The following is a 72,089-nucleotide window of genomic DNA, read 5'->3' as shown; positions in this document are numbered from 1 at the left end:
AAAGACTGTATCTTGTCTACTCAGCTAGATGGTAAATTGAATTCCAATCCCAGTCAAGATTTATTAAGTGATTGGTTATATTCAGAGCATTGTACTAGGCAATGATTTTGGTGGTTCATGGAGAGAACACGATGTTTAGATATGATATAACCCAACAAGGAACTCTGAATGATGGGAGTACAAAAAAAGTAGAGATGAACTGGTTATGTGGAAGATGGAAGGATCATAGGTAGATTGCTAGAGTTTTCCATTTGTTCTTCATTATGTTGGAAGGCTATCAGCATGTTGATTGGACTCCCTATAGAGAACTTTGGGGATGATGTGGAAGAGAGTTGCTCAAGATGAAAAGCATCTTTGGAGGGAGTCCCCAAATTGATGAGATCATAAATCCCATTTGGGTTTCTGAGTATGGTCCTTTCTATACTTCCAGAAGGGGAGATGTTGCAGATAACTATCTTTGACATATTTATGACTTTCAACTTCCAGTTTAGATCACAGTCCCTATACCATTTTGTTGTCAGTCTTTGAGAGAGATGATAAGCCTCAATGAAAAGAGGACTGGGATTTAAATTCTGGGTCTACCACTAACTATTTTTTAAAAGAAGTCACTGGATTCTTCAGTTAGGCAGGTGAGCCTTAGAAAGACAGAGAAGAGAGCAGAACACACAATACTCCAACTTACCCAGCCTCCAGTACAATCCTGAACATTGCCTTCCTCAACCTGGAGTCTCAAACCCATTAACTGAAATGACCCTTCATTTTTCCATCATCTTTTCTTCTTCCTCCAAACACTGTACAAATTGTATTGGATTTGTTCTTCCCTGTCTAATTCCCCTGCCAGAATGGGACTGTATTTTATTGGTGCCTGGAGAATGTCAGACAAATAAACAGATGAATAAGCTGGGGTTGTCTGGATGCTTTTATTTCACTTAATGGTCTTATGTGAGGTATTCCAATTAGCACCATGAGAGGAAGTGAATGGTTCTTGTCCCAGAGGATGGCATCTTATCCACGTATTAAAGATGAACAAACCAGTAAAGCTCCACCTACTTTCATGCCAGATAAGCCAGGACACCTCCATGTGCCATTCTCAGATTTATGGAAATCTAAAGATGGAATTTGAAGAGATTGGGAATGGTAGTTCCCCTATGTCACCCCTCTACCACCATGGAGAAAATTTCCCTGCAAACCAATTATTGGCATTATAATTATCTTCAAGGAAAATGAAACCTCTCTGCCTAAAACAAAATCTACAATGAATAGCTCTAAAAATATTTACTTCCAGAATTGAACAACAGATGTTTCTGCCCTTATCTCTATTTTAGTCTGCCCCAAAGACTGTCAAAAAGCATTATTCTGAAAACTCTTCCTTCTCTAAAATCCAAGACATTGAGTAAAATTTCTGCCTTTTCCCAAGGAGGGAAAATCCAGCAAGGATTGCTGTCCTTGCCCATGCCCACTAACTGATCCATGTAATGAAACTAAATAGTAATCTATATTTCATTAGGGCAGTTGCCTCAAAACTTGTTAGCGAAAGGAGAAACTTTTCATTTCCTGAGTGCTGGGAAATCACTGAGCTGGTGATAGTTTTGGAAGATTTGGATTTAGAGGAGAATCTCTGTGAATCTCAGAGCGGATAAAGTTCAGGACCCCAAGCCTAAAATCCTTAGTCTATGTCCCTCTCCAACCATTAGATCTCCTTCCAGTCTAGCCCTCGAAAACATCTCTAAAGGGAGAAATCATGTAGCGACTGAACTAATTGATGGCTACTGTAGCCATCACAGAGGTAGGAACTCTGGAGACATATTCAAGCAAAACAAATTCCTACATCGATTATGTCTTTTTCTGTATCTTAAGTGCATGAGCAATATGTGAGAAGGTGTGTAGCATCTTTGTCATAACTCTCCTGATATTCTAATTAGATTATTTTCCTTTATTATGTTGTTCTTACCGTAGAAATTATTCTCCTGGTACTCCTCACCTCTTCATCAGTTCTTACAAGTCTTTCCAGGTTCCTCTGAATTTGTCCCTTTTGCCATTTCTTATGTCACTCTACTAGTTAGTTATATTCATATAACAAGTAAATTCAGCGATTCCCTGTTTGATAAATGTCCCTTTAACTTCCAATTTTTTCCACTATAAAAAAATGGCTTTAAATATGTTTGCGCATATGGGTCCTTTTCTTCTTGCTTTGATTTCTTGGGTATAGACCTTGTAGTGGTATTGCTATATATAAGTTAGTTACTTTGGGTAATTTGTTGCAAACTCCTTTCTAGAATGGCCAGAACATTCCATAGCTTCGCTAACAGTGAATTAATATTGTGCAAATATCATTAATGACATTTTCTAGAGGAAGAAACTGAGATGAAAAGAGATGATATGGTTTATCCAACTCTCTGATATGATATTTGAAGCCAGGTCTTTGCTGCATCAGCCTCTTCTCTTTTTCTTTTTATGGTTTCCAACCAAAGACCAGATTACTGTTTAAAGATGTGACCTTGTAACTTTAGGCAAGTCCATTCCAGTAAGCCTCAGTTACCTTCTTTGTAAAATGGAAGAATGAGGTGAGATCTAAGGTGCCTTTAAATTAAACCCCTGAGCCTGTTTAAAGAAACCAAGAAGACATACATCTTATAGATAATACAAAGATCCTTTTTAGGAATATGCTACAAAAGTAGAATGATCTTGGTTTTGTGATATTATAAACTATCAAAGCCAAGTCTGTGAAGAGGAAGGAGTTGGGAGAATAGGAGAGCAAATGTTTTATTTCAAGGACTCTTCTAATCAGACAGAACCAAAAGTTTCCCTTTCTTTGATGGTTGGCTCTAGGATTGGTAGGATTTGCGTAATTGATTTGGACTTAAGATCCTTGGACCAAGGAATGGACTAATGACTATCACCTGAACACTTATCCATCATTATGAAAATGGCGCACACTAAGGATGTAGACCCATTGAACTGAAACCTAGACCTAGATCTAGAAGAAACAGAGAATATAGAAGTTCAGGACCCCAGAAGAGAAATGTCTTATTTAAGAATACATGAGAATCACGTGATTGAGCTAGGATTAGAATCAATGTCTTCTTAGCCAGAGCTCTCTCCATTCTGCAACCCTATTTACAGAGACAAAGAGAAAGGAGAGAAGGAGGCATCCCTGAAGAAAGGTTTTAGCCAGAGCCTTGTAAAAATGTTTGTTTGTTTGCTTTTAAACTCTCTTCCCCTCTATAGATAATCAGAAAAGTGATAGACAATTGCCTTGGCTCAAAGAGCCAAGTGACTTGGCCATCACCCACTTATTAAATGTTGAAGTTACCATTTGATTGTCCTGGTTCCAAATCAAATCTCATTCTTGTATCTGTTACACAATGAATCATGTCTCATTCTAAAAGCCACAAATAACCAAATAAATAAATATACATGTGTGGAAAATGTATACATGTCAATATGCATATATCTATATATACATATACATAAGTACATACATGAGAATTGTGTCTATATGCATATAGACATACGTATATGAGTATAAATAGATCTGATTGACTGATGCATGTATGCATCATACACATGTAAATTGCCTTAAGACATGGGATTTCATTTGATCAACAGAGATTGCTGACAGTTTAAATTCTTAATATTCAGCTAAATTCCTGGAGTGATTTCCATTAGTTCACCAAAGATAGATACTAGAGATAAGAGTTTTAAATTACAGAATTAGGAATTAAATTTAGATCAAAAAATATCTGAGAGCTATCAGTGATTTCTTAATTGTACAAACCTCCATTTAAAGAGGTTTCCTAGTCACAACAAACAGGGGCAAGAACTCATTTTATCAGGTAGGTTAAATACTTTTTGAGGCCCTGTCCAAATCTGAAAGCCCAGGATGTTGTAGTAATTAATTAAATATCACACATTTTACAGATGAAGTAACTGAGGTCCAGAAATTAAAATAGTTTTGTTCTGGGTCACACAGCTAGTAAAAATCACACTTGTGACCAGAAGCCAGGCCTCCTAAGAGCGGATTACTTTTTGAATCACTAGTGACTGGAGTGATTCCTTCCTTTGAGAGTACCTCCTAAAGTTTAAAGGCATTAAGATTATTTAATCCATGTGTCAGCACCTTTTGAAGAACAGATATTATCTCCAGGTAGAGTTCACAAGCAGAAAAATTAGAAGAAATATATGGGAGGGACAGTATTTTATACAACATTTCCTCACTATGAGACAATTCCAAGTCATCATGCAAGGACGGTAAAGTCTAGAGGATTTACTATTACGGGACCAAATGTGGAGTCTCCCTATAGAGCTAGTTCTGACCTATATGTGTTGAACAGAGAGATAAGGTGAAGAACTTACAGGAATATGTGAATTCTTTTTTTGTATTTTATTTTCATTATTTCTGTTTCCCCTATTACCTGTATAATATGTGCAGGCCCATATGTACTTGAGCCTTGGCCAGCTATATCTGAAGCCTAAAGGTCTGATTTTCTGTTTCCTAGAAATCAGGTAATTTTGGGGAAATAGAAACCTTCCATTCCAATCTCTCTGGACAGCAACAACCAATGAGATGCCTCCCCCTCCCCTTCTCAATGCTCTCTTACTTGTGATGTAATCTCTAGTATAAAAGCTGTGTATCTTTACTACTTCTTTAGCCCTCCTTCCATGAGCTTTCTCTTTCCCTTATCTCGTGATAGAACGCCTCATCCTCCGGAGGTATAATAAACAACCTTTCTGCTTTCTATTTTGAGTGATCTTTGAGCAGTCATTTTGAGTAAGGGTCTTCTACATCCCACACATATAGATCTGAGGCATTGCCTGTTGGATATCTTTATCTGTAGTTTTAATTTTTATAGTGATGTCATTGTGTACAATGTGTTATGGAAATGTTTCTGGAGGTAATTTCCAGGAGTTAGTTTAACACAAAGGGAAAACCTTTGTCTCTTGGAATCAAAGGACCTTTGTTCAAATACTACCTGTCATGGTTACCATGAGTGTTACCTTAAGCAAATCACTTTGGGTCTAAGGTTGGACTAGATGGCTTTGGAGGTCCCTTTTAACTCCAGCTCTCCAATTTTAGGATTTGCCAGAAATATTCAGCCATATCCACACCCACACACATACTCAGACCTACAATACAGCTGAACCAATAAAACCATGAGAAGCTGCTTCTCTATATGAGACCCTCACACCATGAGGTTTGCTGGTCAATATTGCCAGGGTCAGATCTATGAAAGTGACGCCTTCCATCAAATGCTCCCTTAGAGCCAAAATAACATATTCTAAGCTCTAATGCAGTTGAAAGTGAAACCGCATGTTTTTTTAAAAGGTTTAAAAGCTCATTTGAAGTAGGGCAGAGGGTCAGTAAAGAAGGAGTTCCATTTATATAGCTTTGGCAGCCCTTTTTAAATGAAGAAGCCCCACTTAGAACGTGTACATTTCATTACAGTGTGGCTCAAGGTTAAGGTGGTATCAGTGCTCCCTTTCTGGAGCCTGGAATGTCCAGGCTGAAATATTTTGCTTGAGGAAATGTTGGTCTCCGACATGCTTACTGCAAAGCATGGGGAGATGTGAATATGTGGGTGTGAGAAAAGAAGTGTGGGTGGGGAAAGGGGGGTTAATGGAAGAAGGAGGGAGATTCTTAATCTGAGAAGCACAGCACATTAGAAATGAATGGGACTTAGAAAGAGGATCTTACAATGTCAGATCTACAAGGAACTACAGGTATTAGTCTCAAGTATCACTTGAATTCAGACAATTCCCACATCTCTATTTCTGGTTGTAAGCTCTTCCTTGAGTCCCAGTTCACATCTCCACCTAATTTCTGAGCAGCTCAGCTTGAATGTCTGACTTCAGATTCAATATCTCAAGAACTGAATTCATTACATTTCCCCAAATCTGTTCTTGACACTAACTTGTCCATTTTGATGGCATCACAATTCTCCCAGTCACTAATTCCTACAATGTTTTTGTCACTTTTGACTCTTCAGTCAGTCTGCAAGCTTTCATTGAGCATTTTCCAAGTGCAAAGTACTGTTAGACATGGGAATACAAAAAGAAAATAGTTCATGCCTTCAAGAATTTTATATTTTGTAAGTGAAAATAACATATACATCTCTGCATCTGTCTCTCTATCGCTATATATCTGTTTCCTCCTCCTCTTTCTCCCTCTCATATGTATGTATGCATATATATATACATATAAACACACATATATATGTATATATATCCACAAGTATTCAAATGTATATATTTACAGACATAATGTAAAAACTTAGAAACAGTAGAAATTTTGAAAAATTTTTGTGGGATAGACCATAACATTATCCTTCACCTCAATCTACCCATATCCTGTCCCCATATTTTATCTTTTAAATAGTTCTCTTTTCCTTCTTCTTTCTATTCTCACTGACATCTCCCCAGTTCAAGCCTTCATTATCTGATCTCAATACCATTGTAGTAGCCTCTACTCTGGTCTCCCCTTTCTAATATTTTCTCCAAAAAGCTGATAAAATCATTCCCCCCAAACACTAATATAATCATGCCATACCCTCTTCCAAAATTTTTCAGGGGCTCCTCACTCTCTATCCAATAAAGCAGACATTTTAATGACTATAGCATTCATAAACTCAGCTAATTTGTCTCCAAACTTACATTTTAGTTTTATTTTTTTCTACACGCCTTTGTGATCTCCATGCTTCAGCCAAATTCAAGTAATCATATTTCTCATCTCACCTTGTACTCTCCTACCTATTATTATGTTAGTGTCCTAAACTAAAACATTTCTAAAGATCTCCCATCTCTGCCCAACAAAATCCTTCTCTTTCAAGATGTAGCTTAAGATTTACTTTTTCTATGTCTTTCTTTGCTCATTCCCACCAAATTTTCTCACTCGCTCTATTTGATTTTCCATGCAACAAATTTTTTATTATCTGTTAAGTATTCTTCAAGAGCATTTAAAAACATATATTCATGCATGTTTTTACTTTGATATAAATCAAAAAAACAAAACAAAACAAAACATTGAGTAACTCCAATATGCCAGATATTGTGTTAAATCATTGCTCTAGTCATATTTTGTATGAAAGGATTAAAAAAAAAAGAAAGAGTAAAAAAAGGCTATGTAACAAAACCAATCAACCAAGCCTAACATTATATGCCATATTCTATACTCACAATTAAGTAATTAAGTAAAGTTTGTTAAGCAGGTAAGTGGTATAGAGTATCAGAGCTAGAGTCAGGAAAACCTAAGTTCACCTTTAATTTCAGACACTTACTAGCTATGTGAGAACAGAAAAGTCACTTTACCTCAATTTCTTCATTTGTAAAATGGAGATAACAATTGCACCTATCTCCTATGACTGTTGTGAGAATCAAATGAGATAATAATTGTAAAGTATTTAGCATGGGGCCTGGCAATATACTTACTATGTAAAATATTATTATTATCATTATCATTATCATCAGTATGCTTCTGCAATAAAAATAAGGAGATTCATTTTCTCATCTCTTCTCTCTTCAGATTTGCCAGTTATGATTGTTTATGTTACCTCAGTGTGGCACTGATTCCAGATCTCACTAGGTTCCCCTCTTACTGGGTTAGAGTTGGCTAGCAGTTCTCCCAAAGTTGATTGTATCTATTCTTTTTCATTTCTACCAAACTCTTGCGTATGTAGAATAATTCTGACTTAAAATGATCTTGTGAGTGATCTGGAATAGTCTTTCACATGATTATTAATAATATGTAATTCATTTTTGTGGTGTTTGCTCATATATTTTGCCCATTTATCTGCTGGGGATTGACTCCTGGTTGCCTATTGTTTTTATTTATGAAATCCCTCTTTCTAAGCGATCGTTTTTATGAATATCTAGTCCATTCATTCCTACAAGCTGTCACGGTAAAAAAACACATACACACACACACACACACACAATATTTAATTTGGAGAAGTCTGAGGTCCTTCTAAATTCTAAGATTCTCTGGATTATTGTTTTAAATATTAATGTTATTGATATCTTTGATTTTTATATTATCTTCATTTCTGAATAGATCCCTGCTCTCTTATTACTCATTGAACTATCTCCTATAACAAGGATTTTTTTTTAAAAAAGCAGGGGAAAAGGGCAGTTTCATAAACCTGACCAACATGTCAATCATGTCTAACAACATTTACTGATTTACTTTTAATGACAACTTCTATTTCTCATTTTATATATGTCATAATAATTGGGGGGGGGTTCTGAATTCTTTGAGATAAGCAGGTTAGCCTTCATAATCCTTACTTTGCTGAAGTAAAAGAATCTTATAAAAGAATATGTTATAAAATATTATAAAAAGTACTGTATTAAAAGAATTTTATAGAGCAAAGTCCAAGTCACAGAATTAGGGCCAGAACTGGACCTAGAATTCAAGACCCTGTACCATATTGCTTATAAATGAAATAATATATAGATAATGGATTATTACTTTATTTGGTGCAGAAAGAGTAATCACTCTCTGTAAGAGTTCATAGTGAAGTGAAGTGAAGCTGGAGGGGCTGGCTCACTCCTAAGAATTCCAGGCTCTTTGGGTAGAATCTTGAGGCTAAAAGGAAACCCATTCTCCCAGAGTAAGCACTTCCTTTGGAAGAGAAAACTTTTTTCTTTGTTGGAAATATTCATAAAGAGATTGACCTTTAAAAAATGTTTTCTATTTATTATTTGGGAAATTATTTCACTCATTCAACTCCTTCCCATTTCCCATTATTTTCATGGAAAATCTATGCTCTGTTATTAAAAAATATATATTTATCCTAATCAGGTGTTAACCTGATAAAAACTAATCCTAGCTCACTGAATCAATCTCTAATTGCCTTTTCTCTGACCACTCTGACCTGGTCAGGTAAGGACAAAGTAGTGACTTTCCAGTTTAGACTCAGTAATGTTTTAAGTGTTCTAAAAGGTTGGGGAATGGAGGGAAAAGAAAGAAGAGTCTTCTCCCTGCCGAAGGCAACAACCTGATCTCATCCTGATATTAGAGACATTCAGGAATCTCTGAGTCTGGCTCCAAACTAGATTTCCAGCCTTATGGAATATTACTCCATCCTCTTCATGTAGTCTCCATTCTAGCCAAGCTCACTACATGCCGTTCCCTGATCTCATTCTTTCTTTTCCTATCTTTGCACACACTGTCCCTCATATTTGAAATAATACCTGCTTTTTCTTACTCACCATCTCTTCCTATTGACATTCTTTTATCAATCAAGCAACTTTAACATACTGTGAGCCAAGTTCTGTTTTAAGAGCTGTGGATACAAACACAAAAGCAAAAAAAAAAAAAAAAAAAGCAATGCCCTCAAGGAGCTTACATTCTACTGGGGAAGATTATATGTTCAAATAAAAGTATCTCACTTCCATAAAGTTCAGCTCTTATTCTAGTTTCTCTGAAGTCTTCTCTGACCTAAAACATCCTCATAAGATGGTTGTGAAAAGTGAAGAAGAAATCACATGTAAAGCATCTTGAAAACTTTAAAGCACAATATAAAGGCTAGCTATTATATCATTAATATTATCTTCATTAATTATTATTACTATTATTAAAAGTATTCAGTGATCTCTTCCCTTGATGAATTCAAACTCTCTGTTTGGACCTTTCCTACATACTTGCCATATTAAAATTTTTGTTATAGCTACGTGAATTTGTTTAATTTCCCCGCTAGACTATAAATTCCTCGAGGGCAGGATAGTATCTTATTTCACCTTTGTATCCTTGTGGTCTTGTACATAGTAAGTGGCATAATATAGATATGTTGAATTGTGTATTTATTTAGAAAGAATATTAGAAAAAACAACTGATCCTATTCTCTCCTCTCACCACTCTGTTGCTTTGTTATTTTATCTATTCTTGTGAGTTCAATAATCATTTTAAGCACATGTTCCCAAGTTTATATTACCATCCTGATTAAAGTACTATAATAATGTCTAAAAGGAAATGATATCAGATTTTTGTTATAGGGTTTTACTTAATCCTAATTCTCTTAACATTCTGGTTTCATATTATCAACCCTTAGTTAAACACTTCTGCACTTCAAATAGCACTTCAAATTTACTAGATTGAAAACAGATATGACTATCTCTCACTCTTCACTCCATCTATCTCACCTCCAGATTTTTCTATTTCTATTGAGGGTGTCATAATCTTCCCAAATGTAATCTAAACCAGGGTTTCTTAAACTTTTTCTACTTGTGATTCCTTTTCAAAAGAGAAATATAAGTAAATATAAATAAATATTTATTGAATGGTTGCTGAAATAGTACATCTCTGATTTGAAACACAAACATTTATCCAAATAAGGAAGAATGAAGTTTTCTTTCCTCTCCCAAAAGCAGTCATCATCAATGAGCTTCACATATATTCTCCAAAGAAGAATATCTCATGATCACTAATAAATAAACTCAGTATTATAGAGCTTAAAGGGGACTTAATCAATATCTAATCCAATACTCTTATTTCACAGATGAGCAAACTGAAGTTAAGAATTAATTAAGTAGGCACCAGCCCTGAAGTCAAGAGGACTTGAGTTCAAATCTGACCTCAGACACTTAACACTTCCCTGCTGTGTGACCCTGGGCAAGTCACTTAACCCCAAGTGCCTCAACTAACTAAATAAATAAACACATTAATTAAGTGATTTATCCAAGATCATATACATGGTTGATCATAAAGGTTGGATATGAACCCAACTTTTCTAACTCCATGTTCAGCTTTTTATCCATTATACCACACACTTAGTCCTCCAAGGGACCTTAGAGATCATTTTGCCCATCTGCTTCATTTTACAGAGAAGAAAACTAAGGTACATAGAAGGTAAGGAACTTGTATTTGCTCAGAATCAAACAACGGACAAGAGATTTCAGTTTAATCCAAGAAATCACATATCAGGTGACTTATGATTGCTGATAAAATTGTAATTCTTCAGTGCATATGTGATCTCACTGATGTGGATATTCCCTACTAATATGCAAAATTCATCCTGGCAAATTTACAGGTTTACTATGAAAGGTTCTCATCCCCTCTGATGATGCTAGGGATCTTTCTCTGTAATTGCTTGATGTTATAAGGCTATCTGTGGAGTCCATGGGATCAATCCTCAAGCAATAAGTATTTATGATGTGCCAGGCAATGTATTAGGCACCAAGGATTCAAATACAAAGCATGAAATACTACCTACTACCCTTCACCCTTATCCTACAATCAGCTCATCACCCCCCCCCATTCACATATTTTTCTCATCCCACTTTTTATATTAGTGGTATCAAACGCAAATAGCAACAAATCCCTTCTAGCTACATATTGACTTAGAAAATCACACATTAACATTTTCTATGCTATATTATAATTTAATTTACTTTTGTCAAACATTTCTCCATTATATTTTACTCTAGTTGAGGTATCCTGCTAACCATATGCTTCTCCAATCTCTTTTGTTGGTCCTTTCCATGACTTTCATTCCTCCTTCTCACACTTTTTGCAGCCAAGTTAGCTTAATTAATATTCACCAAATATAAGGCAGCTAGATGGTACAGTGGCCCCTGAACACTAGCTCTGAAGCAGGAAGAACTCAGTTCAAATCTGGCCTTAAACACTTAATATTTCCTACCTGTGTGACCCTGGGCAAGTCACCTAACTCCAATTGCCTAAGCAAAAAAAAAAAAAAAAAATTCACCAAATATAATATCCCATGGTCCAAAGATTTTCTCTTGGTCTATGAGGTCTTCCTTCCTCACTTTCATCTCTTTCTTCCAATTCCTAGTTCTATTCAAGGACCCATTAATGTTTCTTCTCCCATTGCAAGACTCTCTTGGTAGCCCCTAGTTGTGAGCACTCCCTGTGCTCTTCCCACAAAATTACTTTGCATAAATTTTATATTTACTTATCTAAATATATATATAGTTCTTTTACCCTTTCCATCATACCACCCTACCTTCCTCCAGTTAAAAAAATCTAACTTCCTTAAATTTTCATTTTATCTTTGTTTCCTGAATGACTTATTAAGCTCTGGGCAAGTTCCTTAACTCTCTTTGCCTCACTTTCCCCATCTGAAAAGTGAGCTAAAGGGAAGTGGTAAACTACTCTTGTACTTTTGTCAAGAAAGTTCCAACTGGGGACATGAAGAGTCAGACATGAAAATAACTGAACGACAGCAACAACCTGAATGTCTACATATGTGAGATTCTTAGTTGCCATATGCTCAATTACATTAAATTGCCACCATTTATCTCCAGAAGAATTTTGTTGATAATAATTCTGATAATAGAAAGAAAAATTAAAAAAAAAAACTCAAGTTTGTTTTATTAAAAAATATATTCAGCCATATATAGATGAAAAAAAGGATCCTTGGAGAAGATAAGGAATTTGATTAAGACAGGCAAAGTAAGGGGTTAGAACTGAAATTCCTAACTACTCATTTTATGTTGTCTTTTTTGGCAAGTAATATGGAAAATAGGGAAAATGGCTCACCTCCATTAATATTTCTTTCTGTGGCAAATCTTTTTTTCATGGGACTGAGAATTAAATATGAGGAAGAACTGAAACCTTTTACTCTTGGGTTGAGTCTTTTTATACACAGCTACTTTGACTGTAATGATGATCAAATTGGCCAAAAAGTTAAAAAAAATAATTTAGTTAGGAAGCAGCACGGTAGAGTGAAAAAGAATTCTGGACTAGGAATCAGAATAGGAAGGCTTTATTCCTGGTTCCATTATGAATAAGCTGTGCTTTCTTGGGCAATATCTCCCAGCTTAATTTTTAAAGTCTAATTTAATTTTTTTAAATAAACAAATCAATTTATTCCCCCTCCCTCATACTGATTTTCCCCAACCCATTGATAAAGTAAACAAAAAAGCAAAACAAAACAAAAGTAGTTGTAAAACCCCTTATAACAAATATGCAGTCAAGTGAAACAAATCCCCCCACTGACCACAACCAAAATATAAATGTCATTCTGAATCTTGAGTCTATCTTGTCTCTGTGAGGAGGTGAGTAGCCTAATTCATCATCAGTTACTTGGAGTCATGGTTGAGTCTTTCAAAATCATTTAAAACTGTTGTTGTAGTAATATAAATTGTTTACCTGGTTCTTCTCACTTCACTCTGCCTCAAATTATACAAATCTTCCAAAGTTTCTCTGAAACTATCCTCTCCATTGTTTATTATGGTGCAATAGTATGCTAATCATTTATATTCCATAAATTCATTAAATTATTAGGCTCCTGGACATTTCATTTATACAAGCCTTGGTTATCACAGTATTACAGAATACTGTATTGGGAGAAACAATGCAACACCCAACTCATACTTAAAAAGTAATCCCTTTCATTCTATACTCCACAAGTGTCCATCCAGTTATTCTATGAAGACCCCAAGTGAAAAGGAGCCCACTAGCTCCTGAAGTGGCCTAGTTCTATTTGGAAAACTGATTGTTGCCAAGTTATTCCACCAAATACATTTGTTTGTTTTTTTGCAACTTCATTTATTAAGTGCTTATTCTTATTGTGTTCCAGGCACTATACTAGGTGCTAGTGATAAAAAGCCAAAAATAAGAATCCCTGTCTTTAAAGAATTTATAATCTACTAAAGTGGAAACAATATGTACATGAATAAATAAACATAAATTATGTATGCAAAATAAATTAAAAGCAGTTTTAGTTGGAATTGAAGGGAGTAGTAACTAGGGAAATGGGGAAAGACTTAGACAAGCTTTAAAGGGTTCCAGGAAGTTGAGGTAAAGATTCACAATTCCACGCATAAAGGAAATCTTGTTCAAAGACATGAAGGTGGGAAATGGGAACATCTGGTTCAGAAAATGTCAAATAGGCTAATTTGTGTAGAATGGGGGGCACATGAAAAGAAATAATATGAAATAAATCTGGAAAGCAGGCAGGAAACTAATGGTAAATGAGTTTAAATGTAAACTGAAGGTTTTGCAGTTTATCGAAGTAAGGAGGTGAAACTAGGGCTTCTTGATCTAGAAAGTGAAATACTTAGATCCATGCTTTAGAAAGAATTTCTGTAGCAATATGGAGGATGGATTGTAGAGGGAATATTTAGGAAAAGAGGGACTAATGAGGAGCAATTGCAATGGACCAAATGAGAAGGCCTGAATTAGCTAGTAAGTACTAAGAGTGAGACTGAGGCAAGAGATGATGTGAAGATAGGATCCACAAAAGATGTCAGTTGTTTGGACATGGAGAAATGAGAGAAAGGCAGGTGTTTTTGGTTTCTCCAAGGCTTAGAATCTAGATGACTCAAAGGATGGCAGAAAAGTTTGGAGGTTCAGGGGAAAATAAAGGATAATGTTTCTTTGTTTCAAAAAATACAGAACATTTCACTCTTTTTCTTCAAAGGGCAGGTTGTAGAAAAATGAGAGCAAAGAAACATATTACTGTTACATGTCATATTTTATCTGTGGAGAGAAATTTGAGGGCCAGGGCTCTCTATGAATCTGCTGACATAAAGAATATTATGAACAAAGTTCTTCATACCTCAATTCATTCTGATAGGAGTAATTATTTTCTGGCAGAAAATTTGGATAATTCAAAACCTGAGTTCTGTCTCTATATAAGAGAAGAAGTCAAAGAACAGAACTGCTACCTCCAACTTGAAAATAAACTAAAAAAACAGACAGTAGAGGGGGAGGGTCAAATAGGGACAAGTAGGCCATGGGGGTAGGGTTAGACTGAACAAGAAAGGCAAACAGAGACATTAAACCACAGAGAGACACCTGAGATGCCGGAAAACAGAACTAGAGACACTACAGAAATACGGTTATGGACCCAGGGAGATGGGATGTCAAGATATTTGACCATAATGAAAAATTTAAAAGATAGGAAGTTTACTTAATCCTCCCCAAGTTATTCCTCTATAAATAAGTTCCCTTTTTCTGAACCACAGCATCCTGATTTATTTTCCTTGGAGCTCGGCTGGTGAAAGAGAGTGATGCTAAGATTGGAATTGAAGCTTAGCCCAAACGGCAGCTTTCTGTATGTCTCCACCTCCTGTACTGGCCGCCCACAGTGCCTGAGCACACAGCTGGACCCATCGCAGACAGTCACTAAGGTGATAGACTGACTGACTGATTTCCTGTAACTTAGGCTCTTCTGTCCATCTAGAAAGTACAAACATCTTGGCCTGGCATTCAAAGGCCTGTACAGCCAAACTCTAGAGTGCTTTATCAAACCTCACTATTCACTATTCCCCTGACCATCAAACTCTAGACAACATAGTCTTTTCAACATCTGCTTACCATGGCTTCCTGCCTTTCTATCTTTTATTGTTCTCATATACATGAAACACACTTGTCCCCATTTGTTAACATTATTCCTTGGAAGCCTCTCTCAAATAGTTCTTCCTCTAGGTAGTCTTCCCTGATTCCCTCGACTATAGTTGACTAAAACTCTGTATTCCTTTTTTAAATTTAACATTTTTAGAATAATTTTAGAATTGGATAGGACCTCAGAAGTCATTTAGTTTAACTCCATTTTTTCAGATTAGGAAACCAAGGCACAGAGACATGAAATAATCTGTTCAAAGTCAAATAATAATCCCAGCAGATCTTGGATTCAAATCTAGGTGTTCAAACTACAAATCCCAAGCTCTTTCCACTGTATCATATTGTTTCATCTTCATTTATATTCTTTATAGCTATGAATATATCTTATCACCACTCCTAAATTATAGGCAGGGAAGTGCTGAAGGCAGCTTGAACTACAGCTTGGAAGGCTGATGCTTGTTCCCAGATACCATGCTTGCCAATTATGTATGATTTCTGTCCATTTTTTCTCATTAATACTCTTTACATGATCTACTTCTTAATGTATGTGTGTATGTATGTGTGTGTGTTCTGAACCTGTTGATTTGTGAAGCCCTTTTCAGAAAAAAGTTCTTAAATGCATAATATAAAATACATAAGGATTAGAAATGAAACTGATTTTGGTGAAAAAAAGAAAATAAATTCATATACTACAGAGTAAGGGCCCCTGAATTCTATGCCATTTCTGTTATTCTCTTAATACCTTGGGTTTACTAGTGTCCCTATAAGCTTTCCATTGTGCTCTCTCATTCTCAATAAACGACCAGACTGGACAGAAGTTGAATTACCTATATGCAGAAGTACTCTTGGAAGCCTTTTATGATTTCTAGTGGATAAAATAAAAAGTCTGCATTTTTCCCTTCACTGATAATCTTAAAGTTTTAAAGATTCAAGGATTTCAGAGGTCATGAAAACCAAACTGTATTTAAAGAGTAATTCCCTTTCCAATAACCCTGATGAGTGTTCATCTGTTCTTCACTTGAAGAATTCCATTGAGGGTCCCCACTACCTTCCAAGGAAGCCCATTCCAATTATATATAGCTTTAAAAAGTTTTTCATTAAGTCATGCCTAAATCTGTCTGTCTGCCCCTCTCCTTTTCTTTCTCCTTCTCCCTCCCTCCCTCCTTCCCTTCCTTCTTCTTCTTCTTCTTTTTCTTCTTCTTCTTCTTCTTCTTCTTCTTCTTCTTCTTCTTCTTCTTCTTCTTCTTCTTCTTCTTCTTCTTCTTCTTCTTCTTCTTCTTCTTTTCTCTCTCTCTCTCTCTCTCTCTCTTCCCCTATGTCATTCATTTTTGCTATTTTGAGCCCCATGTGCCAGACCTTTCAAATATTATAAGGTTGCTGTCTCGTCTCTTGTAGGCATTCGCTCTTCTGGTGTACTTATCTCAAGCCCCCTAATTGTTCTTGCCACCCAATACAGTAGATTCCCTATTCCCTATATTGTCTATGTCTTTCCTAAATTGAGGTTTCCAGAATTGATCATGATTCCTCAGATATCTTTTGAGCATTCTTTCCCAGCCCAGGTGCTGTTGAGTAAAATAAGGGCAAAACCTTGAATAAGCCAAGAAAGGCAGATGAGGACCAATGGCTTAGGCCCGTGCTGTGTCTGCCCACTATGAATAGAAACTCTTTGTGGACAGGAACTGTGTCATAGACTTCTCTGTTCCCTTGCACTCCCCATCCCAGTTCATTGGCTCCATAGAGAGTATTTTGTTGGACTGGATTGGGATGGAGTGATAAGCATCTTCTTCCCGTGGTCTCCAGGGTGGCCTTCCTGGGCCCCTTCCAGACTACAGTCTTAATTAATGAAGGATTAGGTTTTCTAGTCCCTGGTCTTCATTCAAATTGTTCAAAGTGACTTGGAGTCAGTTTAAATTGTATTTTCCAAGCCAAGCATATCATGGATCATCATGGAAAAGAAAATGAATGAAAATAACAGAATTGTATAGTTAGAGCTCTCGATACCAGATCTGGGAGCAAAAAAATGTAAGAGAATTTTTCCCTTTCTTCATCTCTCCTTTTTCCTAAGCAGCTCATTCCTCAATCGCTTTCAAATTATAGCAAACCAATTGTAGTGAAATAGATAGCTAACAAAATATGAAAAAGAAAATGAGTTCATGGACTCCAGGTTTAAGAGCTTCTGACTTCTATCCAAATGCTGGAAGCCTTCCTGTTATTCTCTTCATACCTTGGGCATACTAGTATCTCACTAAAACTTTCCATTTGTGGTTTTTCAACCTCAATGCATGACCAGCAAACCTCCATTCCTGGTCCCATGTCTTCATTGTTGCTTCTAAAAAGAGACTAAGCATACTCTTCCTGTGTTCAATCAGAGTAGCCTTCCTTCCCAGGTCCCTGACAGTTTCCTCCAGACACAATCACAGCCTCTTCCTCTATGACAGATGCTCACCTCATGCCTTCCCTCCAATGGACACAGCTTCATTCCATGAGAAGATAATGGTAAGAGAAGGACATAAATGGAAGCAAGAAGCAATAGGGAACGAATAAAAGGATGGTGCAGGGGAGTTTGTGACCTTTTTATGGGATATAGATAGAATACAAGGAAGATATTATTTCTAAACTCTGTTAGTTTGGGCAATCTTATGCAGAGTAATGCATTGTCAAAGATAGCCCTCCTACATGACTATAAAAGCAATTACATTTTTCTTTTCTTAGTATATACCACCATTTTCCACTCCTTTTCTCACTTCTGAGCTGCCCCTTCCCTCACTTAATAATTCAAGGATCTCTTTCTCTATTCCCTCCCTGGGCAGCTCAAGTTGGAGATATATAATAGCAGAAGGAACATTGATTGGATTTATAGTCAAAGAATCTGGATTCAAATTCTGATTCTATTACCTGAGGGAGCTTGGGTACTTAATGTCACTGAGTTTCAATTTCCTCATTTGGAAAATGAAAAAGTTGGACTAAGTCATCTCTAAAATTCCTTCCAAAACATTATAAAAGAATCTGATCTCAATCAGTTATGCTTGAGTCTGATTTTAAATTAGATCAACCCTCTCCCAGGAGGACTGGTAGTTAAAGCTTTGTTTCTATTTATAAAAAGAAATAATAAATATAATAGCTCTCACTTCAGGGTTGTTTTTCTGCATAACAATTCTACGAGCTGGTCAATAGTGCAAATAGTACCTTCTCAAATTATAGAAGATGGAACAGAGAATTTAAGTGATCTGCTTAATGGTCAAATGCTTAAACAAAGTCCAAGTCAGAATTTGAAATTGAGTCTTTTAAGTCCGAACTGAGGGATTTTTACAACTCTGCTTACAGAAATCATAGGCACCAGACAGCATAATTTTCTTTAGGATAGCAGATCTCCCTTCTTCTCATGAAATCACACTCTGTAGGTCATTGACCCATAAGTCCACTGGCTATGAGGTTCTTATGACTTCTTGACAGAGATCTCAGATCTCACAGAATTTTAAAGATGAAAGGAACCTTGACCCCTGAAGAAAAAGTGCTTTAAGATTTCCCAATTCAACTCATATTTTAAAGGTGAAGAAATGCCTGTTCCCCTTCACTTTTATACATATGCCCAAAATCACAACCACTCCCTTTTGGGGAATGATGATTCTGGATTTTTTAAGCGAAGTGCACAAGGCTGAGTGAGAGTAAAACATATAGGAATAGTGGTGCTTGCCTACTGATTTGGAAATTTTACTTTTGCCATTCTATGGATCTGTTTTTCTATTTGTAAAAGAAGGGGCTTGAAGTTAATAGTGTCAAAACTCAAAAAAGAGGTAAAAGTTGGTCCCTGACCTAAAGAAGCTTACAATCTAATGGTAAAGAAAACAAAAAAGAGCTGTGAAAATGCTAGATTTGGATTATTAAGCATTTGGCATAAAGCTTGACCTAGATGTTCATTGGATCATGAGACTTGCACTTAAAAGATACCCTCTCATTTTGTGGATGGAAGTTGAGATTTATCCAGTGTTACACTAGTAGAAATTAGCATTTCTCTTGTAATTAGTGATCTGGAACATTCTTTTCTATGATTGTTAATAGTTTATAATTCTTCTTCTGAGAATCGTTTGTCTGTATCCTCTAACCAGTTATCTGTTTAGGATTTCAAGCCTAAAATTCATAATCAGCTGGTCTACCTCACCCATTCATGGGAGAACAGGCCTTCACCCTGAGCAGTGGGAAACCATGGAGCTACTCCCTCCATAGATTTCTGACATCCTGTTCTCACTGGGGGGAGGCCAGGGAAGAATGAGCCTTACTGTTTACTAAGCCAGTGTGCTAAGAACTCATACAACTGAGCAGGTACTTTTACATCCAAGTTTCCCATAAGGCTCCAAGAGCACCAAAGTCCTTCCATGGTTTTAATTTCCTAAACATTGTTGAATAAACTGATTTCTCTTTAGGGCTCAATGACCTATGGAACCCTGCTTAGCAGGAAGCTGTAGAGGTGACTGATGGAACTTGCCCTGACAGGAAGATGCTGTGGTTTCCTCTGGTGGCGTTCCAGGCCCACTCAAGAATGTGTGCATGGTTTACAATTGCCTATTGACTAAAAGCTAACCCGGCTGGACCAAATGCAAAGGACTTGCAGCAGGCGTTCAAAAAAGCAAGAGATTCAGAGTAGAGATGCAGATGTATCTATTGCTGTTTTCTCATAGCTTAAACTCTCCCAAACAGAAGGCAGTCAACTCAAGAAGGACAGATTTTCTTGTTTGGGAATCATCTGATTTGGATACTGAATTCATAATGAAAAAAAAAAAACAGATCTGCTTAAATTCGGGTCACTCATCTTCTATTTGACCTGGGAAGATTTTCTTTTATCTGAAGTAGATCATTTCTAAAGCTCTAAATTCTTTCATTCTGTGATTCTATCTTAGAGTCAGAAGAGAACCTGACAGGTTATCTTGATCAATCCACTCCTTTCAAATGAAGAAACAGGAACTGACTTCCCCAAAATCAAATAGCATGTGAGTGAGTGAGTGACAAAGTCAGGACAAGGATTCAAAATTCCTTAGGTTTTCCATGTCTCCTTCCCCCTTTTCTCCCTCCTTCCTCCCTCCTTCTTTCCCTCTCTCTCCCTTCTCCTTCCTTTCTTTGTCTCTTTCTATCTGTCTTTCTCCTTCTCTCTGTCTCTCTGTCTGTCTCTTTCTCTTTTTTTGAAGAGTTGGTGACTTTCCTAGGGTGACACAGCTAGTTGGTGAGGACTCCAGAGTAAATGTTCCATCTCCTGCACCATCTAGCTGCCCCATCATATGTTCTTAAAATCCGTTGAGATAAATTTCATTTCATACTAACCTTAGCAACATTACTAACATAATTATGCACTAAGAGAATTTTTAAACTCCCTTAATTTTAGATGGGGAAACCGAGGCCCAGTTTTGGACCTCAGACATTGTCTTGCTGGGGACACATAGTAAGGCAGTAGCTCAGTCAGAACAATGTCTTCTGATATCTATGTCAGAAACTCTTTAACTTTTATTTTCTGGATGAATTAAACCCATGTGGGTACATGCCAAAAACTAGAATAAACGAATTTAAAAATCTGAAAGAAGAAAGCAACTGTTATAGGATTTACCACCCCTAAGGTGGTACTGTTGAAAGACCACTAGACTTGGAGTGAGGAAAACCTGAGTTTGAGTTCAGCCTCAGAGACTTACTACCTATTTTTTGGTCTTGATGAAAGAGGAGATTTCTTGTCTTAATTGCTACCTACCCTTAATCATTGAATGGAGGCAGCCTCAATCAAACTGAGACTTATTGAAGACCTTAGCTTAAAAAGGCCCAGGTCTCCCATTGTGCCCAGGGCCATCCTCAGCATCCTGATCTCTATCTGGCCACTGGACCCAGAGAGCTCTGGAAGGGAAAGTGAGGCAGATGAACTTGCCCAGGACACCCTCACTTAAATCCAATTCACTTGCATGTCATGCCTTCAACCCCCCCCCCCCCCCCGCCCCATGTCATGCTCCTTTTAGAGAATGAAGGACAAACAACAATAATAATAATACTAGGTAGCTCATTTAATCTCTGCCTTGGAGCCTTCATTTGCCGAATGGAGATAATAATACCACTTCTCTTCTCTTATGAAACAAGGAGATAATGTATACAAAGCACTTTTTTGGTGGTGGTAGTAGGGGTAGTTTTTATATGGTCAAAGGATCATTGGATCTAGAGTTAAAAGAGACTAGTGATCATCTATTCCAACCCCTCATTTTAATGTGAGAAAACTGAACCCCAGAGATTTTTCCAAAGTCACATAAATAGTTATATTGCTGAACTGGCATTATTTTACTTTTCTACCTAGCAAGGCTATGAAAAGATTCATGTTCCCATATTCCAGTGGCTCAAAGTACTTTCTATAAAATAATAAATATAACTCACCCTTCTATAGTGTTTAAAATTATTTTTTAATTCTTTATCACATGATCTCATTCAACTTTTGAAAATATTCTTTGAGGTAGATGATATATGGTATGTATTATTTTTCTTATTCTACAGAAAATGAAAATAAGAATGAAGAGAGAAGTTAAGCAACTTGTGCCCATAAAGTGTGTATATTTTTATAAATTATTTGTCTTTATTGACTAAGAGACAATGTGTACTATAGCCGAACATTATTTTGTTCTGTTTGCTGCTGTTCTGTTCAGTCATTTTTCAGTCGTGTCCAATTCTCATGACCCTATTTGGGGTTTCCTTGGTAAAGTTAGTGGAATGCTTTGCCATTTCCTTCTCCAGCTCATTTTACAGATGAGGAAACTGAGGCAAACAGGGTTAAGTGACTTACCCAGGATCACAAAGTTAGTGGGTGTCTGAAGCTGGAATGGAACTCATGAAGATGAATGCTCCTGATGTCTGGCTTGGCTCTTTGTGCACTATGGCACCACTCAGCTGCCCAATGATCTGTCTGAGATAGAGGATTTTTCTGCTCTATGTCCATGACTTTAGGAAAGGTAGGACTGGGGCAGAATACTGTTGGGGAAACCTTACTCCCAGGACTTAGGAAGCTGGGCAACACGGGAACACTTTGGATTTTGCCAGCCCTGAGGTTGTGGGGCAAGTCCCTTTTTTGTGGTAAATATCCTCAGAGCTGAGAAGGCTTGGATATTTAATCATAGTGCAAAGAATGATTAACTGGACAATTGTGACAAGTGCACAATGTTGGTGCTTAGAATTCATCTAATCCAAAAGTTCTTAATCTGGGATCCTCAAACTTGTTTTTTATATAATTTTGATGACTATTATTTCAATAAATCAGCTTCCTTAGTAGTTCTATGTATGTTGTGTGATACATTTGAAAACATGATTCTAAAAAGAGATTCATGATCTTTATCAGGCTACCAGAGGGGTCCAAGACACAAAAATAGCTAAGAATCCCTGATATCAGTTTACAAATGGGGAAACCTTGGATCAAAATGGGGAAATAATGAGATGACTTGAACCCAAATCGTTTGACCCTAAGGCTAGTGTTTCTTCACCACATTTCCCTCTCATTTATAAGCTGTGTGTCAGGGCAGTCCTCCCTGCCATGTCAGAAAGTCCAAGTTAGCTCTGCAGAAATACCAAGTCTTCGTAAAAGTACATGGAGTGGGCAGTGTGCCCTGGGAGTGTGGGCAAGCATAACAAAGAATTTCTTTCATATCCCTTTAAATGAGCAAGGTGCAAAATTGCCGTTCCATCCCCGTGGTCAGATTTTTCACTGCTAACTCAGCAAGTGTAATTATATCACAGTTTCCATTTTTATTCTTACATTCGAACAATACCAAGTCTAAAGGGAAATCTTACACCAAGCACTCCAAAGGCCATGGCTAAGCTTCCTGTTGTTGCATTTGCAATGGAGACCCGGGCAATGCTGGCTGGTTCCAAGTCAGGCCAGTGGAAAGTTTTTAATGTGTGCGAGCCTGCTGTTCTGCAGATAGCTTGAACTGTAGCACTCTCGGAGTGCTTGCTTAATAGGAGGGTTTTAGAACTCAGCCCTACAGGGTGGCAAAGAATTTGCCGTGGGGGAAAGGCTTGACCCAATCATTCCCAGCTTTGTGCAAACGGTTTGAATTAAAAGCACTAGGTGATGCAATTTGGAGCACAGCAAGCTGAATTTTATTCAGTTATTACCACCCTCCAGGACCATATTAATATGACTAAAGTCACATGTGCAATATAAATAATAGATTCAGAGAATGTTAGAGGTGGAAGGGATATTAGAAGATAGAATGTAAAGGTTGGAAGGAGCCTTAGAATATTAGAGCTAGAAGAGACCGTAGAACACAGAATGTCAGAACAAGATTTTAGAACATAGAATGCCAGAGCTCAGAGGAGTCTTAGAACACAGACTCAGATCTGAGAGGGCCCTTAGAATATAGATTATCCGAGCTGAAGGAGATGCACACAATGTGTGAACACATAGTGTCAGAGCTGAAAGGGGACTTAGAACGCAGAACATCAGAAGAAGATTTTAGAACACAGAATGTCAAATCTGAGAGGGCCCTTAGAACATAGAACATCAGAGATAGGAGGAACCTTAGAATACAGAATGTCAGAGCTGTAAGGGACCTTAAAATATAGATTGTCAAAGTTGGGAGAATCCTTAGAAAATAGAGTGTCAATAGCTTCTCTGCAGAGTTTATAGAAAAGACATAAGCAAGGATCCCACCAAGATAAGAAGGCAAGAATTGGTCCTGATTGGAGCACTTAAATTAATAAGATCTGTATATCATTAAACTTAAAAGACAAAAAGTAAAAAAAAAATAGAATGTCAGAGCTAGGAGGAACTTTAGAACACAGAATGTCAGAGCTGGAAGAGAACTTAGAGCATAGATTGTCAAAGTCTGGAGGACTCTTAGAACACAGAATGTCAGAGCAGGGAAAATTTTTAAACAAGAATGTCAAAGCTGGGAGGGCCCTTATAACATAGAATGCCAAATTTAAGAAGAACCTTAGAACATAGAATGTCAAAGCTAGAAGAGACCTTAAACATAGATTGTCAAAGTTAGAGTGCCAGGGCTAGGAGAGATCTTAGAAAGTACATCAGAGCTGGAGAGAAATCTTGGGTCACAGAATTAGAAGAAACTTTAAGGTCTTCTAATCAAATCCACTCATTCTACAGACAAGCCTCAGCTCAGATAAGTCATTCCCTGAAGGTTACAAAGCTAATAAGTGGCTGATATCTAAATTAGAACCCAGGTAGATTGTCCTTTTTCTCCAAAATTTCTCCCCATACTGTACTCCCAATTGGATCACCTAGTGCTTTAGTCAATGAAAAAGTAATTTATTCAGTACTAATTATGTAACAGGCATTTATGCTGACTTTTGGAGAAAGAAGGAGCAAAGGAAAGGAAAACTTCAAGATCCTGTCCAGAGCTCACTTAGAGAAGACGCCATATCAAAACTTGGACACATAGCGGATATAGATCAGATGGGAGGTTATCTCAGAGGAAAAGGTTTTATTTTTGACATTAGATATCTTAGGGAGATGTCAAGGTGTAGTACATGCAATAAGATCTGAACTAGACATCAGAAGAATTCAGTTCAAATCCTTCCTAAAACATTTATTAACTAGATGGCTTTACATGGCCATTGAAATACAAGGAGATTGAATTTGATCATTAAAGTCCCTTACTAATCTAAATCTAATTTAATCTCTCTAAGCCTCAGTTTCCTTTTTTTTCCTTGCTGAGGCAATTGGGGTTAAGTGACTTGCCCAGGGTCACACAGCTAGAAAGTGTTTGGTGTCCAAGATCAGATTTGAATTCAAGTCCGCCTGACTTCAGGACTGGTGCTCTATCCACTGCACCAACTAGCTGCCCCCAGTTTCCTTTTGTTGTGTTAAAAGGATTGAATGACCAAGGCTGCACAAAAAGTATTTTGCAAAACGCAAAGACAAGAATTCTTAGATATATAGCCTATCTCAAAGGAACCTTTCCCCTTCCTCTTTTCTCACTACCTTTGAGTGATTTTTTTGTTATTTCAAAGAATAGGGACAAAGATAAGGTCACTGCTTCCAGGACTCATCAAAGACACCCATGCTCCTTTCTCCCTCTATTTTGAATTGGGTTTGGGAGAATCCATCCAAACATATTTCAAAGCCAGGGAAAGCCTCCTGCCTCTGATCATTAGCCAGAGACTTGTCACCCTATTGTGTATTTTGAAAGCTGCATCTTCTCAGTGTCTTTTTCACAGCCCAAGGAAAGCCCCTAAAATATCATTTTTCAGTTTCTGGTGTTTTCGTCTCTGTTCAGGTTCACTCTGGACACCATTTAATGGAGACCCGAGACTTGAATAAGAATTAAAAAGGGAGAAGGCTGTGATGGCTGTTGGTGAAACTGACAGCCTTTATAAAATGATACCCATTCTCACCAGCACATAGAAAACTCATTTAGGCAAGGGGCAAAAGGGGGCCAGGAAAGGGAGCCAGACACCGTACAGTAGCTCTACTGTTTTCCCCGCTTAAACCCCTTTTATCTCATATTCATAAACACAGGCTCCCCGTATGATATAAAACACATTGAGTTGTCATTGAAATGCTGTGATTTATGGAGCAGAACTGTCCCGAGGAGGGTAACAACGTGGGTGCTTATTTTGGCTGGTGCGTTAACACAGACTGCTGAGTGGCTGGAGGAGTTGTGAACATTAATGACCAGAGGTTAATGATTTCTTTTTTTTTTAATTGGAAATATTTATTCAGTTTCAGTGATGGCGGGTCCCATGTGACCCCAGTCAAATCCAGGCAGGGATCCATCTTACTCCATTTGCCTCCACAGGCACACAGGGAGACTAGACCTTGACCTTGCTATCCGAGATCTATAGTCCCTCTGCATGAAAGCCTTTCTGGCAAATGAGAAAGAGAGAAAGGGACGGGAAGAGGCACTGGATCTCCTCTGCCATCACCCTGAACTAGGTTATATTTCATAGCCTCCAGGTTTCAGTTAGAAGGACCTCAGAAGTCTCATAGTACAGCTGAGCAATATAATGCTGTCCCCACTACCACAGAATTCCAGCTTCTATTTCTTTGGCCTTTTTCCACTAAATAAAAAGCCTTGGATTTCTCACTCCTGATCCTTCTTTATATTGAACAAAAATATAATTTCTACTCCTTTGGCCATAGTTTCCCACAACTTGGGCCAAACCTTCAAAGATGGAGATCACATCCCTCCTAAAGTTTTGTCTTCTCCAAACTCAGAATTTGCAGTCCCTTTAAGCAATTCTCATATACACAGTGTGGCTTCCAGTCTTCCTTCTCCCTCTTACCTCCAAACACACACACACATGCACACACACACACATGCACACACACACGCACACACACACACACACACACACACCTCAAAATGCTTCTTTTGTTGTTCCAAATCACTATTGATCAGAGAAATGCAAATTAAGACAACTTTGAGACACCACTACACACCTCTCAGATTGGCTAGAATGATGGAAAGATAATGACAAATGTTGGAGGAGATGTGGGAAAACTGGGACACTGATGCCTTGTTGATGGAATTCTGAATGAATTCAACCATTCTGGAGAGCAGTTTGAAACTATGCTCAAAAAGTTATCAAACTGTGCATACCCTTTGATCCAGGAGTGTTACTACTGGGTCTGTATCCCATTTGGATGCTCATCAATTGGAGAATGGCTAAATAAATTATGATATGAATGTTATGGAATATTATTGTTCTGTAACAAATGACCAGCAGGAAGATTTCAGAAAAGCCTGGAAAGACTTACATGAACTAATGCTGAGTGAAGTAAATAGAAAAAGGAAATCATTATACACAGAAATAGCAAGATTAGACAATGATCAATTCTGAAGGATGTGGCTCTTTTATTTTTTTAAAAATTAAAACTTTTTATTTTCAAAACTTATGCATAGATAGTTTTCAGCATTCACTTTTGCAAAACTTTGTGTTCCAAATTATTTTTCTCTTTTTCTTTCTCCCACCCTCCTCCTCCTCTAGATGGCAAGTAATGTAATATACGTTAAACATGCACTTCTACACACATTTCCACAATTATCATGCTGTATAATAAAAATCAGATCAAAAGGGAAAAAATGAGAACGAAAACAAAAAGCAAGCAAACAGCAACAAAAAGAGTGAAAATACTATGTTGTGATCCATACTTAGTCCCCACATCCCTCTCTCTGGGCACATATCGCTCTCTCCATCCCAAGTCTATTAGAACTGCTCTGAATCACGTCATTGTTGAAGAGAGCCATGTCCATCAAAACTGATCATCCTGTAATCTTCTTGTTGCTGTGTACAGTGTTCTCTTGGATCTACTCCACTTCACTAAGCATCAGTTCATATAAATATCTCCAGGCTTCTCTAAAATTATTCTCCTGATCATTTCTTATAGAACATCACTAATTCAGCCATTCTCCAATTGATGGGCATCCACTCAGTTTCCAGTGTCTTGCCATTATGAAAAGGGCTGCCACAAACATTTTTGTGGATCCTTTTCTCTCCTTTAAGATCTTTTTGGGATATAAGCCTAATAGAAATACTGTTGGATCATAGGGTATACACAGTTTGATTGCCCTTTGGGCATAATTCCAAACTGTTCTCCAAAATGATTGAATCATTTCACAACTCCACCAACAATTAGTTTCCCAGTTTTCCCACTTCCCTTCCAATATTTATCATTATCTTTTTCTATCCCCTTAACCAATATGAGTAGTGTGTAGAGATAACTAAGAGTTGTCTTAATTTACATTTCTCTGATCTCTTTTCAACAATGAAGTTACTCAGGACAATTCAATGTGATGGAGAGAACTATCTGAATCAACAGAGAGGACTATGGGGACTGAACATGGATCACAGTATACTATTTTTACCCTTGTTGTTTTTCTCATTTTTTTTGTTTTTGATCTGATTTTTCTTACACAGCATGATAAATATGAAAATATATTTATTAAAAATTGCACATGTATAAAATATATTAGATTACTTGCTCCTGGGGAGGAAAGAGGGATAAAATTTTGGAACACTGGTTTTAGAAGTGAATGTTGAAAACTATTTTGAATGTATTTTGAGAACTATAAAGCTGTTATTTTAAAATGTTTAATACTTTGATAACTACAAAAATGTTTCATTTGTCACTATTCCTTCTAAAATGAGATGTCTAAAAGTGAGCATAATATTCTAGGCTTTTCAAAAAGGTCTAGTCATGACCTCATCATCCCTTCAAGATCATCCTCTGGCCTTCTCCATTTCTACACCAGTCCCTCAGTAGACATTCTTCATCTTTCTACCTTTCCAGTTCTCCTTGATGAGTTTTCTTCCCTTATCAGAATATAAGCTCCTTGATAGTAAGGGACTATCATTTTCTGAGGCAGCTATGTGGCAAAATAGATAGAGCACTAGGTCTGGAGCCAGAGAGAACTGGGCTCAAATGTGGCTTTAGATATTTTCTAGCAGTGTGACCCTCAGCAAATCAACTTAACTTCTGTCTGCCTCATTTTCCTTATTTGTAAAATTGAGATAATAATAATAGCATCTGCATCCTAAGGTGGTTGTGAGAAACAAATGAGATAATATTTCTAAAATACTTAGCAGACAGTACATAAATGGTCCTTTTCATGGTTTTTTTATCTCCAGAACTTAATTTATCATGAAATCTGATACATTTTTTAACAATAGTTTACCTATTGTACCATATTATCTCTCCCTCCCTCTCTCCCCACCTTCCTCCTTCTTTCCTTCCTTCCTTCCTTCCTTCCTTCCTTCCTTCCTTCCTTTCTTCCTTCCTTCCTTCCTTCCCTTCCTTCCTTCCTTCCTTCCTTCCTTCTTCTTCTTCTTCTTCTTCTTCTTCTTCTTCTTCTTCTTCTTCTTCTTCTTCTTCTTCTTCTTCTTCTTCTTCTTCTTCTTCTTCTTCTTCTTCTTCTTCTTCTTCTTCTCTCTCTCTCTCTGTCTCTCTCTCTCTCTCTCTCTTTCTCATCTCTATCCACTTATTCCTCTTTCTTTCTAAGTATTCTTTCTAAGTCTAGCTCTCGATTTTCCCTCTTTTCTACCTATCCATGTATCTATTCTCTGTCTTTGTCCCTGTCTGTCTCTCTTTCTGTCTCTCTCTGTTTCTCTCCGTGTGTCTCTCTGTTCCTCTCTGTGTCACTCTCTTTGTGTCTTTCTCTCTCTGCCTTTGTCTCTGTCTCTATGTCTCTTTCTGTGTCTCTCTCTGTCTCTATCTCACTCTCTGTCTCTCTTTCTCTGTCTCCTTCTTGGTCTCTGTCTCTCTGCCTGTCTGTCTCTGTCCCTTTCTGTATGTCTGTCTCTCTATCTCTATCTTTGTCTCTCTCTGACTCTTTCTGTTTGTCTCTTTCTCTCTTTCTTTCCATCTGTCTCTCTCAGAGTTATATCACTTCTACATCCATGAACTGCTAAAATTCTGTGTATTATATAGAAGACCCCAGTCACATGATTTTAGATTGGATTCAATTTAGATTCACACTTGATTAGATTTATTTTGGATAAATGACAAAGTTTTGGGGTGCAGAAAATTAAAGGTCTGTGAGTTCACAATTTTCCCCACTGAAAACCATTTTCATTTAACCTCAGATTTTTTTCCTTGCTGAATAAAGGTCAATTTTATTAAGCTACCACCTTTTTAAAGCTCAATATATAATCACACTTCCAAGTGCAATTATTATTTGTCATGATGGAAAACAATGGAACTTATTACTAAGTTAAACATAAGATACTATAAACTACAGCAAATATCTCAACTGAAACTAATGATTTAAATAAAGAAGAATAGTAAAAAAAAAAAAAAAAAAAAGTACGAAAAAGATATATACCCTTGGTAATTGTCGTTATTTTCTCTTGAAGTTTTTATACTGCTACCAGACTGCTTCTCTGCCTCAGCCTAACCACAGGATGGCCTGGAAACAGAACAATTCTAGAAGCGATTATGGCAGGGAAATGAAGACCTTACTTTCACTTGTCTCAGTCCACCAAGAGATACCCACAGGGGCCAGAATGAATTGTCTTTGGGGAATCTTTTTCCATTCCTAACTTAATCCCAAATTTCTTGTTCCCACAATTCCGCCAAGTAAAGTATATCTACTTTTAGTTGGATACCAACCTACCCCTACTCCCCGTCCTCCATTCCATCTTGGTTAGAAGTAATCCAGACCTTCTTCTTTAATCCTTGGGCTCACCCAGCTACCCCCTTCCCAACAGTTATTGGTTGAGGACTGTTTGCTGTGTCACTGCTCCCCAAGATCCACAGGTTTTACAGTCTTTCCTGTTATTTTGTCAACTGGACTCATGGCCTTTTCATCTGCCATATAGTGCAATTCTCCTTTCTTGCTATCTATCCACATTATAATGTGAATTTCTTGAGGGTAAGAATCATCTCTCTTTTAGAATTTAGCTTTGTACTTTTCAAGTACTTTTACCTTCCATTATGTGGGGAAAATAGAGTTATTTGGAGTGAACAATGGTTAACCTTTCCACATAACAATGTAGTCTATTCATTGTCTGTGCTGTTGCTCTTTCTACAACCTTTAAGTCTTTTCATCTGGAAGCTTTCAACTCCTAGCTCAATTGATGATGGGAAAATGATAACGGTAGTAGTGAACCAGATATAGTGGTTTTTCACAATATCTGCAACAGCCAACTCAAAATTCCTTGTTTCTAGCAACAACATAGGAAGAGGAAATTTCAAGTTCCTTTTATTTCCCTTGTCCTTGACAAATGTCAGAATTATCTTGTAGATATTTTTTTCTCTTAACCATTCAAAATAATTCCTTTTGACAGCTTGGTAGGTGAATTCCTTATATTTTCACAGCTCTTTATTAGTAATTGGAATGGTTTCACTATTAATCTCTAAGAGCTGCCTCATATACTTTTGGTTAACTCATTAACATATAGCAGAATATTTAATCTTCATAAATACAAATATGTTCTTCACAACAATAAATCTTTCTCTAAGTGAAGTTTGCTTTTAACCTACTTCAATGCTTCATGATTAATATAATTCTTGGCTTTCAAAGTGATTCCATTATCTTCTTGCATTTGTAAAATGTGAGCAGAATACACACTTTGCTGTTACAATTCCAGCCATTCTAGCATATAAATACAATTTGATGGTGAAATTTCACCACTTCAGGGTAGTCATCAAAAATGTTCTTTTGTAGCAATGATGGTCATTTCTACATTTTTCTATATTTATTTCATAAATAAATGAGTTCAAAATTGTTTCAATATCTTCCATGGACAGCTCTACCATACTAATATCTAATTCACAAATATATTTTCATATTTTATGAGATGAAGCGAATGAACTATTCTTTGGATCATGTGGTTCTGTTTGCTTTCTCTAGCTATTTCAACCTTGGTTTATAAGAATTTTAAATTCTTGTTATAGTGACCAACATTTTGAATCTGAATTTGTGGAAGTGATAAACCACTATAACAAGTTCCAACAGTTACTGATCAATCAGGTCATAAATTATACAGCATATAAAACTTTTTTTTGAAGTGACCACAAATTTAACAGCTTTGTTAAGTTTTTTTTTTTTTTTTACTCTCTAAATTCCTTCATATTTTGTTTTTTTCTGTTCATAGCAAGTTACGTCTAATAGCTCTGATCCAGTTACCTTTGTTTCTAGCATCCTTTATGGTTTGGTACATTAGTTAGTTATCTGATTCCTTTATTTTAACAATATTTGAGATTATTTTATTCTATACTGAAGACCTATATTGCTTCTTAAGAAATCCAACTGTCCCTTCAATAAGTCTGTTGATATCCATTGTCTTTTGTTGGACTTCAATGTAAGTCATATCATTCTGAATAATTTGATCTGTGATCTCACAAGACAATTGATGACTTAATTCTCTAGTCCTGTTTTCTATTTTAACTGTGTTTGCATCCTGAGACTATTATCTTTACTTTACTTTCAGCCATGAGGAAGCCGTGTTTGGTACAGCCAGGACAGAGACATTGGGAGTTAGGCTAAACCTCAGGCAACCCCCACCCCACTCCATGCTACTAACCTCAGTTCCTTAAGGAGTAGAGATACTTCCCTCTCAAACCTGTGGAACTTCAAAAGTTGTCATCAACAAATATGATCTTATAAATTCATGAAATTGAGTGCAATTCAACATATAGCTGTGAGCATAATATTTTAGGGGTGGGAGGGATGTCAGAGATCATCCACTATAGCCCTGTCAAGCTCAAATGAAACCAGGAATACTACTATACACAAAGATTTCCAAGGGCTGACTATTGGTTTGGAAAACCACATTTAACATTATTTTAATTTATTTTATTATTAAATATTATTCATATTACTAACAATAATAAAATATTATTAATGTTAAATCTTGTTATTTAAACATTATTAAATATTTTCCAATTACATTTAATCTGATTAATGTTTATGGACACTTCCAACCTAGTCCACCTTGTCATTTTATAGATAAAAAAAAATTGAGGACTAGAGAAGAAAAGTAAATTCTCCAAGAATCACATAGCTAATAAGAAGCTGTGTGATAATGGACAAGTCATTTACTCTTTCTCAGCATTAGCTGCCACATCTATAAAATTGAGATCATTATACCTACCTTAATAACTGTTGTGAGGATTCAGTAAAATAACATGTATGGTTCTTGCTAATGTTAAAATTGTATGTAAATATTATTATGTTTGCCACAGAGCTAGGATAAAAATCTAGGTACTTTAGTTTTTCAACTCCAGCATTATCTCCACCGTATGATTCAAAATAATTTTTAAATTCAAGGCAAAAAGATTCCAAAGTAAGAAGTTTGAAGAAATCAAGTTTAGAAAGTCAAAAAGCTTATGGATCAGGCTTTTTTTCTTCAGTGGTGTTTATATTCCATCTTCCTTCCTGTTTATGGTCTAGGAAGAAGGAAGAAGTCTAGAAGTCTGGGAAGAAGTACTTTCTCCATATAGGTTTCCCTCTTCTTTCATCAAGGATCAGAAGGCAGTCCATTCACCTCGGCATAGATCCAGACACCAGGTAACTTTATTAAGAAAGATAGAAAGAGAAAAGAAGGCTCCTTTTCTGTTTCTTCTCTCCCAATCTTTAATCCATACCTTAGAGGGTAAGAGAGGTGGGCAGATGATGCAATCATGGCTTTATTTTCAAGAAGAAAATCTTTAGAGAACAGGAAGAAGAATTTTCTACATTTAGTTGCCCAACATGATCTCAAAGGTCTCTTCTCAAAGATTCTGTGGTCTTATGAGCTTCTCTCCTTGTTCCAATTGCTTAGGACAAAACAGGAAGAACCAGAAGAGCACTTTGTCCAGCCAAGTGTTCTTCCCACTCCATGTAGAGAGTATGCTAACCATGGACCGAGCACGGAAAGCAAAGAGAGTACTGTAACTGAGCCAAGTTGAGATTGCCAAAGTTCAATCGGGGGATTCCATTTCTCAGCATGAATGCAATCAAGCAGCAATTGGGGATCACTTAGCCTTGCAGGACTTAAAGGATGTCACCAAATCCCCCAATACCTTTGGAAGGCAAATCTAAATTGGCTTTATAGTCAGAATTTTGGAAATGGAAATAACCAGCGAGCTGCTGCAATGTCATTTGTTAAAAAAAAAAAAGTATGGAATTTTCTGTTGTTCATCATTACATAGTACAATCACCCAATTTTCATTTTTGTAATGACTTTCCAAAATAATCAAAATTTCTTTTGATGGTCTAGAATCCAGCTTCTTAAACTCTGGATCACAACCCCATATAGGGTCTTGTAATTAAATGTGAAGGTTATGAAATTATGATTTATCATCAGTTCATGTTTGATTTTATATATCTATTTTATATGCCTATATACCCAGGTCATGTAAAAATTTCTCCAGTGAAAAAGACAGGTAAAAAAAAAATTTTTTTAAACCACTGGTCTAGACCAATTTCAGCAGTATGGGGAATTCCCAGTATCAAAAAATCCCTTCAGTGTTATAAATTACAACCTCATTAGTAATTGATAAATTTAGAAAGTTGTGGAGGTGGGGAAAGGAGACAATGAGAAGTTAAATAATTCTCCTATGCTTACATAGCAAGTGTAAATATATAAATATAAAGGTACATCTTGAACTCAGTTTGCCTAATACTAACACTGGTCTTCCCTCTGACATTTAATTTTCAATTAAAAAAATTTTAAGTTATTTTAATTAAAAAGGCAAATACAAGCACATATCATATAACATTTTGTTGGGGATGAAACAACTTAAAGGAACCTAAAATTAAAATTGATAGCAGCCAATTCAGTTGAACAACCTACTACAAGGCATTAGAAATCCTAAAAGACTGGGAATCACTGATCTCACCAAGGACAGGAAAATAGGAGACAATACATTTCCACTTATTAGAATCAAAGGTTTGAAGAGGTGGATTTTCTTCCCTAAATTAGTAGATAAAACAAGAAGGATTCAGAAATCAAATTCTAAAACTTTTCTGTCAGTATAAATATCCTTCTGTGTTCAAAATGATTTTCACATGTTATCACTCAATTTCAGTTCTTCAAAGGCTGTGGCTTTCCACGACTCAAAATCATCCAATTTAATTGGAAAAATATTGATATTAAAGAGATAAGCCTTAGTTTCAAGGAGAAAGCTTGGGCTTATTAAAAAAAAAAAAAAAAAAAAACTTTGAAATTTCCCAAGACAGTGATGTTTCTTCTCTCTGGCAATTCTAGGTCCAGCCAATTGTCCTTTTGCAATGAATCTGTACTACACATAGACACATATACACATATGTGTGTATATATATAATATATGATATGTATATTAAACATATAAACAGACATGCTTATGTATATGTATATATGTATATATTACATATATAATATAAACATATTATATGTGTGTGCATCTATACAAATGTGTGTATGCACACTGAAAGACCAGAGCTATATGGAAGAATGAACAGATCATTGATTCTGAAGTCAGAAGACCAAGTTCAAATACTTTGGACCTCAATGAGAAATGAGAAGGTTAAACTGAATAGCCTCTAAGTTCCCTCTCAGTTTTAAGTCTATATTTCTATGAACTTTATAAAGTAGAAGTGAAGTAATAGTTATGTATGGGTGGGAAAAAGAGAAAGGGGTGGCTCATGAGAACCTTGTAATTCACATGAAAACTTTTATAATTCTCTACCTGCTCTTTTTGGAATTTTGGTTGGTTTTTTTAATTAGACAAATTTGTCCTTGTGTGATGTGAAAAGCTGTTGTGGGGCTAGGCTGTGGAGGATGGAGATAGCAATGAAGAGAGTCTCCAAATGGATCCTTTTCTATCTCACAGTGGATTCAGCTCCCACTGGTCTCCCTGCCCAATTTCATATCATCAGAACTGTTATTGTCTTCAGCTGTAGTCTCACCTCTGTTCCCCAGTTCTTTACATAACCTGATCTCCACAAGCCACCTATATCTGTTTTCTTTGTGCTCATGTGTTTCTAGTATCGACACCAACCCTGCTCTCCACAAAGGGTGGGTTCCCATGAACCCCATTCTTGATTTTATTACCAGCTGGTTCTTATTAGAGATTAACCAATAAAAATGAGTAATACAGTCGCCAATGTATTCTTCCATGTAGCACTTCTCCATGTGTTTCAATTTACCAATCAACCAATAAAACCCTGCCCTTCAATGAACTGAATTCCATACCTCACATATTTTGCTTATTTTGATAAATGCAGCTTTTCATAGATAAAAAGAGGAGGAATCTGGCTTTCACCGTCTCCTGTTAGCAAGGACATTTGTGTTTGTTCGGTGAATTAGCCGATGCTGCTTGATCCGCTCCCTGACAGCTTATTACTTCTCAATTTCTGAGCTTCTAACGTTTCTATTTGACTACTCCTTGTCAGCGCCTGTTGTTAAAATCTGCCATCAGAGCTCTACAGAAACAGCCCAGGTTCTCTATGCCTATTTTCTTAAAGACATCCTCCTCTCCCCCAAATCACTCACATTTCACCTGTTTATTTCTTTGTTCTACAGGGATTTATTTTAAAAACAAAAGATTTGAATAACGATATCAATAAAACTGATTTCCTTTGTAATCTGAAGTATTTTATTTTATACATTTAAAAACATGTTTTGAAGAAGAGATCTATACATAGGCAGCTCCATACCATCATCAGAGTGGTCCAGGATCCCAAAGAGCTGAAGATCCCTTAGCCAAAAAATAGTTGTGACTCAATTAGTTCTCTTGTATTTGTACTTTCAAATCATATTCCTTATTGCAGGTCCCACTTCTTCTGAATTGCATGGATCATAAGAACTACTGGGACTATTTTTGATTCCATTTCCCAAATCTCCCCCAGAACTAGAAGGGACTTTAGAGATTGCTTTGTTTTCAACTTGGAATCTATAAATTGGGCCTTTAAATAGGTAGGTAGGTAGGTAGGTAGGTAGGTGGTTGGATGGATGGATAGATAGACAGTTAGACAGGTAGATATAGACAGATAGAGAGGCATTTCAATATAATCATCATTCTTTATAATTCTGTTTTATGCATTTAAAAATGAAGCTTTGTGTAGGGTGCATGATACACACCAAAAAAAAAAAAAAAAGGTTTAAGAATCTCAGGTCTAGTCCCTTATTTTATAGGTAAGCAAATACAGAACCAGTAAAGGGAGTTGGCTTTTTCAAAGTCCTGCAAATGCTAAATAGCAGTTAGGGTTCTAACAAGGATCCTAAAGATCCCAGACGTAATGCTTTTTCTATGAGCCCATACCATCTTGAGTTTTCTGATATGCAAAAAAGAAACAAAAAAAGTAAGAAATTCAGATGGAAGGAATATGAGTAATTTTAACTCTAATTTGATCATTGGTGAAGATGCACTTATGTAAAGTTTCTAAGGATTCAGGAAATTCAGAAAGAAAAGAATAGACACTATGCAATTCAATATTTATTGAGAACTTACTAAGTGCCTCACACTGGGAAGCAGACCTAGAAAAATAGTAATAGCTAACAGTGCTAAAATGATTTGAAGTTTGTAAAAGAAGAAAACAAATATTTATAAAGTGCCTACTATGTGCCAGGCACTATGTTAAGTGTTTTACAAATATGATGTTCATACCAACCTTAGGAAAGAGGTTGAGGAAAATGTGGCAAACTGGAGTTAGGGGACTCCTGAGCATCATACAGCATCCAGGTGTCCAAAACCAGTTTTGAAGTTAGCTCTTTATGATTCCAGGCCCAAAGGACTTGATATGCCTTATTTCATTTGACCTTGTCAACAATTTTGTAAGCTCCCAGCAAAGGTATTATTATTATTCCCATTTTTCATTTGAAGAAAATGGAGACTAATGGAGACTAAAAGTGACTTGATTGTAGCTTTATTCCCACTGAATATCAATAATAAGAGTCTCTCTGAACTCTCGTTATATGTCCTTTTCAATACACTTCCCTATATCTCCACAGTTCCTGTTATAGATTTTTTAGGTTGATGGGGGACAAAGTAGCCCACAATAAATTTTGTATGCAAAGAGTTCTTTGTTTTGTTTTGTTCAGTCATTTTTTAGTTGGTGACTTGTTCAGGGTCACATAGCTCTTAAGGGTCTGAGGCCAGATTTGAATTCTGGAAAATGAATCTCCTTGATTCTTATCCACTGAACCACCTGGTTGCCCCCATAGACTCAATACTTATTGGTTGATGGATGAAATGATTGATTTTGACATTCTGTGTTCTAGTTTTCTTGGCAAGGAAATTGGAGTGACTCGCCATTTCCTTCTCCAAATAGGGTAAATGATTTACCCAGGGTCATACAGCTAGTAAAAATCTAAGGTCTTCTAAACTTCTAAAATCTAAGGATTCCAAATTGCTCCATATGTACAAACAACTTCAATACTAATAAAATAACTACACTAAAAATAATGATAAGAGTTTATATTTGCATAGCTTTCAAGGCTTACAAAGTGCCTTTTAGTGGAACAATCTGTCACCCCCTTTGATTCACACCACAGTTTTATAGGCTGGATACCACAAGGAAGATTTCAGTGTTTGTAATTCTCATTCACTTTCCTAGAATACATGCCTGCAATCAGAGTTCACAGGAGGGACAGATCACTCCTAACAGCCAGGATCAGGAAAGGCCATGCGGAGGAGGAACGGTCTACACTGGGCCAGGAAGAATGAGTAACTGGCTTTCAGCCGGGGGAGATGATGGGGAGACAAGAGCCGGAGCTAAGCCATTCAGGAGGTGAAAACATTTTAGTTTGGGTCAAGTGTAGGGGGCTGATGTACAGAAAGATTATAGAGAGTGATTGACTAAGAATCCTAGATTTTATTTGGTAAGCAATGATATCTTCCCTACTTGGAGATATTCATAGTCAAAGCCTTTTGTTTCGGCACTATGTGCTGGACACTATGCTAAGTGCTGGGATACATGCATATACAAATAAAACAGCCCCTGTTTTAAATCAGCTTAGAAAATGTGTCCAAAGGTCTTACTGTCATTTCTGCACTCAGACTTCTGGAATATCACACACACACACACACACACACACACATATATATATATGTATATGTATATGTATGCACACATATATGTATGTATATTTTATATATATATATATGGATATAATAAAAAGCTATTTTATATATTTTTTTTATTTTATACATTTTATATTATAAAAATATATATCATATATAGCTTTTTATTTCCAAAATAGATACACAGATAGTTTTTCAGCATTCACAATGCAAAACCTTATGATGTCCTATATTTTTAATGGGGGAAGACAATCTCTAAATGGAAGCAGAAATTTGGTTACTAATCTAAGAGTCATGGTTTGGAATTGGCGTGTGGGAAGTGAATGATTCCCAAAAAGATAAACAGAAAGCTCATCTCCAAGATGGTGGGATGGACCATGTTTCCAAAGAGGAAGAAGAAGGTAGGGATGATGGTACTAGTGGAGGCAGTAGGGTTTGGAATTGGTGGTTAAGAATTGGGGTTTAGGGTGCAGCTTGATGGTGCAGTGGATAGAGCATTGGACCTGAAGTCAGGAGGATCTGCTTTCAAATCGAACCTCAAATGCTTAACACTTACTAGCTGTATCCCAATTACCTCATAAAATTAAATAAATAAAAATATTAAAAAATGCTAATTAGAAAAGGAAAAACTGGGATTTATCTAAACATTGTGTCTCTTGAAGTACCTACAACTGAATGTAAACTTATACTTGTCCTGGGGACCTGATGGAGGGAGCACTATGCCCATGCTCTGCCTGCTGGCGACATATAGAAAAAAAGCTTAAGGAGTCTGCTTTCAGAAAAGCCCAATGCAAGAGCAGCCATTCTGAAACTGGATGTAGGCTGCTAGCCAGCTGGTGATAAGCCAAAAACTGGGAATGCATTCAAAAGGGATTAGTTGGACAACTGAATCTCCTCTTCTTCTCCCTTCTCTAATCTGGACTGCATTGGGCAAAAAAAAAAAAAGAGATCTACCATGAATCTCTTCCCAACTTGGGATCAATAAGTAGTCTATGCATAGACCTTCTTGGTTTGTCTTTGTTCTTTCTTAGCTTTGACATTGGGGGAAAATGTGTTAGAAAGTTAGGTTTTCTCTGCATATTTCTATATAACCCTGGAGCTAATCTGCCACTTAAGAACCTGAACATGAAGTCGAGAAAATTCTGAGTTCAAATCTGACCTTTAACACTTTCCATCTTTGTGATGCTGGACATGTCTCTTAACCACTGTCTGCCTCAGTTTCTTCATCTGTAAAATGAGGATAATAATAACATTTATCTGGCAGGGTGGTTGGAAGGATCAAGAGATGATATCTTGTCAAGTGTTTTGCAAACTTTAAAGGACTTTATCAATGGTAACTATAATTATTATATATCATTGTTAATACTCATATAGGACTACAAGAAAAACTGTCAAATAAACATTAATATATAGGCAAAAATGGCCATTGATACCCAGGTACCGTAAACAGAGCCTCTGAAATCTATTTTCTTACAGATGCTGTAGAACCTTTGGGATTGATTATTAGTCTTAGGTTTATTTATTTTATTTTAAAAGCATCAATTGTCATTTTTACTACCTCATCAGTTTCTTATTTGATTCTCCCCAGAATCTAATTTTCTCCTCACTTTAAAAAAGTAACCAGACACTGAATCAGTCAAAACACAAGTATTTCCACTTTGTGGAGTATACAAGTTAAGGGGTGGCAAGTTGCCACCTATGTCACTCAGATCTTTGTACTAATAAATGGATATAATTAGTCTAACAGTTTGAAGAGCAGACTGTGATATGGTCAATCAGTTTTGACCATCTGGCCTATAGAATCTCTTCAACCATGAAACAGTCAGCCCTTCAACCAACCAGAAAAAAAAAATCAGCAGAATAATTCACGTGAATCAGCCACATAGACCCTGCCATTGTTTTTAAGCCATATGTTTTTTTTTTCATTGATAGCAGCAATAATTTGCTAAGAAGTGAAATTGGTTGCCAACCTCCCAGTCTCCCATATTCTTTATTATGGGCCTCCTTTTTACTCCTCATTTTAGTCAGTTGTGAAGTCCTGGAGACTTTGCCTCCATAACTATTCTTATATCTGTCTCTTTCTATTTCCACTCTCCCCAACCTTTCATTACCCCTCACCTAGGTTACTGCAGCAGTTTCCCTACAGATCTGTCCCTCCTCCTTTTTCCCCTGTCTAATCCATACTTTCTGTGGTTGCCAAAACATCTTTCTTATGCTCAGATCTGGCCGTGTCTTCTGCCTCAACCTTCATGGACTCTCAAAACCTGATGCTATAACATCTTTCTTCAACTCATGCTTCTGTTGTATCCTATGTCCCAACCAAACTCTATTGTTCTATGCCCTCTCAACACACCCACAGCTCTTTAACTGCTAAACTACGATCATCCTCACCCTCTCCTAACAGACACTTCCAGATCCACCTTCTAGGTCCAGCAGAAAGAGCACTCACTTTGGAATCAAAAGACCTGGATTCAAATCCCCTCTCAGACTTACCACTCTGGTGAACCTCGCTAAATCATCAACCTCTTTCCATTGGATCTCAAATTTTTTAACTGACAGGTTTCATCATATCTTACCTAGAACAGGATCTCCCTCTCATTTCCTAGTCAGCAGTTCTAAAGCACACTTTCTCTTTTTATGTTCCCCACCCTTATAGGTGCAGTCTTTCTCCTTTGGAACTCAAACTCCTTGACTGCAAAAATTCTCTTGTTTGCTTGTTATGTATATGTCCAGTGCCTAGCATAGCTCCTGACACACTGTAAGTGCTTAATAAATGCTCTATATACCTATAGGATCTTCATATTTCTCTATCATCAATCTGCCATTTATCTTCTACCTATATCATTTATTGTCTATGATTTATCTTTTCCTTTATGATCTGTCATATCTCTAGCATCTATCCTGCTATCATTTATTTAATACTTTTCAGCTGTAATCTCTTTATCATTTCTATCAACCATCATCTCACTATCATTTATCCCTATGTTATAAATTGATTATCTAGTATCTATCTCTTTATCATCTACCTAACACTTATTATATATATCCTCTATCCATCATTTTATTGGCTAGCTATCATCTCTCTTTCATCTTCTATCCATTTAGCCATCTATCATATATCCATCCTTCATTTATTTATCTATTTATCCCTGTTCTATCATCTATCAGTCTACCAATCTGTCTAACTATCATTTACCTGTTTGTCTACACTAATTATCCATTATCTATCTATCCAACATCCATCCATCTATCTATCTGTCTGTCTGTCTGTCTATTTATCTCTTTCTTCCCCTTAGACCAGTAATACTCTTTATTTCTCATCATGTTTATTGAAAGTTCTACTCATTCATTTAAAGTTCAAGTCAAATACTACCTCTTTTAAGAAATTTTTCTTGATGCTTTTGAGTGGTCATAGACCTCCCCCTCAGATCTCACATGGAGTTTTATTTTACACATTTCAAAGACATTTCTCATCTTCAATTAGTTGCCCAGTAGATAGAATTCTGGACTTGGAGTCAGGAAGGCTTGAATTCAAATCCAGCCTCAGACACTCATTGTGTGACCCTGGGAAAGTCTTTTAATCATAGTTTGTTCATCTGTACAAGGAGGATAATAATAATAATACTTTAATACTTTAAGGGTTTTTTTTAAGTGTTTCACAAATGCTATTTCATTTTCTCTCCATAACAACTTTAGGTGATAGATGCTACTTTTATCTCCATTTTACAACTGAGGAAACTGAGGCACACATGGTTAGGCCCTAAGGTTAGGATTAATTCCTTGCCCAGAGTCCCACAGCTATTAAGTGTCTGATGGTGGGTTTGAACTCAGGTTTTCCTGACACCAGTCCCACCTCTCTATTAACCTTGCCATCTATCTCTTCTGGTTGTTGTTAGTATAAAATCAAATATGTATAAAATGTGTAACAAACCTTAAAATACTATATAAATACTATTAATATTTTGTAGTTATATGATTTATGTATATAATATTATATAAATGTCATCTCACTAGACCCTGAGGTCCTTATCTTATTTAAAGATTCTATCTCCACTATCATTTTTAGGGCCTAACAAAGAGCTTTGCACATAGTAGGTACTTAAGTTTGTTGCTGCTGCCCAAACACAGCAGGCTGATAATTGGTAGGAAGAAAGTTCACATTATATAGTCACATTATAAAATACTTGTGATAACAAGAACAGTTCATTAGAAGGGAATTGAGGGATATGAAATGATAGTCCTCCCTAGGTCACTAGTCACTGAAGAAAGCTTCTGTAGCTCTATCCCATTTAACCCAGCCTGACCAAAACCTCTGCCTGAAAATGTGCAAACACATTTAAGTCTCTAAACTGTTATGGCAGCAGAATACATTTGCAACAAGGAAAATTTGCAAACACATGTATGCTCAAGCAAAGCTGTGCAGGAAAACTTCAGGAACTTGTATCTCTACCATGTGCATTTCTTTTAAAGTTAAGCAAGTTATTGCTGGCATTTAACTAAGGAAATTTTTTTTTCTTTTCCTTCTTTAAAAAAAAAAAACCAAAATGTTCCTTGCTTGTAACTTTTTGAGTGGACAATTTATAGAAAAGAATGTCCAGCTTCCCCTTGCAGAGGGTCACTTCCATGGGATGAATGCCTCTATCTCTCCGCTGATCACACCCGCCGCTTCCCTTTCTGGCCCAAAGACCTGAGTTTGGCTTCATTATCACTTTTCAGCAGGAGAACAAAAATACGGTAAACCTTTCCATTAAGTGGAGCTGTTGAAAAGGGGCACTTTATTGTTTTAAGGTAGTTCAAAGGCAGCTCCAAAGCTCCCTGTAAAAACAGGCAGGAGTTCATGAAAACCCCCAAGGTATAAATGTACAAAGTGGATGCTTGAATGCTTGTCTGCCTGCTTGGCTTCTAGTGGGAGCCCTTTCCTCTGCCATAAAGGACAGATTCAGGCTAGGGAAGCCCCAATCAGGAGTATCAGAGAAAAGTTCATTCCCATCGCTAAGTGTGCAATCATTTGTACTGGGACTTTTCTGTTATCCACAAATCCCAAAGCTTCCTGGGTCCAATTGAGCGATGTAGAACTGAGAGAGACCTGAGAGATCTGCTAGTCTAACTCCCTCTTCTTCACAGATGAGAATACTAAGACCCAATAGGAGAAACCATTTTCCCATTGTCTCCTTTTAGGGAAGCAAGAATAACTAGCTAAGATTTCAAGTTCTCGGTCTCAGAGTACAAATTCATTTTTGTTCACTTGTCACAATAAATGACCTTTACCATCAATTTAGGGTCTCCTGGTTTGTATCTTGGATGTCAAGAGCCAACCAGGGGATGTTCCTTTTTCCCCCCACGAGTGTCATTCAAATGAGCAATAAACAGGTCTTCATAATCATTCTTCCTAAGGCTTGTATAAACATCATAAATTCATGACATTAGAACTGAAAGGGAGCTTTCTGGTGAATTTAATTTAATAAGCTGTTATATCTATATATCTATATCAATATTGATGTCAATATTGATATAGATATATTATAATTACTATGTGCCAGGCACTGTACTAGGTGTTGGAGACGCAGAATCAAAAGAAAAAAAATATCAAGCAATCAAACCTAAAGGACTTTCCCTTTTGTTTCATTCAGCTTTTTCATTTTAAGATTAAGTATCATAAGGCTATTCAAAAATCAATGTTGAAAAATTATGTGCGCATGTTTTGAAAATAAAAAGCTTTAAAAAAAAAGAAAAAGGAGAATCAAAAACACTTGCTGTAATATCAACCCCCAGATTGTTGCTTTCCATCTAATCTGAATTGGATTGTTTTTATTTGTGCAAAATATTTTAAATTTAATATAATTAAAATTATTTATTTAAAAAGAGAGAGTGTAAGTATCCTGAATTCAAATATTGTCTCAGACACCTCCAATGGGTGATCCTATGTGATTCTGAGCAGGTCACTTAACCTCAGTCTCAGTTGTCTCTACTGTAAAATGGGAATAATAATTATTAACTTCTCAGGGTTGTTGTGAAGATTTGTAAAGCACTTAACAACGTTCTTTGCACATAATAGGTACTTAATAAATGCTTATTCTCTTTCCCTCAAAATCACAAAGGTAATCAGGGGTAGAATGAGATTTCAAAACCAGGGCCTGGCATTTATTAATCTTGTAGTCTTTTCACTCCATTAGGCTGGCAGGGGTCCCCAAAGAGACACTTCTTGATATGGCTTTCTTCCTCTCAGGTACATTTCAGGTTTTAGAAGTGTTTCCACTCAGAGGAAATAATACAGAGCTGGGAGGAACTCCAAGACTTTGGACCGGTGGGAGGGGAGGGGAAGATATAGCAGAGAAGCATAAAAATAAAATGGATAAAAATTTGTCATTACCTCTTTTAATACTGAAGACTGAGTGCTGTTGTCCTTTCTCCATTTCCCTTTTTCTCTTTCTTTCTGTCTCTGTCTCTATCTTTGTCTCTGTGTCTCTGTATATCTCTATGACTGTCTCTATTTCTCTGTCTACTTGTCTGTGTGTCTATCCTGTTTCTCCTTCCTCTTTTCCTTTCTGTCCCTTTTTTCTGTCTCCTTCTATCTTTGTCTTTATCTGTCTTTCTCTTCTCCTCCCTCCCTCTCTCCCCTCCTCTCCTTCCCCCTTTCTCTGTCTCTCCCTCCCCCCATCTGTCTCTATCTTTATTTGCCTGTCTGTCTCTCTGTGTATGTCTCTTTCCCCTTCCTCTCTCTCTCTTCCTTTCCATTTCCCATCCTCTGTCTCTTCCTCCCTCTGTCTCTGACTTTGTCTGCCTGTCTTTCTCTCTTAACACATGTACTTTTATTTTAATTAGAGCCTGTGAAAAATATTTGTCCATTTTGAGGTGTTTATTCACCCTGAAAAACTGGCTGCAGTTCAGACTCTGTGCTTTTCAGGGAAGAGTATAAACCACAGATTCAAATCTTCAAAAAAGAATGCAGTTAGCAATTGTTCATTTGTTGAAAAAACTTTTAAACTTCCTTTGTTTACTCAATTCCTTACAGAGTTTTTACTTGTTTACAGCTTTTTAAAAAAAGCATCCAAAAATGTGTAATAGGCAAAACAGATGAAATGCATTCAGGATTTTCCATAACGAGTTTTCTGTTGACTTACCAGAAAGTGGAGAAAGTTGAACGTTCAAAATTACTACACATCAAAAATAATTATACTATGTTAAAACATCAAACATTGGAGCTGATAGAACCTTAGACCATAGAATATCAGAATCAATCAATGCATCCATCACTCAGTAAGTATTTATTAAGTGTATTTCATGGAAGTTGGGTAGTACAGTGGATAGAGCCATAAAGCTGGAGTCAAGGAACTTGTTTTCCTGAGTTCAAATATGGTCTCAGCTACTTATTAGCTGTGTGACTTTGAGGCAAATTTGCCACGATTTCCTCATTTATAAAGTGAATTGGAGAAGGAAATGACAAACCATTCCAGAATCTTTGCCAAGACAACCCCAGATGAGGTCACAAATACTTGGACACAACTAAAATCAACTGATCAACAATGCAATAATCTAGTTGAGAGATAAATGAGGTAGTGATGGTCTAAACCTATAAGGCCTTATCACTAGCTGCCATCACCAGAAGACTCCTTCCTTACATCCATCACTTAATTTTTCTGGCTTCTTTCAAAATCCAGCTCAAATCATATCTTTTGCAGGAGATTCTACCTGGTCCTCTGAGATGTCAAAGCCTTTCCTTTCATATTGTCTTTCATCTCCTCATCTTGTTTATGTCTAGTTCCCATGTTATCTCTTTCATTAGAATATGAGCCTCTTTGGGGCAGAGGCTATTTTTGCCTTTCTTTGTATCCTTAGAAAAGTGTCTGGCACATAGAAAGTACACAACAGTGCTTGCTGGTTAATTGACGAAACATCAGATCTAGAAGATACCTTAGAAAACAGAATGCCAGAGTTGTGGGAAACTATAGAGAATAGGATATCAAAGTTGTAAAGGAACTTATAACACAGAATGTCAAAGCCAGACCAGACATTAGAAGATAAATTAGAATACCAGATCTGAGACCTTCAAATATAAAAAAGTTAGAATTGTGAGAGACTCAAGCATAGAATGTCAGTTGTAAAGAAACTTACAGAATATGATTTCAAAGCTGGAAGAGACCCTAGAACAGTGGTTCTCAAAGTATGGTCTAGAAAATCCTGGGGATCTCTGAAACCCTTTTAGAGGGTCTACAAATTCAAAAATAATTTTTATTTTCCATATGGTAAATGTCTATAAATAAAACCCAGATAAACAAAAACACTTTGGAGAGATCCTCAATAATTTTTAATAGGAGAAAGATGTTGAAAACAAAAGTTTGAGAACCACTGCCCTAGAATATTAAATATGTAAGCTAGTAGATGTCTTTAAAATCATCTAAATCTATGCTCATTGTTGAGCATTTGGGGTTGGGTTTTATTTTATTTTTTTAATAGCATTTTTTTTCCAAACACATGCAAAGATAAGTTTTAAATATTCACCTCTTCAAAATATTGCGTTCTGATTTTTTTCTCCCTCCTGCATCCCACAATCTTATTGTTCCTGTGTACAATGTTCTCTTGGTTCTTCTCACTTCACTTAGCATCAGTTCATGTAAGTCTTCCCAGGCTTTTCTGAAATCAGCCTGCTCATCATTTCTTATCAAACAATAATATTCCATTACATTCATATATCTTAACTTATTCATCAATTTTCCAATTGATGGGTATCAACTCAATTTCCAGTTCTTTGACATTGCAAAAATAGCTGCTGCAAACATTTTTCCACATATGAAACCTTTTTCCTCTTTTATGATCTCTTTGGGATACAGACCAATAAAGATACTGCTGGATCAAAGGATATACACAGTTTTATTGCCTTTTGGGCATAGTCATTGTGAACATTTATGTTGGCATAATGTATATGCTGAAGTATATCATTTATGAACAGGGAATTTTGGATCCTGGTGATTTTATTCATATTAATATTCCCTTAACCCATGCAGATCACTGTGTCAATGTATCTTGCTGAATGGTCTCAAGAGTATCTTGTCCCAAAGACTTCATCTCCTGGTAGGCAACTCTTTGATGACAAACTTGTCCTCAATCACTAAGGTAGTCTCCAGATGATTGATTAGCCCCTTAGACAGTTCCTAGGCTCATTCTTGAAGTTCTGTGATTTTATAGAATGTACCTAAATTGTACTCTTGAAGAACTGCCTATAGAATCGCTAGGCCAACCATGTGTCACAAAATGGCCCTGGAGGAAAACCTGAGTTGGAAATGTTCTTCATAGCTTGGTGAAAGACTTAACTAAGTGGCATTTCATTTGAAGGGCTAAACTCTTTAACACATACAGGCATATATGAGGACAGACACAAATTCTATCTTTCCACTGCCCTTGGGAAGAATAACTATAACTTTGCTTTCCAAATGAGAAAATTGACATGGGATCAGATTCTGGTCCTGCTATTTTCCATATAATTCCAGAATCTCAACCTAAAAGGATTTCAGAGAGCATAGAATACATCCTATACCAAGTATTGCCTCTAGAGAATCTCTAACAAGTAGTTACCCCGGTTTCATCTGATGACCTTTAGTGATAGAGAGCCCACTTCCTCCACAGTTGACCTCTTCCACTTTTGAACCTTTCTGATTACTGGCTTTTCCTTATTTATTATGGGGTTTAGACCTTCCTTCCCCATCTCTGGGATTCTGGGATCACATTTATCAAATGTAGAGATAGGAATGTCAGGATTTCAAAAATACTTTCTAGCTCAAGAACCATGATTTTAAGTTGAATTTTTTGTGTTGTAGCAACAGAGCTGATGACTGCAGTTCAGAAACCAAGATGATAGTGCAAGTATACCATGCCTGTTTTTAAATCACTTTCTTTTTTTCTTTAATCTTATAATCAAAGTGATACAGTTGATAGCTCTATATAAATGCAGATTTACTACCACCCTCTTCCCCTTAACCCCTACTTAAATTCCATTTCAGGTAGGCAGTTTAATTGGCAATGCACTGAATAAGTAGATTAAATTAGATAGAATTGTCATTCTTGTCATATTAGCTCAGCCTACCCATGAGCACTTGATATTCTTCCAATTGTTTAGATCTAACTTTATTTGTGTGGAAAGTGTTTAATAATTTTGACCATATAGTTCCTGACTTTGTCTTGGCAGGTAGATTCCCAAATATTTTATATTTTCTACAACTATTTTAAGTGGATTTTTTCTTTGTATCTCTTGCTGCTGGATTTTGTGAGTAACATATAGAAATGCTGATGATTTATGTGATTTTATATGACTAATTTTGTATCCTGCAACTTTGCTAAAATTATTGTTTCTAGTAGTTTTTTAGTTGATTCTCTAGGGTTCTCTAAGTATACCATCATATTATCTGCATTACTTATTCTAATTTCTTTAATTTCTTTTTATTCTCTTAGTACTAAACTTAATATCTCTAATACAATATTGAATAGGAATGGTGATAGTTGGCAACCTTATTTCATCCCTGATCTTATTGGAAACACTTCCAGTCTATCCCCATTACATACGATGCTTGCTGATGGTTTTAAATAGATGCTACTGATCATTTGAAGGAAAACTTTATTTATTCATAATGCTCTTTAGTGTTTTAACATGAATGGGTATTGAATTTTGTCAAATGCTTTTTCTGCATTTATTGAGATAATCATATGATTTTTGTTAATTTGGTTACTCATATAATCAATTATGCTAATTTTTTTCTAATATTGAACCAGCCTTGCATTCCTGGTATAAATCGTACTTGGTTATGTTGTATTATCCTGGGGATAACTTGCTGTAAGCTCTTTGATAATATTTTATTTAAGATTGTTGCATGAATATTCCCTAGGGAAATTGGTCTATAATTTTCTTTCTGTTTTGACCCTACCTGGTTTAGGTATCAGCACCGTATTTGTGTCATAAAAGGAATTTGATAAAACTTTTTCTTTCCCTATTTTTCCAAATAGTTTGCATAGTATTGAAATTAATTGTTCTTTAAATGTTTGGTAAAATTCATTTGTAAATCCATCTAGTCCTGGAATTTTTTTTTTTTAGGGAGCTGATTAATAGCTTGTTCAATTTCCTTTTCTAAAATGGAGCTATTTAAGTAATTTAGTTCCTCCTTGTTATTCTGGGCAGTCTATAATTTTGCAAGTATTCATCCATTTCACTTAGATTATCAGATTTGTTGTAATAGAATGAACAAGATAGCGCTTATTATTGCTCTAATATCCTCTTTATTGGTGAAAAGTTCACCCTTTTAATTTTGGATATTTTCTATTTGATTTTCTTCTTTCCTTTTTCTAATCAAAACCAACTCTTAGTTTTGTTTATTAATTCAATAGTTTTCTTACTTTCAATTTTATTAATCACCCCTTTTATTTTCAGAATTTCAAATTTGGTATTTAATTGGGGATAAATATGTCCTTTTTCTAGGTTTTTTTTTTAATTGTATGCCTACTTCATTGATCTTTTCTTTCTCTATTTCATTTAAATAAGCATCTAGATATATACAATTTCCCTTAAAAACCTGTTTTGGCTGCATCCCATAAATTTTGGTTTGTTGTTTCATTATTGTCATTCTCTTGGATGAAATTATTGAATATGTGTATGATTTGTTGTTTCACCCACTCATTAATTAGATTGGTTAGTTTCCAATTAATTTTTGGTCTACTTGTCCTTGGCCCTTTATTACATGTAATTTAAATCGTACCATGATCTAGAAAAGGTGCATTTACTATTTCTGCCTTTTTTCATTTGATTTTGAGGTTTTTATGCTCCAATACAAGGTCAGTTTTTGGTGTACACTCCATGTACTTCTGAGAAAAAAAAAGTATATTCCTTCCTGTCCCCATTAAGTTATCTTCAAAGATCTATCAGACCTAACTTTTCTTTTTTTATATAGCTTTTTATTGACAAAACCTATGCATGGGTAATTTTTCAATATTGATCCTTGCAAAAACTTCTGTTCCAACTTTTCCCCTCTTTCCCTTCATTCCCTCCCCTAGATTGCAGGCAGTCCCATTCATGTTAAACATGTTACAATACAAGGTATATACATATATAGGTATACAATAAATATACAATTTAGGTATACATTATAGGTATACCTATAGGTATATAATATTTATATACTATAAATATACAATATAGGTATACATATTTATATAGTTATCTTCTTAGAAAGAAGGTAAAAATAACCTGCAAAGAAAAACAAAAATGCAAGTAAACAACAACAGAAAGAGTGCAAATACTATGTTGTGCAGACCTAACTTTAATAAAATTCTATTTACTTCCTTAACTTCTTTCTTGTTTATTTTGTGGTTCAATTTATCTAGTATTGATAGAATAAGGTTGAGATTCCCCACTAGTTTATTTCTTCCTGAAACTTTCTTAACTTCTCCTCCAGGAACTTGGATGATTGTGCTTAACCAATTGGCTATAGAAGAGGACATCTCTCCAAACATAGACATAGAAACCATAAATAAGATCTGCTGTACAATCTGACTTGAAGACCTCTCCTCCTGAAGAGATTCAGTCAGAGTCACTGGTTCTAGTCACCTCCCTTCTGATCTGCCCAGGAATGGCATCTTTCTCTTGCTAAGGGCACACTTACTAAGTGTTGTTTCCTCAGTCTCTAATTGATTTTCGGTGTAACTTCATCTGTCTCCTTTGGTTTAGACAGTGATTGACTAAGACAGTATCACAGTAGTTGTAGTTGACATCTTACAGTTACAAACTACTTCCACTAAAGGAATCATTAGAACTATAGTTAGAGAAACCAGGTTGGCTTTCTGGTTCTGCCATACAACCTCCTAGTGTTTATGGGTAAATGACTTTTTCTTTTTGTTTCCTCTTCCATAAATCAGAAGAGTCACATAAAATGATCTCCAAACTGTCTTAGCAAATCCATCATAGAAGAGAATATTTTAGGTGTCCTTATTATCACTCCCATGAGAATATAAGTTCATTGCAAGTACCAAATGTTTCATTTTTTGTTCTTGTATCCCCAGGACATGGCCAGTACAGTGCTTCATATATAGTTGGCATTTAATGCATACTTATCAATTCATTGATTGAATGATAAAGTGAGTGATCTGGAGTCAGGAATGCCTGGAATCAAATTTTGCCCCTTCTACTCATTAATTTTTGACTCTGAACAAGTCATTCAATTAATTACTTTGAGCCTCAGCTTCCTCAACTGTCAAATTAGGATACTCATACCACACACTTTGGAAAAATGAACACTGTACCATTTGTAAAATGTTTTACAAACCTTAAATGATAATAACAGCTGGCATTTCTCTAGCATTCTAAAATTTGCCAAAGGCTTTTCACATACCTTCTCCTTTGAGCTTTATAACACCTCTATGAAATAAGATCTCTTGCTTTATCCTTATGAGAAACAGAGAGCCAATGCAATGGGTTCGAGGCCATCTAAGTATTAAGAGTCTGAGAGTGGGATTTTAGCCAGGGTCATTTTAACTCTATATCTAATAATACATTCACGACACCACCTTACCACCACTCTACAGGCTGTTGCTAAATATCTCTATGTAAATCCCAACTATTACCTTGATTATCATTATACCCTCCAATTTAATTCCAGTAAATTTACATCCAGTATGATGTATCGTTGTTGTTGTTGTTTGTCCTTTGTTTTTGAAAAGGACCAATAACGTCACAGGGTAATATCTTGACTTGATTATGAATTTGATTTAAATCATCACCTCACACCTGATTAGTAATACCCTAGGATGCAGTTGCTGACCTTAGCGTCTTCCATGTAAGACCAAGCTCTAAGTATTCATGTTATCTGCTTAGTTGTCTCCATAGCCTTTGGAGCAAATTTCTGTCATCCACCTATTTTACCTGGAAGTCTTCATATGCTTGGGGTAGATAGTCCTCTAACTCACCAGTGGACTCGAGACCCTGCAGTTATCCTCAACTTGGTTTAACCCATCTGCCAAGGTGGTTTACCAGATTTTGTTCTCTTTGCATACTACAAGAACCAATTTTTGGTTCTTGGAACCATAGATAAATTAGAACATGGTAGTAAAAGTCAAGACATTTGAGTTCCAATTTTGGATCTAAAACATCCTAGACATATGATGGTGGATCACTTAATTAATTTCCTGTTACTCAGTTTCATTATTTCTAAAAAGAGAGATCATAACTGAGTTTCCTATCAGGAAAATATATCATAAAACTTAAAGAGCTATATAAATATTTCATAAATAACATATATGAAATATTACTCTATTCTTCTAAATAGATAATTACCTCAGAATAACCCATTATACAGATGAAAAAACTGAGTGAAAAAGAAGTCATTTGTCCAGCATCACATAGACAGTTTCAAGCAACTTGGGTTCATATCATCACCTTACCATTAAGTTTAGTACTCTTTCCATTATGCCAGACAGCTTCTTAGATATGACCCAATTCATGGCACAACAGAGAAGAAATTATTACATAAAAGCATTTTTAACTATCTTGTTGTTTTTTTTTTTTTCTTCCATCAATTTGACCGAATGATTCATTTTTCAGAAAGTTGCTTTAGCACAGTCAGAACATATTGCCCTTAGAAAGAATCATAAAATTTCAGGGTTCAAGGAAATCAGAGATCATCATGAAGAACACCCTGACCCATAAAAAAATCCTCTCAATATGGCCTTAATTTCCTGATAATTCACTGAAGATAGAGCTGGTGGTCATTTTAGGGCTAACCAAGTAGCATTGTCTCAGCTCCTGACAACTGAGAGAAGGACTATAGAGACCGTGTTGGATTTTGCCATTAGAAGTCCCAGCTTCAAATCCTTCCTCTACTACCTAGCTACCTCTGCCAACTAACTAGTGACTTTATGCGAGGCATTTTGGCACTGCGGGTCTAGTTTCCTCATCTATATCTGAAGATGTTATATTAAAAGTCCTTTCTAGATCTAAACCAGTGATGATCCAATAATGATCCAATAATGTATGAACTGGGAACTACACTGTAATCAGTCAGTGCCTAAGCATTTATAAAACACTTACTATATACCAAGGCAGTAGGAAGTATTTGGGGATGATCAACACCTCTGATGTGAGGACTGCCTATCTACCTTTGGTGTTTGCCTTTCACTCAACCCTGACTTGTGTCTCCAAGAAGCTGTAGCAGATGCAGCAAGCATGACCCAGGAAACCATGTTGGCAGATAAGCTACATCGATTTGAGGGTAACTGATAGGCCTTAATCCTGTTGGTGAGTTAGGAGCATGTCTACCCCAAGCATGTGAAGACTTCTGCCAATGGGATGGACAAATGAGAGAAATTTGTTCCAATGGCTATGAGGTGGCTAAAGCAGGAACTGTGGAGCACTTAGAGTTTGATCAAATATTGAAGATATCAAGTCATCCACTATGTTGGAGGCTATCTTCATTGTCTTGACTTGCTGAAGTCTGATGAGTCTGGAAGAAAGAGTGAAGCTGACAACATTATATGTAACTCATATATTATTATTCATCTATATGAAATCAAAAGCAAATCAAGACGTCACCCTGTGCTGTCACTGGTCCACTTCGAAAACAAAGGACAAACAACAGCAAATGGCAAAAGAATTGCAAAACCAAAACCTGCCCTCAGGGAGCTCATTTTAATGGAGAAAACATCATGTAAATAACTGGGCACACGCATGTGCAATGTGAATGGGGGGTAGTCACCATCAAGGAAAGGCATTGGGGTAGGGACACAAAATAGCTGTTAGAAGGCAGAACTGAAGCTGATTCTTGAGGAAATCCCAGTTAGAAGTGAGGAGAAAGAGCATTTCAGGTAAAGAGGCAGCCAGTGGCAGAAGCATGGGGGAGAGAGACAAAGCATCATAGGAGAGGGAATGCAAGGAGCTCATAGAGGATGTAGAAGGGGAGAAAACTATAACCAGATTAGAAAGGAGTCAGGTCACTCTGTGGTCAGAGTCAGGGCTAAGCATCAAGTTACCAGGGAAGGGGTTTGAGGAGATTTGACAAGTGAAGGTGAGCCGGAGTTCAGCAGGAGGTGAGAAGTATATGGGACAGGGAGGAAGTCCAGTGATAACTGAGGGGATGATGGGGACCGATCTATGGTCCATCTGCCTCCTACCTGTGGATTATAATCTAACCTTCTTCTGACTCTTAAAGGGCCAGATGGCAGAGGCTCTTCACTATCCCGCTTTCTACACACACTGGTGGGGTCTGGGCTACAAATTTCACTGATCACTTTCTTCTATGGCAAGCTGCAGGTTTCCTAGAGTGGGAGGGAAGAAAAAGGTAAAGAAAAAAAGGAAAAATAGACATTTAATTTCGCATCTTCCCAGAGATCTATTTACATATATATATATATACACATGTATCTCTCAGTCATTTCATGTTGTGTCCAACTCTTGGTGACTTCATTTGGCATTTTCTTGGTGAACTTCTTGGGGTAGTTGGCCATTACCTTTTCGAGCTCATTTGACAGATGAGGAAACTCAGGCAAAGAGAATGAACTGAATCTTCCTGACTTAGCACCTAGAAGTCAATTGTTTGTCCTTTGTTCTCAAAGAGCACCATGACATCAGGAAGGTGGTGCTATGGCATGTAAGTGAGCTGAATTTAAGTGAGGGAGGGCTGTACAAAGTCACTTTCTCCTCTGGAGCCATTTGGGTCCAATAGCAAGATATAGATCAAGAAGCAGTGAGGAGAGATCTTGGCCTTTTTAAGCTAAGATCTTTCCCAGGCCTCAGTTGGACCCAGGCAATCCCCAATCAACAATTAAGACCAGGTAAGATTTGAGGCAATGAATAGCCTCCTTTACTTAGTCTATAAAAAGAAAAAAATCTAATCTAAGAGAGGTTTGCGTTATTTATGAGAATCTCAATATAATCCTTTAACATAGAGTAGATTTTTCAGGTTGGTCAGTTGTGGAGTCCATCATAGGTTTAAAACATTTTGAATTAGAAGGGACTATTCAGGAGCATTTCTTCTAGACACTTCATTTATAGATTCAGAAATTGAGTTGTAAGGGCAGCTAGTTAGTGTAGTGGATAGAGTGCCAACCCTGAAGTCAGAAGGACCTGAGTTCAAATCTGATCTCAGAAACTTAACACTTTCTGGCTGTGTGACTCTGGGCAGGTCACTTAACCCAATTGCCTCAGGAAAAAAAAATGAGTTGTAGAGAGAGGAAATGCTTTGTTTCAGATCACACAGTGAACCAAGATTATACAGCAAACATTTATTAAATACTATATACTAGGCACTATGCCAGGAACAAGGGACACCAAAATAAAAGTGAATTCCTTGTCCTCAAGAAACTTATATTCTACTGCGAAGAGACAAAATGTACTTATATATATGTATAGATAAATATGTGTATATGTATAAATATAGGGCATGTTTTGCCCATGTAGGTTATATGTGTCCACATGAAGCTGTCTATATGTAACTTGGAAAGAGGAATGAATATGTATCTTCTCTATCCCCTCTTCTCTAAGGAAGATTTTGATTTATGCAAAGAAAAAAGCAAGAAATTGGGATCACAAAGCTGTCCATTCTGCTTTCTATAAAGAGGGGGAAGATAATTAATTATAATTTTATCTATCCCCCCAATATTTTGGATTTAGTGGAAATAATTTTAGATTAAAATTATACTCCTGACCTCTATTAATGGGGAAGTATTGTCCTAAGCTATATATCCAAGGCTTGATGTTCCTCCTATAAAATAACAGTAACACAAAGACTATACATAGCAAATAAACCCATATCTCCAAAAAGATAGCAAGCAGAAATCAACTGGATAGATGATGATACCAGACAATATATAGAGTAAGCTGTCTCATGGCAAGCAAGATGCCTCAGCTTAACCAAGAGAGTCCCAGAATTAATTCAAGAGGAAATTCACAGAAGCCTCTAGTGTGGGAAACTGAACATAGGGACATGATCAAGTTTTCATCTTCACAGGTCAGCTTCTTCCCAGAGTCTTTATCTTCCTTCAAGAACATGAAAAGAATCTTGAACTACATGTCTCCTTTCTCAATGATGAAAGCCAAAAAAACAAGAATGTCTCCTTTCCTTGTTCTTGACTACTCCATCCTTCATGGACCATTAATTCATCATTCTCCACTACTGAGGAGAGTGATAAGGAAATTTATTTGAGTCCCATATAGGCATATAGGCAAAATATACTCAAAATAAAAATAAAGTAATTTAGACCACAGGGAATAAGAAAGTAATGTATTTTCATGTAAGAGGTGGTATTTGAGTTGACTTTTGAAAGACACTAGTATTTCTAAGTCTCCTGACTCCCAAGACAGTAAATAGTCTCTTTTGCCACTGGAGCTCTTCCAAGTACTATCACTCTTGTTCAATAAGGCAATCAAGATGACCATAATGCCTTTGCTATAGTCCAACTGTAGCAGTGGTTGGTTTAAAAATAGCCATTGTCCCATCAAATCTTTTTGAAACTCCTAATATTTAAATATGTCTCTCTGCCTTTTCTTTGCCTAGAGAACTTATGAAGAAGAAGCAGGAAGGATGCTTTTTGGAATCTTTCCTTTAGATCACACTCCATTGATACATGGTTAAAGTTTGCCATGGATATATGCTTGCTTATATAATTTGTGTTGAAATATAGTTTAGAGAACACACGTGCCCTGATGCCCAGTGCAGCTTTCATGGAAAGAGTTGGTCAAAAGTCCTAGACTCCAGAGCTTTCTCTCATGATTTAATATATGTGTGACCTTAGCCTCAGAATCATGGGAGTCTTAGACCTCAGAGATTACCTGGTTCAATTCCCTCTGTTTGAAGAGAAGGAAAGAAAGCCCCCCAAAATGAAAGAACTCAGAATCATAGAATGTGAGAGAGAGAAATTGCATGGCTTTGATGAAGCTACATTGGTTCTTTGAAATGAAGTCTTCCCTTTATTATTGTTCTCCAGCTATCTCTTTAATTACTTTTTTCTGGAATTGTCACAAGAATCATAGTCAAGGTCTGTGGCCTACATTTTGTGAATTCTATCATTTTTCTTTTTCTTTTTTTTTAAATCAAGATATTTGCCCTTCTCCAACCTTGACACCTCCTGTTTTTTCATGGACTTTCAGTTTCTACCCCTAGTGGCTCAGCAGTCATACCTACCTTTTTTTTTCTTTTTTTAATTAATTTATTTTTAATACACATTGCTTTATGAATTATGTTGGGAGAGAAAAAAAAACTTGTTTAGCCATTTTCCAATTGATGGGCATTTACTCATTTTCCAATTCTTTGTTGCCACAAAAAGGGCTGCTTCAAACATTTTTGCACATGTAGGTAGGTCCTTTTCCCTCTTTTATGATTTTCTTGTGATACAGACCCAGTAGTGGCACTGCTGGGTCAAAGGTTATACACAGTTTTATAGCCTTTTGGGCATAGTTCCACATTGCTCTCCAGAATGCTTGGAGTATTTCACAATTCCACCAACAATGTATCAGTGTCCCAGGTTTCCCACATTCCCTCCAACATTTATCATAATCTTTTCCTGTCATTTTAGCTAATCTGAGAGGTGTGAAGTGGTACCTCAGAAGTGTTTTAATTTGCATTTCTCTAATCAATAATGATTTAGAACATTTTTATATGACTATAGATCATTTTAATTTCATCATCTGAAAATTGTTTATATCCCTTAACCATTATAATTTGGGGAATGATTTATATTCTTATAAATTTGACACAGTTCTTTATATATTTTAAAAATGAAATCTTTATAAGAAACATTGACTTTTTCCCAGTTTTGTACTTCCCTTTTAATCTTGTTTTTTGCAAAAACTGTGCAAAAACATTTTAGTCAAATGTAATCAAAGTTGTTTATTTTGCCTTTCAGTTCTTCTTTGGTCATAAATTCCTCCCCCCTCCAAAGGTCTGTAAGCTAAATTATGCCTTGCTCTCCTAATTTGTCTATGGTATCACACTTACTACCCAAATCGTATACCCATTTTGAACTTATTTTGATATGGGTCATGAGATGTAGGCCTATGCTGAGGTTCTGACATATTATGTTCCAGTTTTTCCAGCAATTTTTGTCAAATAATAATTTCTTATTCCAGAAGCTGGAGTTTGGGAGGTTATCATATATTAGATTTCTATAGGCCTTGATTATTGTGTCATGTGTATCTAATCTATTCCACTGATCCACCACTCTTTTTTTTTTAGCCAATACCAAGTGGTTTTGATGATTGCTGCTTTATAATATAGTTTTAGTTTTGATACTGATAAGCCTCCATTCTATGTATTTTTTTCCACTAATTCCCTTGATATTCTTCACCTTTTGTTCTTTCAGATCAATTTTGTTATTATTTTTTCTAGTTCTACAAAATAATTTCTTAGTTTGATTTAGCATGGCACTGAATAAGTAGATCAATTTAGGCAGAAATGTCATTTTTATTTTATTAACTTGGCCTACCTTTCAGTTTTTTTCAAACCTTGACGAGGTAGCTCCTTTGGACATTCAAGGTGACTTGATTTATCCAGGACAGTCACGTGCATTCTTACTCATATTCTGTGATTCAGTTTCTTCTTACTCAGTTTTTTGGGTGTATTTTCAGTGTAAAGATCATTCTCCTTTATAGAGAAAATTGAAACAAAATAAAAGTTTAATAGGTCTTCCTTCTCTCTGTTGTAATTAAACCATCCCAATTAAAGGTCCTATCTGCCTCATTCCCAATAGAGCTTTACTCCCCACCCTCAAAAAAAAAAAAATTCTCTTTTACTATTACCCTTAGCTTCCCTTGGCAGACTAAGATGATTCATATATAAGCATTATAACTACCATTTTTATAGAACTGTCCCATATTCTTATACTCATCTTTTTTAAACATAATTCAGTTATTATTATTATAACCTCTTTAATCCTCTTTAATCTTTTATAGCCCAATTAATTGTCCTTGATCTTATTTTTATTATAATCTGGTTCAACATCTAGACTTGGAAATTATTTAGCTACTCCCAAATTTGCCAAATTTCACCTCTCCCAATTCAGCTTTTGACTTTCTTCACTAATCCAAACCTCTCAAATCATGTATGGGATTTTCTTCTCCTGACTAAGCTTAACCTCTTTCTCTTACAACTTAACATAAAACTCAGTGAGGACATCCAGAATTTCTAGTTTCTTTCAAAGCTCAGTTCAAATAGTACTTTTTAAAGTCTTCCTGAGTTCCAAACTGCTAGTTAGTGATTTGAATATATTATACACTAATGTACCTAATGGAGGTACAATTTGATGGCAGATTTTTGTTTTTGAATCGTTCTAGATGGTGCAATAGAGTGCGAGATCTGAAATCATGAAGACTGATCTCAAATCTGACCTCAGACATTTACTAGCTGTGTGAGCCTGGGTAAGTCACTTCACTCTGCTTCAGTTTTCTCATCTGTAAAATGAGTTAGAGAAGGAAATGGAAAACTATTCCATTATCTTTGCCAAAAAAAACCCAAATGGGGTCACAAAGAGTTGGACATGACTTAAATAAGTGAACAAGAACAATGACTCTGAGTCTGTGTCCAGGGTGATTTCCACAACATTATGGCCCTTCTCTCTATCCCTCTCTTCTGAAAAATGAGAAGATGTATTAGATGATCACTTAAATTTTTATAGTTTTACTGTTGTTTTTAATTTCATTGAGTAATGTTCTTCCTTATCATGGGACCTTTTCTTAAGTAAAAATCCCTTTATGTTGAGATTATGCTAAAGAAAATGTAAACTCCTTGAAGAGAGAGTGGGAATGGTTTTTGTTTTGTCTCTGTACAAAGTCCTCCCATAATCTTCTCCCCCTTAAAAGTAGTTTGTACACAGTGGATACTTACTAGTTGCTTATTGTATTACATTGTATTGGCTTGCACTGTGTAAACCAAAAATACAAATACATGATTTCTTTGGACCACATAATCCTAAATACAGTCAGTAAAACTTAGTCGATTCCTACTTCCCCCTTGATTTAAAATGTAATTTTAACCAAATTAAAATGTAATTGGGAAATATTTAACAAAAGAAATAAAAATTCAATTAAATATAATGTCAATTTTGTTTTTTAAGTCAATATTTTGCTGTAGGAATCCTTAGGTACTTTTTATGTCCCCTATTTCAATCTGAGTTTGACACCACTGCTGTAGATAATTTGATCTACTGAGATTTTAGTTGATCTAAGTCATGAAGAAAACCTGTAAATGGTGGGCTTGGGGTTTTAGGACCTCCACAGTTTGTGAAGCCATACAGACATTCATTTAATGAAACCAATGAAATATTTAGGCCATGTCAAGTGAGATTTATATGTGTTCAACAGGCAGTGAAACCTATTATGTGCCAGGCATTATGCTATAATGTGGGGATACTCCCCCCCAAAAAAAGTGGGCAAAAACCAGTCTCTGTTTTCAAGAAATTCATAGTTTAAAAGAGATGACATAAAAATAACTATGTATAGACAAATTGGAGACAATCAACAAAATGAAGGCATTAGTATTAAAGAAGAATTGAGAAAACCTTTTTGCAGAAGGTAGAATTCTAGCTGGATCTTGAAAGACAAAGAATCCAGAAGGCAGAAATGAAGAGGCATTAGGGACAGTCAGTAAAAATCTTGGAGAAGGGAAACACTATCTGGTGCAAGAAACAGCAGGAAGGACAGTATATGTGGGAAGTGGGGAGCTAGTATGATGAGAGAAGATAAGAAAAGTGAGAGGGGGCCCAAGACTTTTAAAAGCCAAAAGCGAAATTTGAGTTTCATTCTGTAAGTGATAGCCATTGGAATTTATTGAATAAAGAGTTGATATGGTGAGAATCATGCTTTAAGAAGATCCATTTAAGAGCCAGGTGGAAGATGCAGAGAAATAGAGAGAAACTCGGTGGGGAGACCAACCAACAGGTCATTCATTGCAATAGTCTGGATTGTAAAGTGCTTTGCAGACTTGCAAACATTAGAAAAATATCAGCTATTGTCAATTAACATATATTGAGAGCCTCCTCTATGCCAAGTACTTACTGCAAGAAATCATAGTAATTGTTCCTATTTCTATAGCACTGTATGCCAGGAACTGTACTAAGTACTAGGGGAAAAGAATCCCTGCACTCAAAGAGCTTATAATATAACAACAAATTTTATATAGTTCTTACTATATGCCAGGAGTTGTGAGAAGCAATTTACAACTACTATCTCATTAGATTTAAGGTAGGGAACAAAGGAAAGAATACTAGGCAAAGTACTCCAAGAAAATTTAATGAAGAGAGGAGGTGGATTAGAGAAGACTTCACATAAGAGGCTGAATCTGACCTGATCCATTAAGAAAAATAATAGTAATAGTTAGCATTTATATAACTTTTTAAAGCTTAAAAAAAGCTCTCTTGGCTCTGGAAGATTTTGTTATTATTTCTTGGTTGCTTCAGTTATACTTGATTCTTTGTAACCCTATATGGAGCTTTCTTGGCAAAGGTATTTCCTTCATTTCACAGGGTTGGAAATTGGGAGATAGTTGCTATTATTATCTCCATTTTACATATGAGGAAACTGAGGTAGACAGAGGTGAAGTGACTTGTCCAAGATTATACAATTGTGTGAGGCAATATTCAAACTCAGGTCTTCCTGACTACAGATCCAGTGCCCTATCCACTCTCCCACCTAGGTGCCTACATATATTATTTTGTAAAGAATTTATGATAGAAAGAGAAAAAGAAAACTTTCCAGTCATAGAAGAGAGTTCATATAAATATTCACAATCAAGAAATGGATTACTAAACTCAGGAAATAGCTAGTCCAGTTTGGCTATAACCTGGAGTGTCTGATGACCAGTCTTGGTTGTAGAAGCTAAATTCTGAAACGCTTTCCTCCTTTCAGTAGAGAAGTAAGGTGCTTTGGGTAGGGAACCCTGCATGGTTCATCAAACTTGTTTTTTCTTTCTTATATGGGAAAACCTTGGGCTTTATGGAGAGGAATCACAGAATCATTATTGTGGGATAAAAACATAAGATACTAATATTGAAGATGTTCTATATCCTACTGTATTGAATATTCCAAGATTTAATTCCTTATGTAAAAATAAGCAAGCATATCTATTTAATTAGTATACAAATTTGCTTTGTCTTTAATACATGGTAAAGTTATATGTATATCAAAGAACTGTTTTAAAATATTTTTTAATGATTTATATCAATAAATGCTGATTTGTATACCTCTTTTATATACCTATATACCTAGAGTCACATAAAAATTTCTTGGGCAAAAAGGCGTCACAAGTAGGAAAAAAAATTAAGAAGTTCTACCATAGTCTTGTGTAGAGAGCCACAGAGTGGGGGAACTCTGGGTGAGGTATAAGACCCTTCAACCCAGAGGGAACCTGCTGACAATGTCTGATTCGGCTTCCCTTCTCCCCTAAGGGCTCTCGGTCTTCCTGAGAAGTCAGGGGGCAATGACAACCTGTGTTGAGATTAAAACAGATTGATATCAGGTGGAAGAGTGATACCAGGTGACAATCTACATACAATAGCAAGTTGTTTATGTGGTCCCACATGAGCAGTATATACTGGACACAAGCCCAGTGTTTTTGTTACATAAGGGTATGAAGGTATAAAAAGGGGAAAGTCCTTGAAATAAATGGACTCCATATTTCCACCATCTTCACAAGTCCTACCTCATCACTTCTCCACTAGGACAGTATATTTTAATCACCCCAGTGTGGGGGCTCTAGAAAACACGGTACATTTTGTTACCCCAACTTGGGGGCTCTAGAAAGCAGGACACAACATTCTAATACCAAGGATGTGGGCCACTACTGAGATCCTCCAGTGAGCTAGTTTGGATACAACAGTCATGGCTTCTGTAACTTCTCTCAAAGGAACCCAGAAGCCCCAAAGAAGTAGGTGACCCCTCTTTTCTCTATGATTTTCTGTCCAACATCCTACTGAGAATCTTAGCTTTTTTTAAGCAAGTACAGAAACACAAACTTTATCATCTATGTACTTTCAATTATCTTCGAATTCTTGAAACAACTTACTCTGTACTTTCAAAACAATGCCTGAATGAAAGCCTCAGTAATAGAATTAAAATCTCAACACAGATATTCATACCTTGTCACTGACAATAATAATAAGTAACATGTATACTGAATTGTTGGCAAAGTGCCATATATATTTATGTGTATATATATATTCATATCATACATAGCTTATATATATTATCTTATTTGATAAGTTCAGCCCATAGTCACAAAATTAGATTTTGAATCAAGATTTCTCCTAGCCCAAAGTTTAGAGTTCTTTCCATTATACCACCTGTCTCCCAACACAAAAGAGGACACAAGAGAGAAGAGGACATTGCCTGATTTCAAAGGCAAAATCTATGGCTCCAAATCCAGTATTTTTTCTATTGCAAAACAAAATCTGTCTTCTTTCTACTGCTACACTCTCTCCTATTCTTCCTCTTTAACTTTCTACTCCTCTTCTGTAATGCCACCATTATATCAATAGCAGCAACATTTGTCTTCCAAGATATAACATCCTTTAAAATTAATTTCTATGGACTAGATGATATCTCAGATCCTGACCAATCATGTCAACAAGTAAACAGACATATATTAAGCACTTATTGTTTTCCAGGCACTGTGTTATATCCTAAGGTTATGACGAAATGCTAAAGAACAAATGGATGATTGAATAAATAAATAGCCCCTGTTCTTAAAGCACTCACAGTCTAAGGAAGGCAATAACACCAAACAACTACAAACAAGATATATACTGAGTTATTGTTGCTGTTGTTCAGTCTTATCCAACCCTTTATGACCTCATTTGAGGTCTTCTTGGCAGGGATGCCGGATTTGCCATTTCCCTTTCCAGTACATTTTACAGGTGAGGAAACTGAGGCAAACAGGGTTAGATGACTTATCCAGCTAGAAAGTGTCTGGAGGGTACATTTGAACTCAGTTCTTCCTACTAAGCTTGGCACTCTACACCCTAGGGTGCCACCTAGCAGATGGAAGACCCTAGCATTCAAAAACTGCCATTTTAAACTCAATATTCCCAATAGCCAGCACAGGATCTTAAACAGTGTTGGCTCTTAATAAATATATAAGGAAATGAAAGAATGGATCTGTTCTTTAACAAAATGACTATTGCATTGGAGTGTTCTGCTAATAGTGACATTTTCATTTCTTTTAAAATACACTCATCACAAGAATAATGGCAAAGCAAATGTAGGTAGATGATTTTAATTTTAGCATCTCCCCTGATTATTCTTGAATTAGTAAGAGAAGAGTGGCTGCTTCCTAGGCCTCCCAAGTAAGAAAGAGCTACTCAGGGTTCACCTATTTGAAAATAGCTCTCAAGTGCCCTTTGCCAGCTCAAGGGATGATGGCCTGCATGCTGCCTGCCTGTGTCATCCATATCTACAGCTGGGACTGGGACAACTGCTCTTGTGGGGAGCTAGTGAAGAATTGGAAGAAGCTAGAAGAGGGGTGAGATCTTTTATGTCTGCTTCTGGCCAATCTAAACTCTTCATATTAAAAAAAAAAAAAGTGCCCTGGGTTATTTCTTCAGACTGCTACAGTCAGCACACTGGAAGAGAGATGCCCTCAGAACAAAGTTGAATTAGTCAGTCACCTCCTCCCCTTTCCCCATGATTATGGTATCTCTGGGCATGGAATGAATGAATAGGGAGGGCTGGAGACAGCTGTAAGAAGGAAGGGAAAGAGATGGCGCCGCTAGGGTTGGTGCAGGGTCACCTCCACAGCTGAATATATGAAATGCTACGCCATGTCACAGGGACAGGGAGCTGGGAGGAGGAGAGGAGCCGAGGCGAGGGGGGGAGGGCAGGCGGAGGAGTGGAAAATAAATCAGATCCCATCTCTGCTGTCGTCCTTGGCCCCAAATGGTTTCAACAAACAAAACTTCACTGTCCAGTGACTAGAACAAATAAACCGGCCCTGAGAGAGACCGAAAAATCGCAGGGGGACCTGAAACATTTACCTAGATACCTTATATGGTTAATAATCACTAGGCGGTCATTAGAAGTCACCAACTCGAACATTCATCAGCACGATAAAAATGTGTGCTCAAGAGCCACCTCCCAACGAACGCCATACAAATGCCCCTGCCCCCAGTGCTCAGACCCACAAACGGGTTTCCACAGGCTTCGAAGTGGCCTTGTGGACTCTTTCCAATTACTTAACGTTGATTCCCTCCTCTGATCTGCCTATTTGGGGAAGAGTGGGATGGTGCATGTTGTGTAAAATGTCAAGAATCCATATTCTCTCCACGTGGATACCCCCAACATCGAAGCAGATCACAACCTCTCCCCATTCCCCAAGCCTGCTGCAAGGGAGTGTTTAATGAGTTCCAGGGGTTTAAAACAATCCATCACCATTCTCAAACTAAGTCCCCTTGAAGTCATCTGGACTGGTCCTTAGACAACTGGCATCCAGTCCAATTCGGGTTCATCCTCAAGGATTATCCATCTGGCTTTAGATTTATCAGAGTTTATTGGAATAAGATTTAATAATTGTGACATTTTCAAGCCATGAGTAAGTATCAGAGTAGTATTTTAGTAGATCGTTTAGGTACAGAGTAAGCACTAGAAATTTGAAGGAAGGAAAGAAGGAAGAAAGGAAGGAGGAAAGAATGGAAAAAGAAAGGAAGGAAGAAGGCAGGGAGGAAAGCAGGAAGGAAGGCAAGAAAGAAGAAAGGAAGGAAAGAAGGAAGTGAGGGAGGGAATAGGGAAGCAGGAAAGAAGGAAAGGAGGGAGGGAGGAAGGAAGGAAGAAGGAAATAATTTTATTTCTTTAAGTTTCAGTTTCCTTGTTTGTAAAATGACAGAGTTAAAATAGGTCTTCTTTGAGGTCCCTTCCTTCCACTTCTGTTATTTGTGTTGAAACATATAACACAAAATATTAAATATTGTATAACCCAGCATGATTAAACATAGCAAGTGCTCTGCATACCTGAAAATGGCATATAAATGCTAGCTATTAGTATTATTGTTATGTTTTTAAATTCTAGAAAGAACTTAAAATTTTAAAAGAAAAAATTTTTTAAATTAGAAAACTCTTAACATTTTATATTTGGAAATTGCTTCCCATTCTGTAATTCTGTATTCTAAGGTCCTTTATGGCTATGATTTTCTGTGTTTTAAAAACAATCCAACTCTGACGTTTTAATTTCTATGGTCTCTTCCAGCTCTGTATTCTAAAATCCCTTCCAGATTTAAACAGGATAGTCGGCATCAAAAGCTACATTTTTATAGTGTGATTTAATCAATCATGACACTATCGATTTGTCATTTTTACCACCTTCACACACTGATTCTGCATCTCTCAGCTGTATTGATAGTGATTATCTGATGCAGTTGTTATGATGGCTGTGGCAGATTTAATCCTTGTTTTACCTGTAAGCAAGGATATAAACATTTGGCCTTTCTGATACATTAACTCGGAAAACTTCAGAAACACAACACTGACATGTGGATCATGGAGTTAGGGAAGATTTTCCCCAATAAAGAAATGAAGCTATCTTTAAAGGGGAATGAAGAATCGTAAGAAACGTGACAAAGTTTTTCACTCAAGTTTTCATCTATATACATTTGCAAGTAAAAGTGTGGCCAAATTAATATGACTAAAATATTCAGCCAAATCCTCTAATGTTAGTGGCTAGAGGGCTAGAGACAGAACCATATAGATGGGGCTATCTGATAATGGCTGATTAAACAGATTTCTACAGTATGAAAAACTCTAGAACAATTAGAATTGTTTTAAAATGGAGGAAAAAATTATTAAATGTTAGGTAGACATTTGGAATGATTAAAAGATGTCTAGAATGGACACTGTGGTTTCTGGAAGGATTTGATGTTGTTCAGCTATTTCAATCATACCTGACTCTTTGTGATCCTATTTTAGGTTTTTCTTGGCAAAGATATTGGAGTGTTTGTGATTTCCTTCTGTAGCTCATTTTATAGTTGAAGAACTGAGGCAAACAAAGTGACTTGTCCAAAGTCGCCTAAGTAGTAAATATGTGAATTTTTAGATTTTCCTGAATTCAGGTCTAGTACTCTATCCACTGTACTATATACTTATCCCCTCTGACATGATAGGATTGCAAAAATTGGAAGTCTGTGCCTTCATTTATGTAGATAAGATGACAGAAAAGTATTTTTTGAAAATTTCTGAAAAAAAATCAGATTGGTTGAAATAGCTTTGGAATAGCTAGGATCATTTTAGATCCATGAACTCTGGAATGAGGTAGCCATAGTGATTCTAGAATGGGGGAAAGATCCACTCTGTCTGGGCATTCTGAAATGGCTGGAGTCATACTTAAATGATATGGTTTTGCTGCCAAATATGGGAACAGTCTAAAAAAGCAGATAAAAGAAGTAAGCTGAAGAAATGAATCCAAATGATAGACTGAACTGAGAAAAAAATTTATAAGTTTAACTAGAGCTTAGCACAATGACTGGCACATAATAGGTGTTTCACAGTTTTATTTCTTAACTTGGATGTACAAAGTAGGCGTTTTTACTTTCCAAAAAAAGTCTTTGGCAAGAGACATTTTTATTATAATCTCAAGGAAGGCCCACCTATGTGCTACTTTATTAAATCCATTCTCCCCTCCCCTCTACAAATGGGACTTCCTTGGATGTCATTCCTTAACAAAGTTCGCAACCTCTTTCCAGTCTATTCTGCTAAGTTCTTCTACAGGTTTCAAATAGATCTTTATGTGGCACATGACTAATGGACAGGATGTCTCAGCAGAATTTAGTCTTTCTTGATTTATGCTGATAATAGGATGGTCTCTTATTACTCTTTAAGCTACTGAATATGGAGGAGAAAAATCAGAATCAATGACAGTTTTGTGTCTATGTTTTCCCCTCTCTCTTTTCCCACTGAACTGCTAGAAAAATTGCCTCTCACAAGCTTAAAGCCTATTCTATCATTTTAAACCATGCGTGAACCATGCCGTGATTTGAACAAGCTACCTCTGCTAGGAACATTAAACACTGGGGTATTGTGTGACTGGGCCGTCCCCAGCGGTGGAAAGTTCCAGGTCTCCATTACATATCCTGTTTCTCTATGCAGCTGTGAAGAAGCACAGGGTTGAGTTGCTATACTTGGGGTTGGGGGTGGGGAACCAGACATTGAAAAAACTATTCCCCAATTCTCCAGTTCTCATTTAAAGTTGCCTCAAACTCTCAATTTTCAGTCAAGTGAAGGAAACCATTGAGGGAGAGAGTGGGGGAAAAGACAATCAGTATTTGCTGTGGATGCTCTTCTCTCCTTTCAGGAAAACAAGACAACTGCAAAGGAAAGCAGGTTAATGCTATGAAAAACATACTGGACTCTAAACAGAAACCTCGATCATCATTCCATATCCACCCATCACTAGCTATGAGTCTTTGGACATTTCCTTTCTTAGAGCTCCTCAATCTATAAATTTTCTCCAAGGTTATCCAAAGGACTCCAAAAGAAAACCCTCCAAACTTTGAATAAAATGAAAGATAATAGAGATAAATATGAAAGGTTTTACTTCAATTCATAAAATAAATTTCCTAAGTATAGGATAGTGAATACATATGGCAGTACATCTTACAAAAACTTTGAAGGCTTTAATGGTTTAAACATTCTACATGAGATTGATATGGCAACTAGTAAAATTAATTTTATTTTAGACTGCATGTAGAGCAGCATCCAGAAGGAGACAAGAAATAGTATTCTGCTGTCTTCATACTTTATCTCCATTTCTGTGATTGGTCCTGTGAATTTCATTTTAGGAAAGACATGTTGAGAAAAATATTACCAGTATGGTGAAGAGTCTTAATGTCTTATTATTTGAGGACTGGTTGAAAAACATTAGGAATGTTAAATTTAAAGAAGAAAAGACTTAGGGGAGAATTTAGTTGCTGTCTTCTACAGACTTTTCAGAGCTGCCATATGCAAATGAGATTAGACTTGTTCTTCCTAGTCCCAGAGAAGAATTAGCATGGATGGTAATTGTAAGGAAACAGATTTAGACTTGAAAGAAGGAAAAATTTGCTAAACATTTGAGCTATTCCAAAGTAGAATAGACTGTAATTTTTCAGAAAGTGGGTTCTCTCCTACTCACGGTCTTTAAGCAAATGTTGGACACCCACTTGGTTGGATAACATCTGAGGGTGTCCAACTCCAAACTCCAACACCAAAATTCTGAGATTTCCTGAGATTCTGCACCAATCAAGTTCATATAAAAAGTGTTGCAAATGAGCTAATAGGATTCATTTGCCCTATCTCATATATTTTTTGAAGGTATATCTTCCTAACCTACACTGGGTGCTTGGAAAGTAGTTACATCTATGATCCAAGTTGGAAGAAAAATCACTGGGAACTCAGATTCCATAGCACAGCATGGGCATTCTGGTACACACATGTGGCCACAATTTTAACATGAATAATGTAAGAAATATTGAAAATGGCCCTGTGTGCTTTTTAGTCATTTATCAACAGGATTTGTTTTATTTGAAATACTTGTGAATTATTGTCAGCAATGATGCACAGAGATCTGGGAGTTAATTTATCTCCAGCTACAGTTAAATGATCTTACCCAAAATTTGTGTTTGTTAACTTCACATTTAGGACAGAGATTAAACTCTCATAAAGATGTTAGAGGATGAACTTAAGACTTATTAAGGTGTGCCAGTCCAGAGGGTCTGGATGTTAAAGATTTTTTTATGGCATAGGAGACTGCCTCTATTCCTTAATTCTGTATACAACTGCTCCTACTCTGCTAATTCTAGGAATTGTCTTTTTTAAATGCTTTTACATCTTACATCTGGTAATGTATATTCTTTCTCATCTGTTCTTGGCTAGAGTTCTATAGAGAAGTGGGCTTATATTTCTGTTCTTTGATTGATTTTTAAGTTTTAGGCCCTGCTTGGCTTATTTGTAAGCAAGCCTTCCTTTTGGAAACTATAATAGTTAGCATTTGCAAAGCACCTTATAAATATTATCTCATTTGATATTTTGTGAGGTAGGTACTATTATTATCCCCATTTTACAGATGAGGAAACTGAGACAGACAAGGCAGGTGACTTGCCTAATTTATGAGTCTGAATTAGGATTTGAATTCAGGTCTTCCTAAGTCAAGGTCCAGCAATCTCCATCACACCGCCTAGCTTTCTAATGCTTTCTTATGATTTACTTATTCTGTAATGCTAATTTGGATTATGACTGTGACTGGTGATATAACATTCTCAGAGCGATGTCCATATGGTCTTAAACAGTGATTCTTTCATTTGGAGGGGTAAAAATGGTTGAATAGTTTAAGGGAAGTGGAATAGAGAATAATACATTCAGTAAACAATTGCCCTCGGAGAAAGGGAATTTTCTATAACCTAAAATGTAGAATAGTCTTGTTCTCTTGACCTGGAATAGCAGGATTCACACTGATAATTCAGCTAGACTGGCATCGAAGTGAGAGAAGAAATTAATCTCCCGATTCAGGTCAGTTCCAATAGTCTTATGATGAAGAGGAACTGAATGTGAATTACAACATAGTATTTTCACTCTTTTTGTTGTTGTTTACTTGCAGCTTGTTTTCTTTCTCATTTGTTCCTTTTTGATCTGATTTTTCTAGCACAGTAAGATAATTGTAGAAATATATATATATAGAAGAATTGCACAACATGCTTAACATATATTGCAACATTTGCCATTTGGGGATGGGGAGAGGAGAGGGGAGGGAAAAATTTGGAACAAAAGGTATTGCAAGGGTAAATGCTGAAAATCATCTATGCATATGTTTTGAAAATAAAAAAGCTTTAATAAAAAAGGGGGAAAAAGAAATTTATCTCTCTCTTTCCCTTTCTAAAATCACACTGCTGATAGTGTTTTATTTATTTATTTTATTTATATTTATATTTATTAAGTACTTAATATACTAGATATTGCAAAGAGTATTTCCAAAGAAAAGCAAATGCACAATCCCTTCCCTTAAGCAGTTTACTTTCTAATAGGAACATTTGAGCTCTAAGAAAGATGGAAGCTCTAGACACCTTCAGAAAATCCTGTTTGACAGTTATTGTGAGTACCAAAAGAGATAATTGTAAAGGGCTTTGCAACCTTGAAGCTTTATACAAATGTTAGCTATAATTATTATTATAAACTTCAAAGCCTGATAATATTGGAGATTCTTATATGACTTTTCATCCCGTCTAGAGTAAGCTAAAAAAATAAAACCTAAGTAAACTGGTTTTAAGGGAAATAAAAAGCCTGAGAAAGAGGTGAAGGGAAGGGGCTGACGTTTTATAGAAAGTGCACTGGATATGGAGGCCGAGGACATGAGA

The sequence above is a fragment of the Sarcophilus harrisii genome, chromosome 2 (assembly GCF_902635505.1).
Source record: "Sarcophilus harrisii chromosome 2, mSarHar1.11, whole genome shotgun sequence".
NCBI lineage: Eukaryota > Metazoa > Chordata > Mammalia > Dasyuromorphia > Dasyuridae > Sarcophilus > Sarcophilus harrisii.
The sequence above is the reverse complement of the archived record's forward strand: the minus strand, read 5'-3'. Positions refer to the sequence as shown.